Source organism: Oreochromis niloticus, linkage group LG20, assembly GCF_001858045.2.
Source record: "Oreochromis niloticus isolate F11D_XX linkage group LG20, O_niloticus_UMD_NMBU, whole genome shotgun sequence".
NCBI classification, from domain to species: domain Eukaryota; kingdom Metazoa; phylum Chordata; class Actinopteri; order Cichliformes; family Cichlidae; genus Oreochromis; species Oreochromis niloticus.
In genome coordinates this window covers 31,870,515-31,942,603 of record NC_031984.2, presented here as the reverse complement: position 1 = coordinate 31,942,603, position 72,089 = coordinate 31,870,515, and the positions used below count along the sequence as shown (strand labels likewise).

The window sequence follows — 72,089 nt, the reverse complement described above, 5'->3', positions numbered from 1 at the left end:
TCGAGGACCCCTCATGTATTTATATTTGGCTTCCAAGGAGCCGGACTTTCTTAATTTTTTATATGGTCCTGAGCAATAGACACTGGACATTAGGTACTTTTTTAACATTCAGTGCAGTCCTTGTCCCTGACCATTTTCAAAGAAATGTTTTCTTCTTCTTCTTCTTTTTTTATTAAGACACTTAATACTGACCTATGAATCATTCAAGCACAAAAAGGGACCTAACTGGGAACTAGTGTTGTGTCTACATATAACAGACAACTTAGCAAAGAACCAATTTTTGGGGGCATATTTCAACCCCATGTGCAGTAAATCCTTAACAAAATTGAGGAACTGCACAAGTAGAGGACAAAAGAAGAAGTGTCAAGCATAAGAAACGTTTACAGTAGATGAACAAAATGTGAACAAGAGATGCTGAGGCTGAACCAGACCTCTGACCTCAATACTGAAGTTTGTTTTCCTATGAAAAACCAGAGACAAGACAAGCTTCAGAGACAACATCGAGGTAAAAAGACAAGGCAGAAAGCAGATGTTTGGCTCCAAAACAAACGGCTACTTGTCCTTCAAGGTTTTAGTGACGTGGAGGCAGCAGAAAGAACAAGGCCTTGCAGTGTGGAGAAGATGACAACATGGCTGTCATAACATCCATTAAGTGTTTAGCTCCCTTTAGCCTGGAGGTGACCATAAGAGAACCCTGTCTCGAACCCAGACACACACATATATACACAGAAAGCAGTCAGCCACACACACACACCCACACATACAGACATGCACACCGTCTCCAGTGAAATTCCACACTAGGCCTGTGTGCTGCCTCAGGTTACACTGTGGTGTATGAACAGCAGCCGTTCAACTGATAAGGTGTCTTAGAAAAACAAGTCAGCGATAGAAATGTTCCTGCTGGAGTGTTTTAATAAGCAGAGAGAAGAAATTTTTTGTTTTTAATACATTCAGTTTTGAACTAATGCTTCAGGGGTGAAAAAATTTCCACGACTACACGTGCGGACACAAGTGGAGATTCAGGCCAAACTTTGTATTCATCATTGGCACACCGGCTCCTGTCAGCTGCTTTCACTTTAGTCCCCTTCCTTGGTTTGCTTCAGATTTTTGTGTATTTTTTGAATAGAACAAAAAACCAAAAAAGCATTCCTTCTGGTGAGGATTTTGCAAACATGGAGACACTGCGAGGTCATGCACTTATGTCAAAACTTAATGTTAACATTTTTGCTACTGCCATCTTGTTTTTTTGGTGCTAGAAATAATAACATTTGGGAAAGAGGTTACTTAGTAATCAGCAAACACTAACAAGCTGCATCCATAATCTGTATAGCTGCAATGCACACACAAATACATATATGTGTCATTTAGTGATAGGCAACAGAGTGATGATACACTGGAACTTCACTAAACAAAACTGAAGGACAGACTTCTTAGATGGGCTGCATCACACAGCAAGTCATGTGCTTCAGAGGGCACCAACAGCACAAACACAGTCGAGAGGTCAGGTGACTCCAGCTAGCAGACAGCTATCAGCTACAGTCACCTCTGTCAACACTAATGTAGTGTCACGTCAGATTTAACAAAATCCAAACGGGTTCAGTCTTCATACAGTTGGTGTGAACTTGCTTTTGAATGCAGTAAAGTCGGGTACTTTAACAAGGGAGTCTACTTTTGGAGGCCACCTCTAAAGAACATTAAAAGAACTGCAGTTTTTGACACTTTCTATAGCTTCATTTTCCAGACCTGGAGGTTCCTGCTCGTGTGGAATATGCCCGCTTGTCCCTGCTTGTCATCTCTGGCTCATATGCAAATTAGTAGCTGTCCACGAGTGCAATCAATGCTTTAGTCTTTCAATGATATTTCAGCAATTTTCATCTCTTACTGTTCGTAATACCTGGCTTACATGTGGTGAAAGATCGAGCTTACACATAGAGTAACTACCCTTCAGCATTCACATGGAGTTACACTTGTGTGAGTGAGCACATAGGGACCAAATGAATATTAGCCAGCTCTGAGGCTGTTGCATCTTAAACAAAATGTCATCTCCTTCTAACTGAGATGTCATTTTTTTTTTATTTTTAAGTGGCATTTCAACTGTTTTTATTTTTACCATTATTTCCAGTAATCAGCTTTCAGTGGTTACATGTCAGCCAGTGTTTCAGCCGCATTCATCTTAATCTTTAACTGACAGTTGCCTGTATTGCTTTATTCTCACAATCTAACCTCTTTTAGCTATTCTGTGTCAGCTGAAACTTAGGTTTCAGCTTACTTAGGTAATATTGCTACCTGATCCTTGTATGCATGTTCCTACCTCTGCTAAATTATTTTTATTCTCAGTAGGGATGAAAATTAGTTTCCCGCTATGAAGTTTATCCCTGCATCCTACGAAAGTCTATAGTAAAAACAATTCTGCAAAGACAAGTGGGCCAAAATTCCTCCACAGCGATGTCAGAGACTTATTGTCAGTTATGCATACACTTGATTGCAGTTCTGGCTGCCAAGGGTGGTGCAACCAGTTATTAGGGTTAGGAGATAATTCCTTTTTCACACCAGCCCAGGTACGTTTGGAATCGCTTTTTTCCCTAATAAATGAAATCAGAATTTAAAAACTACCCTTTGCATTTACTGGATCTATGTTTGTCTAATATTAAAATTTGTTTGATGATCTCAAACATTTAAGTAGGAAAAATATGCAAAAAAAAAGAAAAAAAAAGAGCAAAAAATTGCATTTACCTTTTTTTGAAAGCACTGTGTAGGCCCATGTTACATGATCCATTAGGGCTGCTTGCCAACCCACAGACAGTATAAAGGTGGAATTTTGCATTACTAAAGAAAATCGTTAGCTGAAATTCTAATTGCCGAATCACTGATCTAAAGTTAATACTAAATCCTACCACAGTACTGCAAACTGTCCAGTTATCCTGCACTCACTGTCCAGTACAAACCTTGAACAACATGGTATTATCATCTTTTGTTTTTAAAATAATTTCACATTTTTAAAAACTAACAGTTGTTTTGGGCTTGTAGTTCTTCTCTCATGAGCTTTACTTATTTCATTGCTTCAAATAGTCAAAACATGTTACACACAGTGAGATGTTAACCTAATCCCTCTGTTTACCATAAACTCTTCACTAACAGCCTGCTGGATGTTAGGCTGTGTTTACAATACCAGTGAAAAAGGAAATGGCTACAAGTAATTTTTAAATAGAAAACAACAACCAAACAAACGTAAACTCACTATCTGTGGCTGCTGGACAGACATCACATGCTATGTCACATGCTAAGTATTATAGCTGAGCTGGCCTTAGCGTTTTTCAGCGATCCAGTGATTCAGTGAAGCATAAAGTCATCATATGCTTCCATGTTTTCAAACACAACCAAACCCATTAAGGAACACTTGGGCAACACTGCAACAGTGACTCAGCAACAATGTAATGAGTCATGACAGGCTGATTTGTAACTTTGACGCTGGCGGTGTGAACACAGCACAAGAGTCCCACTCTGTCTGTGTCACAGAGACTGTCTCTCAGCCTCATCTGACCTCCTTGCTTCCTGCTTCCTTACTTGACAAAGAATCAAAGCAGACAATGACATGGTGTAACTATAGAGCATGGTTACATTTCATTCATTCCAATCTGAGTATTACCAAATTCTTCACAAGAACTCTCATTTCTTTAGCAGAGACTTGCATGTATGCTCATAAAGAGCCAGGGCTTATCTCTAAAATCAATCAGGCCTTTACATGCTTACGCTGGCATGTGTAATATTTTAGGTGAGTTTTTACCAGTTCAGTCAGGAAACAGAGTATGTGAAGAAGCACTGATGTAAAATAGTTTATACAGAAACTGAGACGTCACACATCTCATGCTCGCTCACAGAGAAGAATGTGGGAAAAGTACCACTGATGACTCACAGGACATTCCACAATATACCTGTGTGGAAATGCTGCTGTGAATCAATGGACAGTGTTTGGGGTTTACATTAAGCCATATAAACCATGTGGTGAAGGAGTTAACAGTTGAAAGCAGCACCTTCTGTGGAGGCTGCTGCCTGATACATTTCAACTTTAAATTACATTTTGCAACCAGTTCCTGAGTCGCAGATGTTCACAAGGTGTAATTCAAATCAGAGCAGCTCGAGTCATTTTTCAAAGCAGTCCAGTGGTGGAATTTGAAATATCATATACATTTATCAATGTTTTTATGTGGACACCAAACTGGCTGAGAAGTTTCTGAGCTGAGCTTGTGCCTGCTAGAAGTCTTGGTTCAATTTCCGAGCTCTAAGTAGCTTTGGTTTTGCTGCAGCAGGAAGCTATTATGTATAATATTACAAAAAAACGTTTTACTTAGATTTAGACAAAGTTATAGACCAGTGTGCACAGTGCCACTGGTTCACTGGTTAACTAGCTGACAGCTGGTGGATGTCCTCTATGACCCTATTTTTATTCTGCAGTTGCTGGTGTCTCTGTAATAAGGATAAAATAGGCTACATCACTAGCCTTACATATAATGTATTATATATAATGTGTGTTTTTCTCTGACTTTTTCCACCCAATTTTGAACTCACCCAATGTAGTGCCAACTGCTTGGTCTAGTATTCAAGTGCAAATTTATGGAACATATCTGTGTAGCTCATGAGGTAGAGCAGGTCATTTACTAATCAGAAGGTTGGGCTGCATGCCAAAGTATTCTCAGACAAAATTCTAACGCCAAGTTTCTATCTGACGCATTCATCGGTGTGAGAACGTTAGAAAGTGCTTGGGTGAATGAGGCAAGTCGAGTGCTCAACTTGAGTAGAAACGAGTTACTTATAAACCAGACCATTTTCTGAGAACTGGCTTAGAAAAGGCACACCATTTTGAAGCATTTTGAAGTTTAAAATTTGTAAACTGGCATTTCTACTTCGGTTTTTTTTTTTTTGTAATAGCAGGTATCCCAGTGTACTCGTAAAACCAGCTCCAAGTCCAGATAAATGGGGAGGGTTGTGTCAGGAAGGGCATTTAATGTAAAATTTCTGCCAAATCAGACAAACAGATCATCATGAAAGAGATTTACTTATCAGATCAGACAGCTACTGTTCCCAAAGATTAAGGAAGGGGAGAGGGGGAAGGTATGTTAGGAAGCAGTGTGACAGAAGGAACGGGAAGAGTGTGGAGGTGAGAGTAGAAACTTTCAATGTGGGGACTTTGACTGGTGGAGGAAGAAAGCTGGCTGATATGATGGAGAGAAGGAAGGTAGATATTTTGTTTGTGCAGGACACCAGAAGGAAGGGAAGCAAGGTCAGCAGCACAGCCAGTGGATCTAAGTGGTTCTACCATGGTGGAGATAAGGAAGAGAAATGGAGTAGGGGTAATCTTGATGGAAGAGCATGTGAATAGTGTGAAGGTGAAGAGAGTATGAGACAGGATCATGAGCGTGAAACTTGAAATCAAAGGGGTGATGTTGAATGCTGTCAGTGCATGGCCCGTAGGTTGGATGTCAGTTGGAAGAGAAAGAGGAATTCTGAAGTAAGATGGATGAGCCGGTAGAGTATGTCCACAGGGGTGAGAGACGGTGATTGAAGCAGACTTTAACAGACATGTGCAGAAGATGAAGGGAACAAAGGTGATGAGCAGATGTTGGGTAGGTAGGATTTTAGGGGGAGAAATGCAGAAGGACCGTTGGTAGTAAACTTTGAGAAAAGGATGGAAATGGCTGTGATGGCATACTTTTTTTTCCAATGTAAAACAGGAAGTTAAGATGTTTTAATGTGCTGAAAATATTTTCAGGTAATAAGGCTGGTATGCAAAGTTCACTCAGTGTGCTGTGACCAGTTTATTTAATTTAATCACCCCTCCATCCCTTTTAGTTGACTACAGCACTAGAAGACAGTCCAGCTATTAGAAATAGTTTTTTTTTCTTTCTGATTAGACAAATAACCAAAACACAGCCAAAAGGACAGCATATGCTGCACTTACAGCAGGTGAATAACCGATATTTGTATCTTTACTTTCCCCAGTGACAGGTAGTGTAAAGGATTACAGTGGCGCGTCAATCGGTGACAGCCAGTGGAGGGTGGAGAACTGCTGCAGCGTTCCATGACTGTGTGCTACTGAATAAGAGGACACGGATTAGACGACTGCAGGTTGAGTACTTGTAAGAGGATTGGTCATGTGTCCTTTAGTCTGTGGGGGAAACAAACAGATGAACAATAAACCAGCTGTAAGCCAGGAGTCAACAACAGTTTATCATAATCTGCCTTCATCTCTTCTTCGACCATCAAATTCTACTTATCTGTTTTCCTTCTGTACCCTTTGCCCTTACATTACACTAAAAGAGTTTTGCAAAGAATATATAATCGTTGATTTATCATAACATATGTTCTATCGCTCTTTGTTCTCTGTAACCTCCGTGGTCTACATCTCCTGTCTCCTAAATCTCCCTCTTTGCACTACCCAATACTCCTTTTAACCCCTGTACCCCCCACCCACCCCCACCCACCCCCACCCCCACAGTTCTCTGGTGTACCCAGCAGACAATATGAAAGAGGTTTACTATAATCATTACTCTAATCACCCTTTCCCCTCTGAGTACCCCCATTTCTCTTCAGTATAATGAGGAAAATTGTAGGTCATCAGGCAGAAGCCTTTGTAAGCTGAACTGCTCAAGATAGGCATTCGCGAATAGAATCCCTTGAGTTAAATCCATAACATAAAAAGCACCACTATCGAGGTTTTAAACTAGAGAAATGGCAGTGTTTGCAGAGTGTGATAATAACATGACAACATCTTGAAGGGTAGACTTATTTGTTCTGCTTTCCATATTCTCATTAAAATGCAAAAATAAAAAAAAAAACAGAGAGAGAGAAAGAAAGAAACACAGTGCTTTCTTCATTGTATTAAACAATGTCTCAAAAATAAAAATATACCAAAGACTGAGGGAATAAAAACAGACAAAATGCACACCAGACAGAGACGTGTAATAGGGCACAGCTGAACTAAATTAGATACTATCAAAGGTGGGGGAAAGTACAAAGGGGGCAAGTAAAACTAGAAATCCACTGGAGAAACTAGCTTTCAACATAAAGCAGGAAGCAAACTGAATGGGAGACCAAATATAAACTGCCAAAGACAAAAACACTGAGGCAAAGACAGATGATGGGGTGGAAACACCTTCATGGACACAAAGAACATGAAGGAAGAAAAAGGAAAAAGAGAAAAAATAAAAGATTTATAAAAGAAACCATGGACAATTAGAAAAACAGACAGGGCTGGGATAGGTTTGATTAGATATCACTAATCAAAAATAAAGAGGTGCAAAATGACCACTAAGACACAAAAAAACCCCCCAAACAAAACAAGTTCAGATGATCAAAATAACACCAAACGGTATCATCATTCACAGTGTGACTGAAAACTAACTTAAAGAAACACAAAACAGCTGAACAGGGATTCAAAATGACCAAAAAGAGACACAAAACAGTCACAGAGACGTAATCACACACAGCATAAAAAAGATTTCAGTAGTTTGTGAAATCTGGTCTGAAAACCTCGAGATGACCTGTCCCATATCTTTGTTGTTTTAAAACTAGATGTAATGAGAGAGGGGTGGTTCTTACAGTGAAACTCCGCACTCATTGGTTAATGGCTCGTCCATCACAAGTCATTAGCCAGTGAACATAATATGGATAATCCTCCTTTCTGGCTCCAAAATGTATAAAATTAACCTTGTGTTTTATTTAGTATAACCCGAAATGAGTGACTGAGCCTGTAAAGACATCAAGAAATTGTCTTTACAGGCTCAGTCACTCATTTCGGGGGGGGACTGTTTACCCATAGACTCCAGCAAGCATTTGAACAATGAATAACTGTTGGCTGCAGTCTTTTCTCAAAGTCTGAAAAATAGTTTCAATGTTACCGACTTCAGTTTGAGTTACTTACAGTTAGGTCCATATATTTGGATATTGACACGTTTGTTTTGTTTTTTAACCTGTTTGCTAAAACATATTGCAGTTATAGTTTTGTAATGGACACGGACATGTGTCCACTTTCATTTGCAGGTATCCACATTTAAATTGGATGAAGGGTTTAGGAGTTTCAGCTCCTTAGCATGTGCCATCCTCTTTTTAAAGGGATCAAAGGTAATTGGGCAATTGACTCAAAGGCTATTTCATGGGCAAGTGTGGGCAATTCCTTTGTTATGTCATTATCAATTAAGCAGATAACTTCAGGCTGTCATGGCCAGCAAAGGGTTTTTAACGAAGTACTAGAAATGAACATTTTATTTTCATTTTTTTTTAACTTGGCCAATTACTTTTGAGCCCCTGTAATGAAAGGAATGTGTTAAAAATGCTTTAGTTCCTCATGTTTATATCCAATCATTTTGTTCAACCCTCTCAATTAAAGCTGAAAGCCTGCACCTCCACTGCATCTAAGATGTTTCATTTAAAATTCATTGGTACAGAACCAAAATGAGAAAAACACTGTCCCTGTCCAAATATTTATGGATCTAACTGTATTAAATGTTACCTCATTGTTAGCCTTCCTACTAGGAGAATGCTTGTGTTTAAGAATTTCTCATTAAAACAAATAAATAAGAAGACATACCTCAGTGGCAACTTAAACTCACAACATTTTCCAGTCCACCAGTTGCTATTTTCACTTGTCTATGCTAATAGCCTGCCTTAGCTGCATAGGCTAATAAAGTTGCTAGAGTTAAGAGTCAACTAGCCGACTCGGTCCAGACTTCAACAATCCACCTACTACATTTCTTTAACACATGCACAGGTTTAATGGTTAGTTAAATGCCAGAGCTAGTATTACACCTGCTTCGAAGCTTTATGCTATGTTAAGCTAAGCTGATCAACTCCTGCCTGTAATGCCATGTTTAACAAATAGACATGCAAATGGAATCAGTGTTTTAATGTCATTTTTGCCAGTAAAAATATGGATCTCCATTTTTAATATCAAACAATTGCTTTACAGACAAAAAAAAATGTAATAATGAGCAAAAATTATTCAAATTTCTATTCCAATTCCATATACTTGTAAGCATTTGAAGTGACAGCTAGTAAATGAAAGTGGGTCTCATCTTGTCAACAAATCAAGCTTTTCTGTAATTCAAAGTAGATGTAGATGAGCGGGTGCTATGCTGCTGTCCCCACAGACTCTGTTGATGTTGAAAGCTGCAGAGCTTCTGTCTGGACTTGGAATTTCATCTTGTAGCATCTTTCTTTCACTACTCACAACTGCTACACCCTCACACAGACATATACAGTACATTAAAGCCTCCCCCCATCTGACATGTTATGCATTAGCAGATATGTTTCTTCGCTTCGCTTATTCTGTTCAAACTATTGTTCAAACTTCTTTTCATTTTCACAACCTTCAATTTCTGGAAAACTGTTTGGGCTAAACCCTTTGACTGATAAAATCACAGTCCTCCAAAGGCTTGACGTTCTATTTTTATGTAGCGCAAAGAAATTCACATTCTCATAAAATCCTTCCACGTGGGACACGTCCTTTTTCTCTGTGATCCCCTCTTGTTTGACCCTCTTTGCCTGAGCCCCCACTCCTTTCCCATGCTAATGTCCTTCCTTTCACACCCACAGTTTTATCTCTCTGCCTTCTTTTTGCCACTTTTGAAGATGATGTAATAATATTCAAGAATCTTTTTTTTTTACCTGAGCAGTGCATGCATTCTTTTTTATTTGCTCTTTCCTTTGCCTTGTCTGTTGCTCAGTTTATCCTTTACATTAGAAAATTGCTGTTTTATTTGTGTTGCTTATTTGTTAATCTATTCATTTTCTATTGTGTTAGAGGGGAAATAGTCTAAGCAAAGATGTCCTCTTCCTAGCCATCTCCTTCAGTTCATTTAGAGGAATACCAGGGGTCACCCAGAAGGATGGAAAAACCATTTTTCCTGACTCCTTATGATATAGAGGTTGGGTTTTGTGTGGGTGCTTTTTTTTGCCTCCCACTGTCCAAACACATGCACATTGAGAAAATCAGAGATCATGTGAGATAAATCCCTCGCACACAGAATGTGATTTGTGTTGTAAAGTTGTAAAGTTTAAATATTTAAACAGTGTATCTAAATGCCAGTTCACTGCATTTCAGTCACAGCAGCGGATATTCCCCATGGTTATTGAGAGTTATATTTACATTCTTCACCACCCACCAAGCATCTTAAAATATTGCTCCATTATACCATGTAGGAAGGCTGTCAGATATTTTGAAAGTAGAAACACAGAGCTTGCTTACCACGCAAAGAAATCATAATAAAATGGAGAAAAAGTATCATTACAGTACATGTATGTAGCTGCAGACAGCACAGTCAACATATGGGAAAACATCCCAGCTACTGGTGTAATGGTATCTGAATTCATGACAATCCAGTACATGACGTGTAGTTTAGGATGTGATTTTTTATATTTTTGTCTTGGTTCAACAAGTCCTGTTAGCCAGTTCTTGATAAATTTCTGTTTATGACAACATAGCACACTGGGTAAGCAGTGCTTCTCTTGCTTGCCACCCCTAATAATTCTTTGTGTATTAGTTGCTGCACCAGTTCTCTGCTTAAACTATAGTGATCAATCCCCTGACAATCTCAACAGTGTTGGATGGAAGAAATGCCAAACTGTGTGTCCAAAACTGAGGCACATAGCAAACTTTGATACTGGATAGCACTGTACATAGCAAGGGCTATACTAAATATTTGATGGTTTATAATGTTTTTATTACAACATGCTGACGTCAGCCTGTTTTTATTACAATATAATGACATCAGCCTAAAGGTCAAAGTCAGTTGCTTAGCCAATCAAGGTACCTAGGTACTAATGTCCCCCAAGGTCTAGTTGAGTTTCACTAAGGTAAATCAGCTCAAGTTGTTATTGGTATTTACAGACAGACAATCGGAACTGATTACATTCTCCTTCCCTTGTGGACAAGAATAAGTAGTTAACTAATAAATATTTTCAACATTATTTTTTAGAGGATCCATCACTCACTTTCAGCTCTATATTTTGATTCTTGAGTCTGAAATAAGCTGTTTCAGCCCCTAATTCCTTAGAAATGAAGGTTTGAAATCTAAAAGTAAACAAAAACTGTCTGAAACTAGATGTTTAATCTGAAGCTTGAGTTTTGGCTCACAGGGGCACTGACCTCATTACTTGAGACCTTGGAGACGTTTACTTATGAGAATTCACTGAGATGTGGTTATTCTACTGCTACACCTACCATTTTTCAGATGGCCAGTCACCCCAGTGAATGAAGAAAATACTAAAAAATACAAAGAAATAATATACTGAGTTTCATAGAAGCACATTCCCACCCCACTATCTTTTCCAAGTGCCTTTAATGCTTTCATTTTCCACCACTTTCATGCATCAGCTAAACAGCTGAAATGTGAGCTGCAATGTCTGCTCACATCCAAGATTTTTTATTAACCAGTACTATTTGAGGCGTCTACTTTTCACATGAGAATTTTTTTCATGAGCCACCAAATTTGCCATTTTCTGCTTTTTTGATCCCCTCAGCCACATGTAAGGCCATGTGGGAAAATCACACTAATGGGGTACATACTTGTCTCTCTACCAGTGAATTCTGCAGAAAACCCACATGCATTTAGTCAGTTAATATGCCGAATCCGAACAACCAGTTTCTGTTCTAAAGTCATGGGAGAGCTCGATCTTGCTAAGGGGATGCACTGTGTATTAACAACTATATTAGTGTGTCACAGTCCCTCAGCATGCATGCACAGTAAGGTCAAAGAATGTAAACAGTGTTCATCAGCTGCTGCTACAGTTGCTACTCTTTTCTAAAAGCTGGTGCATCTATAATTCATCCACACATGCATCCACACACACCCATGCATGTCTGAAGAAACACTTCCACACCTATCCAGACACACAGACTAACACCGAGGGCCAGGGTTACAACAAAACTGCTTACGGCATCTCTGTTTACATATTTCATGAGTTCGCTGTGCAAGAGTGTGTCTTAAAGAGAAACGCTGCTAAATTATGAGCCCAAAGGTGGCATGATTCAGAGGTCACATGCTGAAGAAAAAAAAGGTGAGAGAAAGAAACAGCCAAAAAGCCATGCATATATTATGTTGTCTGATTGACAGTAAGATACTGAAAATCTCATGGGACCTTACCTCGTCGGATGTAAAAGCTTCTCAGGTCTGGCACTTAACAAGACAGTTATCCTCACATGCAAGAACCCCTGCTGTTTCATAGCATTAGACACACATGCACACTTTTAGCCCCCCTTAAAAGCCACAGTTAAGGGAAAAAAGGAAAGAGCCTCAAAATTTTGACACCTTTTGCCAACAGGACACATCGATCAGACAAAAAGAGATATAGTGGGGGGCAAGGTAACATTCAGTCATTCCACCTCGTCTTCACAGGAGGTAGCTGTGCGATCGAATGCTATGGCACATGACCACTTAGGTTAAAGGCATACCCATATTCTGTCTATCCTCTTTTCTTGCCATGTTTTAATCCCCATTTTACCTTCAAATCTGCCCCAAATAAATCCCCAAAAAGTGGCAGGGGAAAAAAGAATCCCATTACAGCATTTTTCAAGCAGCCACATTTTGATGGTGTTTCCCGAATAAACCAGAATCTTGCACTCAGGCCACAGCCAAAACACCTTAATAATGCACTGTTTTAGCCCCCTTCCCCATATCCATGCACATACAATACACACAAACTTTCTTTCCTGTCTTGCAAAAATTCCTTGGCTCATTCTGGCGACCTAGTTTACAGCCCTCGCCTCTGAGCCACAGAGACTTGGTTCCTTTTGAAGATGCATTGAGCAGCACAGCATGACAAGCCCATTATAGAGCCGGAGGAGGAGAAACCGCTCAATTACCAACTGGCAAATCTGAAGGGAAAAGCAATGTGCACTATTCACTTAGCCATATCAGTTTTTATGACTTAATAATAAATATTCTCAAGTGCTAGGTTACACACAATGAGTACAGTATTTTCTCTCAGCGAACGACAAGCTCACACAATATTCACCAATCTCACTGGTTCGGATCATGTTACACATATCATCCAGTGTGGAAACACTAGCTGATTTATCTGCTTCTGTGTCAGATAAATGCACTGATGTCATTGTGTTATTGCACTTTAAGTCTCACTATCAACACTCATAAACACACCTACACACTGTCTGTCAATTTCCCCGGCGCCTGATATGTTGCAAAAGTCAGCATTTGAGAGTAACAAATATGATATGATGAGTGCCAGAGTGGTTAACCACACGCTATTGTGTCTAATTTTAAACCCACAAATATGCAATCAATGCTACCACAGATACAGTGGCGTTAGGAGCAACTTCATTGCATAGTAGAACTGCTCTGGCTTTATTCAGCACATATTAGACAATAAGCATTCAAAAATCATTTTTCTTTATAACCTTACAGAAACAATCACAATCTAACAGTCATTATTCCTTTGGAGAATTACTTTTGGAAGTAAAAAGGAGCTTCAAGTCTTCGGGTTGTCGCTTGGTCACACCAAAACATGACACAACAAAATTACAGGCACATCACAGTTGGTTCTAGATGGCTGCTAGTGGCCAAACTAGTTTAAGTGTGTTAGCTAAATACTAACAGACTTGGGAGCTGCAAATTTTATTATCATGAATTATTTTACTAGAAGCTTCGGCAAGTATTAAATAAACACTCACATTTAAAGTCAAGTTTGCTAGCCTCATTGTGTTTGACTGCCGGTTTCTGTCCTCAGTGATGTAAAAGTAAGGATTATGTGTGATTATGCCAGATTTTTAGACAGAGGCTCTCATTGGTTGGTCTGAGTGATGTAAATTTCATCATCAGAGAGTGTGTGCAGAGGTCTATGTGGATGTCCGCATGCCTGCCTTTTGTTTGTGACCGTGCGGATTTATTCACAGATAATTTACATCACAATGCACCAGTGGACTTCAAAGAAGTACAACATGAATGACTACTCAGCTGTCGGGTCTCCAGCTGTCGCTGTCTGTGTCTACAATCGGAGTATAATTAAGGCATGAGACCTGCATGTTTTGGAGACAAGAAGATAATACTCTGTTGACACATATACACATACACATACACACATACTTTTTAATGTGTGTCAGTTTTCTATTACTTTCTTTATCCCCTGATTGCAGCACTTGGGAGAACAATTTTAAAACAACAAAAAAATTATATATTCTGATAGCATAGGTCAAGACGATGATGACTTAGACCTTAGAGAATTAACCAAAGTGTTCATTGTGGCACAGTTATTGTTGTAAACTGGGACATCCTAACCAAAAGCATGGATTCCTAAACCAAACCAAGTAGGTCGAAGTACCTAAACTTAACCAGTAATAGAATCTAAAATGAAACACAATCAATCTTGTTACAGTCCACCTGGAGATGGGCACACACTCCAATGCTTTTTTGTCTTAGGGCATATTAGTGCCACAGAGTCCACCAAACACTCTTAGATAAACAGTCCTTCAAAGAACTGTTTGGGGGTTTTTGTAATGTTGTGGGAAATCACAAAGCTGGTCTTGACTACCCCCCCAACGCCCACACCTCCAGTTGTGTAAAGCTTGGTCCTTGTTGCTTTTGCAGCTCTGCATCAATCCAGTTCTTGTTTTTTTCTGCGTGTTTAGACACGTAATAGCAATTCCAGTTTTAATCCTTAAAGGTAGAAATCTGCTCTAAAACCAAACACATGACATTACGTCTGACTTCAGTAAATAAATAGTTAGAAATTAATGTCTTGTTAAAAACTCTACACTACATTCTACATCAGTTTTTATTTTCGTCATGTGAGGTAAAATCGTTTGTGGCTAGCAAACAAGCATCTCTCATAAAAGTGTGTTCCAGCATTCACGGGGAAGCTGTATTCGCTTCCACACAGGTATGGTTTTTTTTTTTAAAGTAGTCTCCTTCAAAATAAAAGCAACAAAGTTGTACTGTGTAATAAGCCATTCTCTGATGGACGATTTATCAAAGATTGTTTGGTCGCTGAATTGGGACAAACTGTAAGGTTTATATTTATTTACATCTCACGAAGGTCGCTCAGAGGAAACAAACAGGCCTCATGTGGCCTGCAGAACATGCAGTGGCTAGGTCTAGTGAAGGGACATGCACTGCAGTGGTTATTAACCAGAAAGGACATAATGATAACCTTTGGCCTGAAAAACTGATGATAGCAAACATAAATTGCTTCCACACTTGAGCACACACCCGTACAAGTGCAATGAAGAAATTCACTGAAGCACACAGTATTTTAGATGCAGCCACCCTGCACTGATGAAACTGCAAGCATACACACATGCACATAGAGTTAAGCCCCTGCACATGCAGATCTAAATGCACGCATACACACATGAGATGAAGACTCATTCTCAAACACACACATACACATACACAAATCCATTGTACAACAATAGTGAAATATTAATCTGGGTTCACAGGCGGACTCTTCCTCAGTTAGATGAGTGGATAGATGAGCCGACGAGACAAGAAACAACATTCAACAGTAACCTACATATCATGCTGGTTCACCGGGTTACTTCACATTAAATCGCTCCAGTTATTTTACTGTCTTCCACAGCTCTGTGATAATTTAGCAGCAGTCTTTTGGCTGTGTAATGCTGACTTGGAAGAAGAAAAGAAGCATTAAAATAGAATAAAAACCTGTGTGACAAACTGCTATGACAGCTTCTTTTTAATCAGTTTGTAATGCCGGGGAACTGACATTTGATGAAACTGAATCCTGAATATCTGGAGCCACTGCGGTGTGTGTTACTGCAGCTCTAGGTCACCACGCACAGCTTGGATGTGAAACCGTACATGATAGGATGCTGCTGCTCGTACTGTGTTTGATTCACCACAAAATCCCTCATTCTCTGCTTCAAATGCTCCATCATCATCAAAGCATTTTGTTGTGTGTTTCTGGACCATCAGAGATATTTTTATACATGTGTAATAAAAGGGTTTAGGGTCCAGGTGCGTTGGGCATATGCGTTTGATGTAAGACACATGAAATTAGACTGCAGGAGAAAAAGCTAATGTTTTTGTGCGACATTCTGCACGCTTAAGTGAAACAAAAGAGATTTAGCTTCATTGTGCAGCCGATTATAAGCTGTGCAGCCTCATGCAGGCAGTTTTACAGACATAAACTCACATATAGTCAAAAGTGGGTTAGCTTGTGCATGTGTAACGAGAAGAGGGTTTTTGCTTTGTTTTTCATCAAAGGATGAAAACACAGCTGAAAAGAAGGAAATAAAAAGCTGTCACTGTTTGTGTGTGTGTGTGTGCATTATTTACACAGTTTGAACACCCTGAGCGTGTTTCTGTCGCTGTGTGCGTCTATGCTCCAGGCTCTTCCTGTCTGGCTTTTTTGGTCCCAGCTGTTCTCAGATAGAGGGAACAATTCAAGCTTGCTGGATTACAAATCCTGGTCAATTTGTGAAATCGCAGTTTGATCCTTGAGAGGTTTCCAGTCACTTTACTGTCTCGGCAGGGAAACGGCGCCCGGATCAACTTGAATATTTTTACTCACTGGGAAAAGCTCCACTGGGAGGGACATTGCTTAAAGTTGAGATGAAGCCATCAAGCTGGTTTTATCAGCACGAGTGGTTTTTGTTATCCACATCACATATAAAATTTTGCATTTTAATACAGACGCAACATGTTTAAGTAGGATTTTCTAATCCACAACGTCATAGCTGGCATAAACACACTTGGCAAAGAAGACTTGGCTGGCGATCCTCTTTATTAAATGCTTTCCCATAGTTGAGTCCAAATGACAGCTGCACATGGCCGATTTACTGTATTGCTGAATACCAGCTGTGATCCAACGGTCAAAGACAGCTGGCATGCACATATACATTTCCTGTGGCCATGAAGGCCCCCATAGCCAATCACTATAATGATTCTAGTAGCACAAAAGGAGCCCGTGGAGGCACACGTGTCAAACACTGGCACAGATATCCCAAACAACAACCCTGCTCAAGTAACGCATTATCACTCCCAGCTCATCACAAACTGATGCTTAATCAGGAACCCCACTCGTCATATTTTTACACAAGGGGCTGACTTGTTTAGCATCATTTTCTGACTCACAAGAACACTCCTTTATCACTAATGAGGAAGTCCCTAATTGCCAAGACTATTGAAGACCTTGCAAAAAACTTACATAATAAACATGAGCAGTACTCAATACTGTTGTTCCACAACATTTTAGAGTCTGTGAAGACTCATAGAGGAGTTCGGTGCCTACTGAAGATAGCATTCTGAGTAAATCCCATGCATATAAACACAATATTAAAAACCTCTGACCTCGAAGTGAAGAACGCTGATCATCTTGTAGAGTGCAATCCAATAAAACTTTGGAACTTGGCATTCATATAAATGTTGGATTATATTTAAATACATCGTAAATATTATGAAGAACATTAGTGTTTTAATATGTGAAATATAAGTTATGAATATAAATTATTTTGGTATGAAGTAATCTAAAACACTTTATATATTTATTTACTACCAGTCAAAAGTTTTAGAACAGAGCAATATTTCCAGCTTTTTATTGAAAATTATGCAATTTAATGTCTAATTGCGTACTGAAATGAAAGCATAGTACAACTTAGCAATTGGAGTTTTATTCTTTCTACAATAGAAATCAAATATTCTTCAGAAAGTTCTTCCCATATCTGTTTGCAGAAGTTCCCAGAAACATGTGGCACTTGTAGGTTGCTTTGCTTTCAATCTTCTTTCTAGTTCATCCCAAACAAGTTCGATGGGGTTTAAGTCTGGAGACTGTGCTGCCACTCCACGTTTTCAAGCTTACAATCTTGTTCTTTTTTCCTCAGGTAGTTCTGACATAGCTTGGATTTATGTTTTGGGTCATTATCTTGCTGTAGGATGAACCCCTGACCAACTAGGCGCATATCAGAGGGTACTGCATGGTGCTGCAGAATGCTGTGGTAGCCTTTTTGGTTCAGGGTGCCTCTCACTCTCTACAAGTTACTGACCCTGGATCCAGTTAAACAGCCCCAGACCATCACACTTCCTCCTCCATGTTTGACAGTTGATGCCACAGACTGTGGAACCATCCTTTCACCTACTCGACGACCTACAAAGATCCTATGTGATGGAGCAAAGATTTAAAATTTGATTCATCAGTCCATAAAACCTGTCCTAAGTAATCCAATGGCAGTGTGGCCAAGGCAAGCCTCTTTGTCTTATTCTGACGTCTTAGCAATTGCTTTCTTGCTGCAACTTGTCCTGTCAAACCTGCAGCTCGAAGTCTTCTCTTCGCAATTGAAACAGAGACTTGCTTACTATTAAGCTGTGCTTAAAGCTGTTGTCCTGTGAGCCACCTATCACACAAGCTGTTAACTCTCAGAAACTTGTCCTCTGATTCAGTCGTGCCTTTGCGTCTGCAGGAGGTCAGACCTCTTCCTTTCAGTGTTTTCCCCAGTTTCTGAGTGGCTTTTGATGGTGAAGGAAACTGTACTCATTGACACTTTGACTTTTTTTTTTGCAATTTCCCTGTAGGAAAGACCTACATTTTTAAATGTTAGGATGGTCTTACTCTTTTCCATTGTTAATTGCCATTTTCTCACCATTTTTGTAGCAACACACTACTTTCTGCAGTACTGTTCAAGTGATGCTCATGAGGGTATGGTACAACAGTGTGTTCCAACACGGCTTTTATGCAGACAGAGGGGGTTGTAAGTAATCCAGAAAAGCTGGAACACCTGTAGGAATTAGTAGCACCAGCTTTCAAGATTGATCAACCTCCATTGCTGTCACAATCTGGCAGAAGCAGACTGTGTGGTGTGAGGAGGGGGACCCAAGTGTGGAAACATGAAAACAAAACTCTAACTTAAAAGAAGGCTAGCCATTTATTAAGGCTGGATTAAACAGTACAAAATAAAAGGCAAAGGTGAAACTAAAGCTAAACTAGGTGAGCTTAAGCTAAACATTAAAAAAACCTTGAACGTGAACATCTACATGGAAACCTGGCATGAGTAACCCGAAACATGAAGACGTGGGAAAAAATACATAGACCTGAAAACATGGCATGGCATGACGTAGCAGGAAAGCAGGCAAAGCAGGACAATCAGACAAGGAATGAAAGGAACTCAGAGATTAAATACACAACACAGGGGGAAGTGGAAACACATAGGGAAATAGCTGATACGAATGAACATAATAAAGCCACAGGGCAAAGTGAAACTAAACACACTGAACATGGAAACACTGGACTCTTCGAAATAAAACAGGAAACATAATGGGATGCAGACTTGACAACACGAGCTTGACAACATAGGACACGCAGACAAAGACATTGTTGAAACACAGCGAGGGAGACTTCAACACAAGGGGCAAAGACACAAAGGGAGTCAAATAAACAAAGAACTATAACTGCACAACCTAGGAGCTTAAAGTAACTAAATAAACTTAAACATAAACCATAAACATCAAGTATAAGTAAACTCAAAGCGCTGGGTCAAATGACCCAGGACCGTGACAGTTGCTAAAGAACAGCTTTAAATTGTTACCCCATTTTGTGTTTCTTTTTTGTATAATTTTGAAATGTACATAAATTTTTCACCACTTACCTTTGTATGATTTCAAGCTATTCATTAGACTTGAATGACTTGAACTGCAATAAATACATTAAAAAATTCGGGTGTTCTAAAACTTTTGACCAATAGTTTATATATATATAAAAAAGAAAAAGATTCAGCCCACAGGCGGTCTTTGTCCTTCAAGCTTAGGTACTGAGAGGCCTGGGAGCTTGTTCCTATTCCTGCTGTTCCTAGGTCTATGCACTTCTGGACAGAGATCTCTGGTGTCATATCTGGGATCAACTGGAGCCACTTGTCCAGTTTGAAGATCACTGCCCTGATTGCTCTGATTACCATGGAGAACGCTATTGCCTTCACCTTCCACATCATGTCAAGCTCCTCTTTCGGACCTTTGTATGTCTTGAGATTTTCGTGAGCTTCTCATAATCCTTCTTCCTGATGTTGCTTTCACTTGGTATAGCTACATCTTGTCACATATGGTTGTGTAGCAGGCATGGATGGACCCAAATGCAGGACTGGGTGATAACAAGAATGAATTAAATGAGGCAGCTTTATTGCTGTAGTTTGAAAACTCAAAAAACAGAACATTTAACCATACTTCAAGTGCTGGCCATATAGCCTTACCCTTGAATCTAGAATACTTTGGTATACAGAGCTGTTCCACTCCTTTAATTGAAATACAAGCTAATATCATCACCTCTCCACCACTGTGCTTGACAAGTGGTATGAGGTGTTTGAATTTCTTCAAACATGGTGCTGTGCATCGAGGCTAAACATCTCCTCTTTGGTCTTATCTATAATGTGGCTAAAGTTGTCTGGACTTGTCTGTGGCTTGTCTGTGGCTCAGCATAATAAACTCAAAAACTGAGTCAAATACCTAGGACCATGACACATCTCCCACTGCAGCCTTCTTCATCTGCTTGTCCACAACTACTATGCCCAATTGGTTAGCCTGCTAGCACCTTGCACCCAGCTGTTATGTGCTGGAGAGGCATTTGCACAGCCTGTAGTGGCTGTGCTCTATCGCTCTTGTTCTTAGAGCATGTTCCTGTGCTGCCATGATTAGTGCCATTGTACTGTCTTTCAGTCCAGTTTTGTCCAGCCATTGAAAAGCTTTTTCGATATCAGTCACTTTTTCTATCTTTTTTTTTCTATCTTTTCCTTCTTTTCGCTTAGGGTGCTGAGCTTGAAGTGAAACCCTCCATGCATGGCAAGGAGCTATCTAGTCTTGATGTCAGTGGCTTCTATTTCCTCCTTTGGCCAGTGTAGTAACCCAGCAGGGTATCTGATAGTCTGGCGAGGTGTTGATAGCCTTGATCTTGTTCTTACTCTTCACCTGACTCCTCAGGACATCCCTTACTCTTTGCAGGTATTTGGTGCTTGTGGCTTTCCTAGCAGCCTCTTCATTGTTCCCATTTTCCTGTGGGATCCCAAGGTACTTGTAGCTAGCCCCAATGGCTGCAATGGTAGTGCAATCCCCTCAGTTCTGATTACTTTCCCACTGTTAGTTAAAATCTGACTACACTTATGCAGTCTTAAAGACATTTGCTGTAGATCCTAGTGGTGTGGATCAATGTCTTGTTCACTCCAGCTCGACATCATCCATGTAGAGGAGGTGACTGACAATTCCTCTATTCTATAGTCCCTATTCGTAGCCAGTGTAGATAATGAGGAGAGGTAAGTGACGGAAGTGACGGGAAAAAGGTAAGCGACCCATGTTGTAGGTGACGTCAGACGCCGGAGATTTGGCGGAAAAAAAGCGAATGGTAGCGTAGAATTTAACAAAGTTTCTTTAAGCTTCAGTATTGCCAAATAAACTAATCAATTGTCATATAACTAACAACATCTGTCCTATCATCTCTAACACCCTGGAGGACAACGGGGAGAGTTTAGACACTCTCCAAGACTACATCGACCGGTGCTTCCAAGATTTAGTCATGAAGAAGGCTAAGAGTGCATCTTCCCCGGCCAAAATTGAGACACCGTCATCGAAGAGATGTCGCTCGGCAGACTCCCCCGGCACAACATCGCCTGCCGGCAAAGACATTGCAGACATCCTGGAGTCAATCGACAAGCGATTGTCCAGTTTCGATGCGAGGCTGTCCCTGGTGGAGATTTTACACCGGGAATTTAAATCTCTGAGAGAATCCCTGGAATTCACCCAGCAGCAGGTGGAAACGCTTGCCGCTGAAAATGCCACGCTACGGGAGTCGGTCAAATCTCTCACCGATAATGTGACCCAGTTAAACATAGAAAATAAAAAAATTAAAGAATCCGTTATCGATCTACAAGCCCGTAGCATGCGAGACAACCTTGTGTTTTCTGGGATTCCAGAATCTGCCGGAGAGGACGCGGAAGCAACGGTGAAAAGCTTCATTAAAACCCACCTGAAGCTGCCGGAGGACACCGTAAAGAACATCGCCTTCGAAAGAGTGCATCGCTTGGGGGCCGTGAGGTCGCCGACCGGGAGACCACGTCCAATTGTGGCCAAATTCGGCCAATTCAAACAGAAGGAACAGGTGAAGCGTCGCGGCAGGGAGCTGAAAGGAACGGACTTCAGCGTGAACAACCAGTTCCCCAAAGAAATCCTGGAACGACGCAGGGTCCTGTTCCCAGTGCGACGTAGCTTCATCCAGAGAGGCTCCCGCGCTGTCATCGCCGTGGACCGGCTCTACGTGGACGGACAGCTCTACCGCGACCCCGGCACCACTCCGTGGTTGTATTGACTGCACTCCAGATAAGAACCCTCTACACTCTTTTCTTATTCATTCACACTATCTCCTTTAACATGTGTTTAACCTTGTAATATCAGTATGACCATAGCCGATATAACACCGTCACCCTCCGTCATTGCTTTAATTGGAACGTTTCCATTTCTTTTCTTTTTTTTGTTGTCGCTCACCATTCTTGTGGTTTCTTTCTTTCTCTTTTCTTTCACTGCTGTGATCACCTACTTCCCCACTCACCTACAAACACACACCACGATCACGCAAACACATGTGCTCAACGGCAGCACATTTACACCAGCCTCACAGCGCACACAGACTTATAGGACACACACGCAAGCCACGCTTGTTCATATTAGTTAATATACACACACATAGTCAGACTTATGGAGCCTCTCACCACACACTTTTTTTCTCTTTCTATTTACAAACAAGTGATGTTTCCACATTCTCTTCACCCGTCTAAACGAAACACCCAGCGTACATCATTAGACATACACACACAATTATGGGCACACTAAGGTTTGTCACATGGAATGTAAATGGAGCTGGCACCAGAGAAAAAAGGTTAAAGATATTTAACCAGCTTAAAAAACTACAGGCAGATGTTGTTTTATTACAAGAGACTCACAGGCCTGTCACAGGTTTAAACGAACTTAAAACACTTGAGTTTCCTAATGTGTTTGCAGCCTGTTATAATTCTAGACCAGGGGTCGGCAACCCGCGGCTCTTTAGTCTTTATTTTGCGGGTCCGGGTGGTTTGGGAAAATAAATTAGAAGTATTTAGCTGAAGTGTATTTTATTTGTGTTTAGTTCTTTTTTAACTTGTAGTTCTAAATTGGAAGATTATTGTGATTTTGAAATGTAAAAATAAAATTATATCTTATTATTTTTTCATCGCTCAAAATAAGCGTCACACTCGCGGAAGCCGGTGTACCCGCCGAAACGCCATGCATTTATCGAGACTTTCGACCCCAGGTAGGCCAATTATGGATCTGGATCCACATTATGTCGGCAGCTGTTCTCCACCGTGAACTATGTTAAAAACAAACACCGCTCACGCCTCACAGATGACAGCTTACAGTCCTGCGTAAAGATGAAAGCCCCGATTTGCAGACGCTGTGCGCAGAGGTTTGGGACCATAAGTCTTATTGTAAACATATCACGGCAGACTCGACGATGTTTGCATGAACACGCTTTTCAGCATCTCTTTATTGACCACTTTTCACACGGTTGCTGTACGCATACAGCCGGCTGTAGCTTTTCAGCTCACAGCCCGACAACACAACAGCAGAGAGAGCACAGACTTTAAGGCAGCGAGGCATGACTGCGGGTGCCGCTCAGGTGCGTCCGCCTCCCCTGCAGCGGCACTGCAGACCACGCCCCGCCACACACATTAACCAGGTAAAACACATATTTAGGCAGAATTTTGCAAATATCTATTTTTTTTCAGCAGCATAGTGCTTTTTTTCCCAATTACTTTTTAAAAGTCAGGTCAAGGCTCCAAAAGCCCAAAGGCGATATAAGGGAGGCGGCTCACAACAGTTTTTGTTTGCTACATGGATCATTTTAGTTCAGCTGGGTTTCTTTCCTTTTGTTATATTTCTTTAAGAGTTTAAAATGTGTTATTTACTTAAATAAAATGTAATTTTCTCTGTAGCACTTCATGGATTTCATAAGCAACACACCTTAGTTGCTCTGTGGATTCTTTTAAAAAGCAGTTAAAAACTTTTCTGTTCAAACAAGCCTTTTGTTGATCTACGTATTTTATATTCTTTACATTATTTACATTTGATCTTTTACATTGTGTATAATGTCTATTGATTGTATTGTTTATTTTAATCTTTGTGTACAGCGCTTTGTGACTGCCTGTCTGTGAAAAGCGCTTAATAAATAAACTTTACTTACTTACTTTAGTTGTTCACACAAAGCATAAAGGTAAAAAAAAACAAACAATATATACAGTGTTATCTTCATTTTAGATTTCAAAAAGTATTTGCGGCTCCCAGTGTTTTCTTTTGCGTGGAAACCGAGTGGCTCTTTGGGTGTTAAAGGTTGCAGACCCCTGTTCTAGACAAAGGGGAGTAGCAATTTTAATACATAAAAAATGTTAATTTTACAGTACTCGATACAGTTATAGATCCAGAGGGTAGATTCCTTATTATTAAATTATCAATATTTAACAAAAAGCTATGTATTGTAAGTATATATGGTCCAAATGTTGATGAACCCTCATTCTTCCACGGATTTTTTAGTGCACTCTCTGAACACCTTGATTGCACACTTATTCTTGGAGGCAACCTCAACCTTGGACTAAATGAAGAAATGGATAGGCTCAATACAGCAGGAACTCAGCGCAATTGGCAGTCCACAAATATAATCAAACAGTATATGAGCGACTTTGGTCTTTGCAATGCATGGCGCTCCCTTCACCCTAACAGTAAGGAATATTCTTTCTTCTCACATGTTCATCACTCCTACTCTCGTCTGGATTATTTCCTAGTCAGCAGCTCACTGCTGAGTGATATTTCAGACACTGAGATTCACCCTATAGCTGTCAGCGATCATGCTCCTGTATCTTTAACACTAATACATAAGAAGAACGCTACACCAAGTAAAAGCTGGAGATTCAATACATCGCTGCTCAAAGATGAAGACTTTATTAAATATTTTAAAAAAGAGTGGACTTCATATTTAGACTTTAATGACACTCCCGGAACATCAGCTTCTGTTCTATGGGAAGCAGGGAAAGCTGTGATGAGAGGTAAAATAATTTCTTTCTCATCACACAAAAAGAAAGAAGAAAACAAAAATATTCAGGAACTAGAAAAAACCATCAAATCCTTAGAAGAAGCCTACGCGTGCGACCAAGATCAAGAAATAATGAACAAAATATGCAAAACAAAACTAGAATTAAATGAAATTATTCATAAAAAAACACAATTCCTAGTACAAAGACTTCGCTTGCAGAAGTTTTAACACATTAACAAATCAGGTCGATTTCTAGCTAACCAGTTAAAAATAAATAAAGAAAAAACAACTATATGTGCTGTTCAAGATTCATCTGGGAACACAATATATGAACCGAAACAAATAAACAACATTTTCAGGGATTTCTATAAAACGTTGTATTCACCACAAATAAACCCGTCTAAAAATGAAATTGATCAGTTTCTTGACAACGTAACTCTTCCAAAATTATTAGACACTCAAGCAATGGCACTGGATTCGCCACTGACGCCAGGTGAACTCCAGGAAGCCCTGAGAAGTATGCCCAATAATAAGGCTCCAGGTTCTGACGGCTACCCTGCAGAATTCTACAAAGAATTCTGGACAATTTTGGCACCAGTATTCCACAGAATGTTGCAGGAAATCAAAGAAAATGGCAGACTACCACCAAATATGAATTCTGCCAACATTAGTCTCCTGCTAAAACCAGGCAAAGACCCTTTATTTCCCTCAAGCTATCGTCCAATATCCCTTATAAATGTAGACCTCAAAATAATCTGCAAAGCCCTCTCAAAAAGATTAGAGAAAATAACCCCCCTCTTAATTCATCCTGACCAAACTGGTTTCATAAAAGGTAGGCGCTCATCAACAAACGCACGTAGATTACTTAATTTAATAGACTACTCATACAGTAAAAACATTGAAACCACAATATTATCTCTAGATGCAGAAAAAGCGTTTGACAAAGTTAACTGGAAATTTTTATTTGCAACTTTACACAAATTTGGTTTTGGAAACTCTTTCATAAACTGGCTAAGAATATTATATAATTCCCCAACAGCTTGTGTCAGAACAAATGACCAAACATCCTCCAGCTTCTGTCAACTGAGGGGCACCAGGCAGGGATGCCCACTCTCCCCTTCACTTTTTGCAATTTTTATCGAACCACTAGCAGCAGCATTTAGACAGGCTACAACAATTAAGGGCATAAAATGTAAGAATGTAGAACATAAAATCAGTCTCTATGCGGATGATGTGTTGCTTTTTCTCCAAAACTCACAAACCAACCTTTCTGAGGTAATTACTCTAATAAACTGGTTTTCAAGAGTTTCAGATTATTCAATTAACTGGTCAAAATCTACAGTTCTTCCAATTAACTGCTCCTTCCATAATTCTTCTTCTGCCCCACTACAATCTGGAAATATTAAATATTTAGGTATTAATGTCTCTCCTAAGTTTTCAGACTTAACTAAATTAAACCACATCCCACTTCTAAAGAAAGTAGAAGGTGATCTGACTAGATGGAAATCTCTACCTATATCACTCATGGGAAGGGTCGCCACTATAAAAATGATGATCTTGCCAAAAATAAATTACTTATTTTTAATGATCCCGAAGAAACCATCACAAGATTGGTTCAGATCTCTGGATTCGTATATTTCTAAATTCCTTTGGAAAGATAAACCCCCGCGTATCAGCTTAAAAACGTTTCAAAGAACCAAGGATAAAGGAGGATTAGATCTGCCTAATTTTCAACAATATTTCTTAGCCAACAGGCTTCAGTACATCTCAGGATGGTTAAAACGTACCTTCTTAGATGAGCCCTGGCTAGATGTTGAACAGGCACTATGCAATAATCTAGAGATTTCAGACCTACCATTTATCAGCTCAAACATCAAAAGACATGAATGCTTTAAAAGCATCAACATCAGCTCTTCTCTGACAGCATGGTGGGAGTTTCTAAAAATAACGGAGTCTTCATTAATCCCATGCAAACGTACACCTATCTGGAACAACCCTGACATATTACAAAACAATAATATGATTAATTTTCCAGAATGGAGTTGTAAAGGAATTAAATACTTAGAACATATATTAGAAGGAACAGACTTTATTCCATTTGACAGACTAGTTATACAATATGGGATCAACAAGAAAAGATTTTTAGAATATCAACAAATTAAATCCATAGTAAAAAAGACATTTAACCTCAGTCAAGTTGAATTGCAAACACCACCAAGCGCGGTACATTTTCTTACTCTTAAATTCCCCAAATTATAGTCTAAAATATGCAGAACACTTTCTAAAATAGATGAATCAATATCCCTTCCTATTGCAAAGTGGGAAGCAGATTTGTCAGTCGGCTTAGACCAAAACTTCTGGTCTCAGATATGCTTAAAAACCTTTAAATTGATTAGAAATCCCAGTCTGCAATTAATACAATACAAAATACTACATAGAGTGCACTATACAGGTCATTGGATGTTCCAGATGGGCTTTACATCTTCTAACAACTGCTCACACTGTCAAGGCAATACACTAGACAATTACATCCACGCTCTTTGGGTCTATCAGTGCAGAAGTTTTGGCACGGGATATGTGAAGACTTATCAAAGTGTCTGACGTAAAATTCCAACCTCCCCTTTAGTGTGCTTGTTGGGGAAATTGGATGAGGTCACTACAGAAACTAATACAGTCCACATGGTTTTTACTGCCCTATGCATTGCCAAGAAAACGGTCCTCATGAACTGGAAAAATAAAAATAATCTTAATTCTAGCCAATATAGAAACCATCTAATAGATCACATTAGTCTCGAGACAGCCTCTGCCACCACATTAGATCAATCCCTCTGGGCTCCTTTGATCGGCTCCATCACCTAGCGGGTGTGGGGGGGTCGTGGTTTTGTCCCGCCTTCGCCATTGTGGTTGATGTGGAGGTAGGAACAGGCTTAGGGTGTCTGGAGGATCCCTAGGGACGTTATCCCTGGAGGGCTTAACCCAGGGGTTGTGGCTTAACCTGGTTAGTGGCTCTGGTTGCTCTTAGAGGGTGTTCTCCTTGTGGCTACGTGCGGCAGGGCTGGAGGAGGGTCTGTGCTGGTGGACGTAGGTTACTGGCCTGGTAGCCTGGCTGCCCCTGAGTGGATCCGGGACAGGCGTGGGGGCTTGGGGTTCGGGGGTGCTTTGCCTCCGTGCTAGGGCTCTGGCTGGGCCTTGGGGGCTTAGGTCCTTTTTGGTGTGTCGCCGAGGTTGTGGGAGGGTGGGTGCACAGGGGCTCAGCCCTGGCGCAGGGGGCCTCTGGCGCATCGGCCTAACTAGGGGGCTCTTCTACTGACAGGGAGTTTATTCCATCCTTGCAGGAGTCCACTCTGCAGGTGGGGGAGAGTCATAAGAGAGGTGGAGAATAAACTTAACCTGGGTGTCTACTGTCTTTTGCAGTCTGGGAGATGATTGAATGTTAGGGTGGGTACAGTTTCCTCTGCGGTGGGGTCGGGTGGATTGCCCCGGGTCCTGTGGGACTGGGCGGTCCTGCTGCCGTAGGCCCCAATCTGGATGGGCCTGGGCTCCCTTGCCTTGGTGGGTGCCAAAGGATGGGGGTGTCTTGCTCCTCCCTTCTTTTCCTCCCCATCCCCGGCTGCCTCCCTCCTCCCGCTCCAACACACCCACCCACACAAGTAGGGCCTTGGGGTGCAGGTGTGTCACCAGGGTGCAGGGGAGGCATCACCCCCCCGTCCCCTTCTGGCCACCTGTGCCTCAATTTTATTCCACAACTTAGACATCCACATTACTCACACTCTCATAATACATACATAGAGGGCACGTTAACGGCATCCAGTGGACGGTCTGTGTATTCAACCCCACCTCTGGCGCCGGTGCCCACCTCTCAATTTTAAATCCATGTAGACATTGAGGATTCTCGGGAGGGGCCGTGCTAACACCTGCTGCTCTCTGGCAGCAGCACCATGCCCTCCCGTGTTTTAAATGCACCTTAGAACAACACGCAGCAACACTACACATGAGCGAGAGGAGGGAGGTTTGGGGTCTTCACACACCCCTGTTCTCTGCTGGCCATCGGGGCGGGGGGGCTGGGAGGAGGTGTTGGCCGTCCGATTGGGATCTGGGATGCGGGGCCTCCCTGCTGCTGCAGAGCCTGGGGCGGTCTGCTTGCCTCCACCCTGGGGGAAAGGGTAACATCTCCTGGGTCTAGGTGCCGTTTCCCCCTCCAGGGGCGAGGCTACCTGGACCTGGGGTATAGAGTTTGTTTGGGGAGTGTGATTGTGTGTACAGTGTCCATGTATGTCTGTCCCTATGTTGGGTGAGTGCTGAGTATTTGTATATGTGTGCATGAGGGTGGGAATGCATGTTTGTGTCTGTGTGTGCCTGTTTGTCTGTGTTTATATGTCAGGTTGGGTCTTACACTCCACCTCTCTGGGAATTCCCAGCCCCTCCAAAGGCCTATCTCCCCTCACCACACTCCCTGCCGGTAACTGATGCCCTCAGGGGTCGGTGCGTTGGTGGTTCTTGGTGTCCGGGGCTGGGCACTCAGGTATGTACCAGCTCACTCCCGGTGACTACTTGGCGGGGCCTGGTGCCTGTTGCTCGGTCAGGCCTCTTCCGGGGCAAAGGGGGCCCTCGGGCCTCCGGTCTCTGGGCCTGCGGCTCGGTTCACTCTGGCACAGCTGGCAGCCAGCAGAGCCGGCGGGCACGCCAGTGCAGCCCCTCTGGCTTCTGCTCCGTGGCTACTAGGTGACCCATCATCTGGAGCTCTCCTCAGCTCTTCCCAGGAGGGTGGCAAGGATGCCCCTCCGGTGGTCCTCCTTGGGCTCTCGCACTCTGGGGCCTCTGGATGTCTGGAGCCTGGATCTCCTCCATGCCTGCTTCATGCCCTGGAGGACAGGGCTATGGCTCTCTACATCCTCTAGCAGATCGTTACATGGGGAAACCTTTTGAATACAAGCGCGCTGATCCACACAGGTGTGCACACGGGTGTTCACTGTTCATAGACATAAACTACACCTTTATTGGCTGCTATTTCCAAGCACAATGTGCGCTGTCGGTCCTGCTTGCTACACAACAACATTCAATATTTAGTATTTACTGCTGTTTACACTTAGCTAGATTAATGTGATGGTGTTGTGTTTAGTATGTTGCTCTGGGTTTTTTTTTTTGTTGCTTGTTTTCTCTTCTTTTTCTCTCAACAGGTGATCCAGGAGATTCTTTTTCTCTTTTTAAGTGCCCTTTCTCACTGTCCCTCTTCCCTTCTGTTTTTCTTTTCCTTCATCTTTCTTTCTCCCTTTCCTATCCCTCAGTCATGTCTGTCCCGTCTGTAACAACTGAAAATAAAATAAAATAAATAATAACAACAAAGGTTGATCAAATGGACCAATACGGCAAGGCCGTGATGATCCATTTGGCAAAGTAAATCCATTGGGTATCCTTGTTGGTCTTCAGACAACAATTCTGATGGCTAAAGAACCAAATGGGACAGGCAAAAAAAAAAAGAAAAAAAAAAGATAATGATCTGGCTGAGGGGGTTCAGGCCTATATAGAACAGCAGTGGGGATAGACCATCTCCTTCGTAAATCCTGTACTTGATGGCAACTTGTGTAATTGGCTTGAAGGTGGCCTGTTGTTTGCCGCATCCCCACTAAATTCCTGATGAAGGTTCTTAGGGTCTTGTTGATCTTGTACTTCTAGGCATTCTAGGACATGTGGCATTGAGTTGTAGGTTTTCTTGTACTCAATCCAGGGAGCACATAGTTTAGTCAGTCTGGTTTTACTGTCTTGAGCAACTGCTCTATCTACTATGTTTTACCTCTCTGTCAGTTCCTTTTTGGGTCTGCTCATGTATTATCATCTTAGCTGCTATGATGCCTGACAGGAGCGTCCAAGTAGTGCTGAGGCAGGTTTTTGGTCTGAAGTTGGATGGGACTGGTCCCTTCTAGCGATCCTTCAAGACTGTCCAGCCTTTGGTTAGCCATTCTGGGTGTGTCTCGTCCATTAGCAGCTGGTTCATTTGTGCTGCCAGACACTGATGGAGCTTCTTTAGCCAGTAGGCATGAATCATGTCAGGACTTAGTGCTGTCCAACTCTTCATGCTTGAGACTCTTTCATGGATTTTCAGGGAGGTTTCTATGGTCTGCAATTAGCTCCACTAGCCGCTGACCATTGTTGTTATGAGTTGTGTCCTTCTCCCATATGCTCTTTCAGTATTGCTCTGTCTCCAGCCCTGGTAGGGGTGTTTTCAGATTGTTCATCTGCCACTGGGAGTAGACCTTGGATGGTTCAGTCGAAAACAGTTGGTTTATTCTCCTGTCTGTGAAGGTTCTCAGTCATCGAAGTCTAAGGACCTTGGAAAGAAAAGCATCTGGACTTCTTTAAGTTTCTTGAAGTCGCATTTCTTTCCAAGCTCCTTAGACTATTCTTTGCCATCCACTACTCTTTCCTATCAAGCTCCATTGATGGGTCAAGTTGAGTTTCCAGCCCTGGGCACAGCAGTGTGCATTCATGCCAAATGTGGCCACACTAAGTATGACTATATACTGTGGAAAGGGACTTATTATGCTCCAGACACATATATTTATTCTTTGAGTGGTAAATGAATTAGATCTCATACAGTGCTTTTTTTTAAATCTACTGGAGCATTTAAAGTAGTTTATACAACATACCTCATTCACTCAAGGACTGTTTTCTACATCTAAGTACTTTCTTTTTTTTCCTAATCAATCTAAGTACTTTCTGTCTAACAATTACAATACGATGATGCATTGGGGGCAACTTGGGGTTTAGTTAATAATTCTAAATTGGGCTTAGGTGAGAATGAGTGGTTGTCTGTTTCTTCGTGTTAGCCCTGCAGGGGTCTAGTGACCAAGATGTACCTTGCTTGTCACACAGGAGACCTGAACAGTCGAAGTAACAGCAAGGTGGAAAATTAACTATAATGCAGTTGTGTTTTCGATCAGTCAAAAACTGGGATTTTTCATTCAGTCAGAGGTTAGGTAAACATTAAGCCTCTGGAGATCACCCTACTTTCTCTTTGCCTCACACACACTTGCCAGGCACATTTGTGTGCGTTTGCCAGTTTTTCAGAGGCGGGTACACTCCATGCATCCGCTGATTACTGCTGAGGGGAAAAGGAAGAGAGATTTTGTTTTGGCTGCAGGAAAAAGTTCTGTCCAATTACTTTTTAAAAAAAATATATTTGTCACAGTGCTTTTAAGCTTTGCAATGACGTATATTCAAATTAAAGTTTCCCTGCTTGCACTTCGCCCTTTTCTTTGAATGTTCTTTTAGGAGTAATAGTTATTTGGAAATTCTGTCCTCCCTCTAAGGCACTGTCTGCTGTACGAAAGAGAATTTACATGAGAGCAAAATGACTGCAAAGGATCCAAATCCACGTCTGTTTGGTGTTTGCATGTTGTCGTGTTAAAGCTCAGCAGATTTGTTCACAAATTACTTGGCTGAGTCTGAGACCTCAGGTCAGTCCAAATTCTTGTCAGAATGTCAGCACATACAATCCAAGAGGCATGAGTCATAAAAATGCCAGGGCAAGGATAACATTGACAGAAAGAGAAAGATTAAACAGATAACAGAGGAAAAAAGACAAAATACTGGCATCAAGACATTTTTTTTTAAACTGTAATGAAACAATCAAGGCATTTAAATGGGTACTTTTCATGTTCAATACCCAAAATTTGACCTTTTCTATTTGGTTTCCTCACTACCTTTACAGCTCCATTGGAAAAAATTAGGTATTTTTCAGGTTGTGCTTTGTTTCCTTTGACTCTGGCAAGGTGTTTCAGACTGTTTTCAAACTTTCCACATCTGTCTCCGCCATGTCCAGCCAAGACTCCTAATGCTCCAGCCACATAATCCTTGTTTACTTATGACGATCTCCATCCAGACAACCATATGAGTATTTGAAAAAATCTAATTCTGACATGCCTGTAAATATATCTCACATGACGTTTACACTTGGCAGGTGTGCTTGTGGAACAGTGGTGGTAAAAACTAGATACATTGTTACTACAACATTGCTGGCCCTGTAGAGGAACACGTGTAGATCAACAAAGTTCACGTAACCATTAGGTTTTTATGGCAGCCCAAAGCAGAACCATATAGCTACTAGGCTACTGATGGCTACTGATTATCAGCAAGTGTGAGCAAGTTTGCTAGTCTAGAGCATTCAGGTATCGGGAGGAAATATATGAGCAAATATATGAGAAAGAAGCAATTGTTTCTGCCAGTCAATCTGGGAAGAGTTAAAGGCCATTTCCAAACAACTTGAAGGCCATCATTCTACATTGAGAAAGATTATCCACAAGTGGAGAGCACTCTAGATACTACTTCCCAGGAGTAGATCTCCCAACAAATTCACCTTAGACTGTGTGATACTCACAGAAACTGCAAAAAACCCAGGAGCTACATATCAGATTCTACACGGACCAGTTAGCACGTTAAATATTAAGGTTCATGCGAATGAACTTGAAAACATGAAACACCTCATACCAGCTGCCAAGCACGGTGGGTGGTGGAGAGGTGATGATTTGAGCTTGTATTACAACTGCAGGACCGGAACGCCTCTGTATACCAAAATAATCTAGAGTCAAATGTAAGGCAGCTGAAGTGTGATTGAAACTGGGTCATCTAACAGGTCAATGTTCACAAAGAGCAGCAAATCTACAACAGAATGACAGAAAAGAAAAGAATCGTGCTGTTCCAATGGGCCAATCAAATCTCAGACCTGGACGGTGTCAACGCGTTAGCGTGGTTAGCTCGTTAACGCGTTAGCGCCATCCAGACCCACGCACGGGGCAATCCGCGATAACTCGCTAACGGAGATTTGCCACGTTAATGTGGTTATGGCATTAACGTCCTTTTAACAAGATTAACGCTGACACCACTATAAACAGGGGTGCACATAAGTGGTCCGCAGGTGCGCATTCGCTGTCAAAATAAAAGACGCGCACCAGATAATAAGTTGCAGCGCGCGTTTGCGTACATATAAAAGGCACTGTTTTTGTCCGCTAGAGTGGGATTTTCACGGCATATTCTGCACCACATCTCTGTGCGTTCATCATTTGTTTGAAGCCAGCTCACCTCCTGCAACCACTTTTCCGAGAATACGCGCTTCTTTTGCAGTTCGGACTCCTTCTGACATTTCTTTGGAGGTGGAGGAACACCAAAGTAATTGCTTAAAGGAGCTTGCTTCTTCGACATCTTTAAGAGTTCTAAACAAATGTCTGTCCTCCTCCAGAAAATCTTATGTACGCAAACGCGCATTGCAACTTCTTATCTGGTGCGCGTCTTTTATTTTGACAGTGCATGCGCACCTGCAGACCACTTATGTGCACCCCTGACTATAAATAATATTAGAACCTACTAGACTAGACTAGATTATTTTTAAATATGTCCCATAATGTACTTTCCTTTTCACAGCTGCACTTCTTGAATGAATGTAACAGGATATAAGGGTAAAGATACCATCACACTAAATCCGAAAGGCTACAATTGTGAGACTAAGACCAATTTATTTATAATCACTTATGTGGGCAATGAAATATAAACCAATACTGGTAAATATAGTAATTAATTTTTTGACTGCCCATATCTTTTAGGCTTTTACACAGCACTTGATAAGCAAGCTTAATTACTGGCATCTTCCCTTTGCACTCACTTAAATGTGGATCCTGTACAGACATGAGTGTGTATTTCAAATGTGGCTTTGCTCCTCAGCAACTCTGTGCTGTCCCGTCTGAGTGTGTCTTGTGTGTGTTATAAACTGCTGATCTTTGCTGCGGTCTGTAAGTGCGTCAGTATTATGAAATATCCAAAATCCACCTCATTTAATCACACGCATCCTAATCACACTCTTAATCACACCATGCTCTCTAGATCAGCCTCCCACGTCTTCTGTTTCTAGTAGGAAAACATGGGAGTAAAATTCTGCCTGTCAGTAAACACTTGGAATCCTATCTTGCACAATGCAGATACACTGTAACAACATTATGGATGATTCTTACCTCACCTCAGTAGAAAAGTGCTTTTATTTTTAACCTATTACTGTAGTTATTCATGGTTAAAATGGGCTAAACTATGTGGGAAAATTGTGTATTTTAAACCTAATAGTGAAAATGACCACAACAGCACCAATTCATCTCTAGTCGGAAAAATGAAAACTTTGACTTACTGATGGCATTAGGTGAAGGGCACTCATTCTTTACTGTCTTTAGAAAATATCTTTAGTGATCATAGGTGATTTCAGGATGGCCAAAAATAACTGTCAACACAGACAAAAGTTTATTTGTGTCATACTGCTGACAGAAAAGTTTTACAGGAACAAACAGCACTCTACTCTTTGATGGAGCTCTCCGAGAATCTAAGCAGCACCAGAGAATCTGCAAGGAGAGCTCATCCTACTAATTAATACATAAAAGAATATGACTCTTAGTTACACAAACAAATAGAAAAATATAGTACATAACGAGGACAGAGGAGTGGTGCAGGGAGCATTGTTCAATTCAGTCAATTTTGTTTATGTACAGCGCCAAGTCACAACAACAATTGCCTTAAGGACCCTGCCCTGTCAGGTAGACCCTACAATAATACAACAATATTGTTGTGATGGTATCATGAGAGAAATTGTGGAAAGTAAGTTTAGTCTTAGTGGTCAAACTGAGGGGTGACAGTTTCACTCAGGGGGCACAGTGAGGCCAATCAGAAGCAATTTATTGAAAGTCTTGAATTTTAACCCCTTGAATCTAAGCTGTCATCGGTGGTGAGCTCAGCTCCTACTCCAGTCCTATGCAATCAAAATATGAAATTTTTATTTTTATTAAATTGTTCTCCCAAATTGCGATAAAAATTCTAACTATTCATTTACATTTTATGGTTTGACCAGGGTTACAGTTAGAGTTACAAAAGATGACATGACACGTACAACCCCCAAAAACTCTCAAAAACACTGGGACACTGTGTAAATTTTAAATAAAAGCAGACTGCAATCATTTGCAAATTTCATAAATGCCTATTTGACAGTGTCCCTCTGAGTGGCCTGTGGTGGGTGCTCCAGGAGTATGGGGTATTTGGCCCATTCGATCCTTATACAACCGTTACAAGAGCTTGGTCTGCATAGCCGGCAATAAGTCGGACTTGTTCTGGTGGGTGATGGGCTCCGCCAGGGCTGCCCTTTGTCACCAATTCTGTTCATAATTTCTATGCATAGCCAAGTGGTGGAAGTCTTTCACTTGGATGGTCTCAGTATCTCATCTCTGCTTTTTGCAGATGATGTGGTTCTGTTGGCTTCATCAGGTGATGGCCTACAGCTCGCACTGGAATGGTTCGCAGCCGAGTGTGAAGTGGTGGGAATGAGAATCAGCATCTCCAAATACGAGGCCATGAAAAAGGTGGAGTGCCCACTCCGGGTCAGGGACGAGTTCCTGCCCCAAGTGGAAGAGTTTAAGTATCTCAGGGTCTTATTCACAAGTGACAGGAGAAGGGAGCGGGAGATCGACAGACAGATTGGTGCTGCCCCTGCAATGATGTGGACACTGCATCGGTCTGTTGAGGTGAAGAGAGAGCTGAGTGTAAAAGCGAGGCTCTCAATTCAGTCAATCTACATCCCTACCCTCACCCTATGGTCATGAGCTGTGGGTAGTGACCAAAAGAACAACATTGCGCATACAAGTGGCAGAAACGTGCTTCCTCCGAAAGGTGGCTGGCCTCTCCCTTACAGATAGGGTGAGAAGTTCATCCATCCTGGAGGGGCTCAGAGTAGATCCGCTGCTCCTTCATATCAAAAGGAGCCAGTTGAGGTGGTTTGGGCATCTGACAAGGATGCCTCCTGGGTGCCTGCTGGGTGAGGTGTTCTAGGCATGTCCCACCGGGAGGAGGTCACGGTGCAGACCCAGGAGACACTGGAGATATTATATCTTGGCTGGCCTGGGAGCGCCTTGGTGTTCCCCCAGATAAGCTGGAGGAGGTGGCTGGGGAGAGGGAGGTCTGGGCTTCTCTGCTGCTATAAGCTGCTGCCCCTGCATCCCAGATGGATGGATGGCGTATTTTATACAGAGTAGAACATATAAAACAAATCAAATGTTTAAACTGAAAGTCCAAAGACAAAAGCCTAAATTGCACCATTTATTTTGTAGATTCTTAGTCATCCAGGTCATGGTAGACTTAGGAGCTTAAAAAAGGCAACTGGAGTTCATAAAAAGTTCAACTAAAGCAGATGCTTGGAAGAGAGGAGTAGCATCTACAGCAAACATAAAGAAGTCCAGTCACCTTCTTTTTAAGCTTCTCAGTCTACCATTTTAAGAAAAATATTTGTTCACTTGAAATGTGATGACAGCAACATGCTTCCAGAAAGCTAGGACAGGACCATGTTTACCAATATGTAGCATCCAGTCTTCTTTTAGCAACAGTTCATAAACATTTGGGAACTGAGGGGACCAGTTGCTGGTCTTCTTTGCAGTCATTTTCATTCCATAATGCTCCAAATGTTCTCAGTTGGTGAAAGGTCAACTAAGAACATCATTATCTATAGACAGACATAGATATAACATTGTCTTGATGAAATATTTCTGAGATAGTCTGGATGGAAGCATATGTTGCTCTAAAGCCTGTACATGCTTTTCAGCATTGATGGTGCCTTTTGAGATGTTTAAGCTGCTGATTTCAGAAGCACTAATGCACTCCCATACCATCAGAGAACATTGCACTGAATAACAAACTCCTGTTTAGCCTGCTGACGGGCACAGCACACATGTTTTCAGAAAAGAATGAAAATGTTCTTTTGTCTGATCACAGAGCAGTTTTATACTTTACTTTAGTCCATGTTAAATATGTTTGGCTCAGACAAGATTGCAGTGTTTCTGGACTATGTTCACATATGGTTTCTTCTTTGCATGGTGGAGCTTTAAACTGCATTTGTGGTTGCCACAGTGAACTGTGTTCACAGGCAGATTTCTGAAATTGAACATGTGGTGATTTCTATTTTTAATGCAGTGCCACCTCAAGGTCCAAAGATCAGTATTGATTTTCAGCCTTATCATTTGAGTACAGATTCTCCAGATTCTCATAAACTCTTGATGATGTCATGTACAGCAGATAATGAAATATTCAAGGTCGACACAATTTTATGTTAAGGATCATTATTCTGAAATGTTTCCACAATTTGTAGACATATGTCCAGATTTCTGAACCTCTGTCCATCTTTACTTGTAAGAAACTCTGCCTGACTAACTGTTTAGTCATGTTAATGACATGTTAATGACAACCTAACTATATCTTTTTCTTGAAATAGCTTTAGTTATGTCCGCAGTTATGTCAAAATCAAACAGGCGGTGGTAGCAAACACGCAATGGCACTGCAACCATATAACAAGGAATTGTGGTGTCTAGATACATTATATTTACAATACAGTTTTCATTTCTACCATATTTCTCTAGCGAAGCTCTCAATCACTACAAAATCCTTCATCATTCTAGTTCATAAAACATTTTTTAAACCATTTCTTTCAAAATAACACCTGCTGCTGTTTTTGTTAGCACTAATGCTGTTCAAATACTTCTGGCTTATGTCCATACCACCCTGAGCACAGCTGATCTCATAAGCTACGCATGGTCAGGTCTGGTTAGTAGTTGGCTGGGAGACAGCCTGTGAATACTAGATGCTGTAAGCTTGGGTGGCAGTGGTCAGCACCATTGCCTCACAGCAAGAAGGTTCCTAGTTCAAACCCTTGCTGGGGCCTTTCTGTGTGGAGTGCTTGCATGTTCTCCCTGTGCCTGTGTAGGTTTCTTCATGCTACTCCAGCTTCTGCTCAAAGGCATGCATGTTATGCTAATTGGTGATTCTACACTGGTCACGAATGTGATGTAGATAAAAATGCATGGTTGTATTTTAAGAATGTAACGTTGTCTAAAGTGCTTTGTGCAGTCAGTGAGACTAGAAATGTGCTATTTATACATTACATTACACATACTACATGTTTGTGAAACACAAGCAGCCTCATATGAGCAACATTGTGACTATCACAGTAACTATGACTAAACACACTAAAACTGCTGCTGCTAAATTTAAATTCTGGATCATTAATCTTGGTCACTACATGGTAAAAAGGTTCGGTGCAGCCCAGTCAGCAGGATTACAAATCAGCAGGTAATGAAAAGTACAATGATGAATTCTTGTCAGTTGAAATTCAACATTCAATTAAATCTTTTTCATATGGCACCAAATCACATCAGCAGTCGCCTCAAGGCGCTTTATATTGTTATTATTATATATAATAATAATAACACTGCACCCCCTTACTAAGGTTTTTCTACCGAATATATCACATTACAAATAAGTGTAAATCTACGCAGAAAAAAAAGGTTGCTAATCTTTTACTTTAATTCTATTTCTAACTAATTCTAATTATTTTTGAGCACAACATAAAAAATATCACCTTGTGATTATTTATTTGCTCCATAGAGCCAACAAAGGACTCCCAATCTGCATATTAAGTATTTTTCTTTGTGACTGATATAAACAGCCACCCAATCCTGGTCTGTAATCAATGCAGACTACTGTACATGGCACCATAGACAGTATAAAAGATGGACAACCGAATGCTGGTTTAGCTCAGTGGGATGAGCCATATGAGCAGAGAGCAGTAGGCCTGAGTTTGAGTCTGACCTGCGGCCCTTTGCTGCATGCCTTCTCACCTCTCTCTCTTCCTCCTTTACTGTCTCTATTGAATAATAACTAAAAAAATAAAAAATGATGAACAGCCAGTTGCAGTAGATCACTGCCACTCCCTGAGCCTGGTTCTGCTCAGAGTTTTTCCTTCCCACTGTCACCAAGTGTTTGCTTGCTTTGTCAATGCTCTCTGTGATTAGGAAGCATCCAGAGGCTAGTATGATTTAGATGAACAGATAAATGCTCCGAGTCTTTAGACAGAGCATGGAAATTTGGGAGATGGGTGTCGAGAGATAAGGGAAACAGCGCAGCGCTCTGCAACAACATGTAAAGCTAACACAGACAGCCCAGTTTTGCTTTCCCACGGGATGTACAGTAGGTCCCACTGAAAAACACACACACACACAAATATAGTCAAAAACACAGAGATCCCATCTGCCCCAGCGTTTTAATCAGCTTATCACTCCCAGGGCCATTCAGAACGACTATATCAAGCTCTGACATACATTAGCAGTACTTCAGGGATCAAGCGATATACAATCCTCACTGCAATACTCCTCACATCACACACGCACCCACACAAGTCCAGCACAGTCATGTATTCATTTGGCCTTAAGTATGCGTGCAATGAAAACATGGATCCCAAAAGAATTGAAAACATCATCTGTGTGTAAGCGCCACAAAAATCATCAAACATGCTAACACACTCACACAAATACAAACTCTGTGCGTGTGTTTGTATTCTGACAGAGTGCCAAAGCCCAGCTGATCTCTCAGTAAATATGGACATATGGTCAGCCAGTGTGGGGAGAGAGGTAGCATGAGGATGACACAGAGATGGTTCTTGGTGTGTTTTCATTTGTCCATGGGGAGACCACAGCAGGGGGAGACATCTTATCCTCTCGAGACATGTGTTGCTCTCCCACAGCTGAAGCTCTTAGCCTTTTTTGACTCTTTACATCAGCCCATACCACCAAACCCTACCTCACCCACAGAAACAGGTAAGAGGTTTCCGCTCTTGGTTACGTAACTACTCTATTATGGAATGAAAACAAGGGAATTGTTGTGCCAGACTGAGGGGCTTGTTATGTAAGGCCCAGAAGATGTGATGCAAGATGATCAACTTGGAATACATCCTGGCAGCTGAAGTCAACCTGTGATCTCTGCCTTTCTTTCTCTATATTTGTCAAAACCCAGGGCTGCTGACCTGCTGTCCTTTTTATTAAAGAAAATTACTCAGTGTAGTTAACATTTCAGATCTTTTATCTATCTCTTCTCGTAAAAAAGTGCAAACACAGTGACAACTAATTTTGAAAAATAAAGTAAAACAGACTTAGAGTCAATGATGGGACTCACATGTGACCTAAAAGTCAATTTAGCAGAAGAACAGATTAAAGTTACAGAAGTGACTTGGTTCTCCTTTCACGGTGCTATAATGGCACCAAATAGGGAAATTAGCAGCATTAGCTTGACAATCTGACCAACTGCTAATATCCTTGTGAATGTAGTGGGCAGAAAAGCATGCTCAATCACATTACTCTCTGTTGATTTGATCAAAATTTGGCTAAAATTAGCACTGAATTTGGATGACAAATGCATTACTACATGCCAGTAACATCCACCTCCCAGTAATCCTGTCCCTGGTCTTCAGAAGATCCATCCATCCATCCATCTTCTTCCGGTTATCCAGGGCCGGGTCGCGGGGGCAGCAGCCTAAGCAGAGAAGCCCAGACCTCGCTCTCCCAGCCACCTCCTCCAGCTTGTCCAGGGGATCACCAAGGCGTTCCCAGGCCAGCAGAGAAATATAACCTCTCCAGCGTGTCCTGGGTCTGCCCCGGGGCCTCCTCTCGGTGGGACATGCGCGGAACACCTCGCCAAGGAGGGGCCCACGAGGCATCCTTGTCAGATTCCCAAACCACCTAAACTGGGTCCTTTCAATGTGGAGGGGTCCTGGGTGAGGGACCAGACGAAGAGCGACTCAGAAGACCCCTATGAGCAGAACACCAGGGGAGCAGCTCACCCTGCATGGGACAGGGTTACCGGGGCCCCGCCGTGGAGCCAGGCCCAGGGAGGGCGCACCACCAGCATTGTGAGCAGGGCAGCAGCCAGGAGAGGAGGCCCTGGCAGACCGATCCCCGGCTAGCAACACTGGCAATTGTAACATCGAATGTCACCTCTTCAGAAGATGATGTATGTATTGGAACTGTGGCATCTATAAACCAAGTTGTATTTTGCTAATATTACATCACTGCAACTACTATTAGCTAATAGTGTAAATACCAACAAAGTAGCTGGGCAAACCATAACCTAGCAAGCATAACTAGCTAAAATAACTAACATTATTGGGATGGAAGAAGCATTTGTGCAGCATGTGCCATAAATGTAGCATTACTTCAGTGTTTATAGGCATTCTGTAACATTAGGAACATCATTAATTAAGGCTATCAGCTATCTTATATTTTATTTCAGATGTTTATTCATCTGAAATAATTACATTTTACCTGATGGTGTCAACTAAGCCTGTCATACAATATCAGCAGCAATGGGTCAATGGGTTTGTTTTTCATTTTGAAGAGCTGGTTGTTGAAAACTAACAATGTGCTGACCAAATGTTGACTAAGTTAGCCTCGGGCTAGTTTTCTCTAATTTAACATGAATGATCACCTGGATTCAAGAATGAACCGATCAGAATTTGTTGTTCAAGGGTCAAAGTCACTTTAATTTCAGACTTGCCCCATTCTTATTTCAGAAAATAAGATAATAAGAACATCTGATACAACCGAACACTTATGTAATGAAGACTCAAATAATAACAGAATTTCAAGCAGATGTCAAACAAGCGTTGACATTATATCCAGTGATTAAGTTCCCAAAGTTCTGCAAAAACGCTTCTGGTCATTCAGCCAGAAAAATAGATAAATAAAGGTTTTGTATGATTGCATTTCATGTTTGGTTGGTGCTCACCTTTCTTCTACACTATAATGACACACGGATATAAACTGTAACATGACTAGTTGTCGGAAACGTTACCCGATTCCTTGGTAGTAACATTTTCATTGCAAATTAACTTACTGCGATTTAAAGGGATACCCAGCTGTTTTGACCAAGTTACCATATGCACACAAGTCCATTCAATTCTCGCACAAGTCTTTTCCCCAATTTTCTTTCTCGTTATTTAGCTCCATCCACCGGCTTTCTCTGTGGTGCTCTTCCATCTCTGAGCCTTTGACTTTTGCGATCCGTTGGTCGGTTAGATTTTCTGCTGCTCTCCTTCCAGCTCAAAGTTTGCTGGCTGTTCATCAGAGCTGCTTGGAAAATGAAGCAGGCTGCTGTCATGATGCCCAAACCCAGGTTCCAGGCAGCAATATTTATCATTTGCAACAAAGTTCCCAACTTCATCATACTTCAACTCTCTAGCCACCCACACACTAAAAGCCGGTCAAGAGATTGTCAATCAAAGCTATGTTTTGACAGACATAATGAATGAGACCATGCCAGGGTTTGAAAGGACAGTGGTTTCGGGCATGAAACAAGAACCTCAGTCCAGCTGTTTGAAAATGCCATAAAACAGACAAGAAACCAGAACTGCTCATCTGAAGTGGTGTTTGATCTGAGGAGTTGGTCTGAAGGGGTGATGAAATTATAGTTTACAGCGAACTGGATCCCAGACTGTTCAAAAACCCAGGATGGTTGAGTTAAAACTAAATGTTATTACTTACAAAACATTAAAGCAAGTTTATTCATCATTAGTACAAAATATTTTTAAACTTCAGGGCTTAGACACTGCATCTTGCCTGAATTGTTGAGTACATTTAATATGTTCTGGAAACTTACACTTATGCGATAAAATAAATCTATCAATTACAAGTACCTTAACAAGTCCACAACTGAGTTCTTAGTCTTTAAAGCACACAACTCTGAAGAACTAGCATACATCCTGCACCACATGCATGTTTATTTCAAGTTAGTTGCAGTGGAATCAAACAATAACAGAATCACTGAGGAGTGTTTCAGGCTACTCCAACATGAGCCGCTTCTCTGCACGTGTCCTTTGATCCATAAAGCACTAAGCTTTTCGGTCACCTTCCAAATCCCAAAAGCAGAGATTCTGGAGTTAGATGGAGTTTCAGCTTTTGATTGCAAACGCTGCTGCTAGAAATTGGCCCCTTACACACTGCCTCTCCTTAAACACAGCAGTTTAAAGACCTAGAAGGTCCTGATCTCTGAAAAAGCTGTCACAGATGACACGGTGAAGGAAAGTCAGACTTTATCTACAATGCAGTTTGTGTTGTTTCACTAAATATCCGTTTCAGTGCCTTTTGAGTAAAAACATAACAGTAGCTCCTAACCTGGTGTTACTGATTACAACTTGCTCAGCAATTCTGTGCTGATGTCAGATTGCCATGTGTCAACTATTCATGTTGAAATATAATTTAAAGCAGACCTGCTTCAAATGAACTTAGCTGGACTCGCGGCAGCCTTTCATAAACACCAAATAAATCAGAGGAGTGACTGTTTGGAGCCACACGCTGGAAGCACAACCATCTGCCTTAATATTTTGAGAGAAATAAAGAAAAACAACAAAGAGTAACGTAATTGAACATTTCAGTTTTTTTATTAACTGCTCAGAATACACCATGGTAAAGCATTTTCCATCTCTCATCTCTTGAAGACTCTTTGGGCATTGAGTGATGGATTCAACAGCACACTTTGCTCACCACCGTCACAGCTCCTGTGTTCTCCGGCCCTCTCGTCTGAGGACACGTGACCGCCACTCACACTGCTGGATAGCTTACGAAGGCGGTAGATGCAGAGGAGAACTCGGGAGAACTCACACAGGGTGAGGGAGGAGACAGACCTCTTGTTCCCAGACAAACAGGAAGTTGAATAAATACACAACAGTCTCACTTTCTGTGCTCCCCACAGAGAGACAGGTGCAACATTCACACTTTGCATGTGTCTCCTTCCTGGATTTAACTGTCATCCTACATATACTGTGATTCTAGTAAACACCATCAGATTGCACTTAAGAACAGAGATTGAATTCTGTACACAAAGTCACCCAATATTAAAAAATACATTAAATTACATTTTCCAAATAAATATTGGTCCATTTTGTTAGTATGCCATCTTCCTGAGACACTTTCAGAGCTGCAGACATATTCATACAGCAAAGATAGCTTTTCTTGTTTCTTTTGATCCATGAGTATTCTCTTTTCAGTCTTCCTTTCATCCATCTTTTCATTTTTCCCTCCAATTTTTTCCCACCCTGGAGGCTAAATATCTTTGTCATGCTACACTTACTTGAACCGTCTACATGTGAGCTCATCCTTCATCATATGACTTGCTCTCATCCTTGCAGGGACATACACAGCAAACTGATTTCTCGGGCTGCACCAGCACAGCGTGAGCCACGATGTGAGAAAGTGTTGCGGATGCGCACAACTAGACAACGTTGCACTCCGATATACAGACAGCACTAACTGTAATTGACCTGAACGTGAGTCAGTGCAGTGAACTTGTGTGCAAGGAAGACGTGTGCTTGATGACATACCCTAAAATAGAATGTATACAAAGTTTCACTCGCATGCTGACACAAACGTGTATAATAACAGTCCAACAGCCTAAAATGTTTTTGAAAAAACAAAACAAAACAAACAAACCAAAAAAAACAGGAATATGATCGTAGAAGCTTTTTGTGTGAAAAAGTTTCACAGTATCAATGTGGTTTTCTTCCTGGCTTGCTCAGTGGCAGTCTGCCTTTGTGCCACACACACACACACACACACACACAGAGTACCTTTACATAAGGAGACCCTATCGCAATCATCCTCTGCCTTCATCCTCACCATTCTCAGTCTATTATTGCTTTCAATACCAATATTGTTACACAAGACCTACAAAAGGGAGGGGGGGGGGGGGGGGTGCATCTTCCGGTGCAAGTCCTGACTTGCAGCCCAGTCCTAAACATCTGATGTGAAATTCCGAGAACAAAAAAAGAAAGTCTTTACAGGAAACACATCAACTGCAGGATTATCCGTATCTGTAACGTAAGGCAGCAAAAGATGAACAAACAGGAGTCAGAGTCCCTGTCGGTCTATACGTTAGAGACGGCGTTGTTAGAATCTCTCGCCTGTCGGATGCCGTACAGCCACTTGATGACTCGAGCGTTCCTCTCGATGACAGAGATGCCATACGGGACCCGTTCGTTGGCCCTGGACGGACCGTCATCTTCGTCGTCCTCGTCCTCCCTGACCCGGTCGTCCCCACACTCCGAGCTGGGCGTGCTGACGCTCCGGAGCTTGGAGACTGACACAATGTCTGAGTTGGCCCTCGTGAAGCGCTCCACTCCGCCCATTCCCTCCACCTCCTCGGGGTCTAGCCCGCAGTAGTTAAAGAAACGCTCCAGGTCAGCTGTGGCGCGGGAGTAGCGGTCACTCAGGTCCGACTTGGAGCGGTGCAGGGATGGGTGCTTGCGGGCAGACCCCTTGGAGCTGGCGTTTGAGATACGGGTGAAAGCGGGTGAGGCTGGAGGGATCATGCCTGCTCGGACTAGCATTGGACTGGGTGGCAGGTAGGCTGAAGGGGTGGGGATGGCTTGGGATGACTGAGGGAGGGGTTGCGGTTGATTCTGAGAGAGGGGAGGGGGTGACGGGGGTGGGACTTGGGGGTGTGCGACTTGGCCCTGGGGTGTCTGTCTGGGCCTGAGCTGTGGCTGCAGCTGAGCCCTCAGGGGCTTCCGTATCTCAGCCTGAGGTCGAACGTCCACCCTGCGTACTGTCACCGAGTTAGGGGAGCTGTAGGGAACTGGAACACCAAAGCGGGGGGCTCGAGCTGGCACAGGGGGCGGACGTCGAGTCACTTCTGCTGCTGCCGTCCGAAGATGATTGTTGAGTGGAGAGGAGGTGCAGGAGGAGGTGGACGATGAGTTGGCGAGGGCATGATTCAAAGGTTTGAGGTTGTTGGAGAGTCGGCTGCTCCTCTCCTGCTCTCCTGAAAGGCTGCTACCAATGCTCTTAGCTCCCGATGACGGAGACGACGAGGAAGGGGAGGTGGAGGAAGAGGACTGGGAACCATGTGATGGTCCATCACATACGTCATTGATTAGGTTATTTAGAATATCCAAGTTTAGAGCAGGTCGTCTCCTGTCTCCTGGTCCCTGCCTGCCTGCAGTGTTCTCCCCCTCAGCCGGCGATCGGTTAACTTTCCGGGCTGGAGGGGTGTTGATCATCATCCCCGAAGGGACGAGGGGCTTGCGAATGATTGGAGGCTGGATGGGGGCCTGGCGGGTGAGTGCCACCTGCTGGCTTTTAACATACTTGGCCTTGTCGGCCTCCAGGCGCTCCACGGCGCTCAGTTTGCGGGCCCCGGGCTCAGCCTGTCGGCGGAAATAATCCGGACCCTTGTTGAGTATCCTGAAAGGCATGGCAGAGGTAAAGGGGACCCCGGCCAGACGGCCATCTGAGGGCCGCAGGGTCTCCACTGGCATTCTGCACGAGCTGGACAGAGAAAATAGAGATTTTCCATCAGTTACAAGTAATTGGAACATAAAATGATTCACTTGTATGTGAAAACAGTTTTACAGCTTCATGGTCAGACACTAGCTGACAGGAGGAGAGGTAGGCGAGCACCTGGCTTTAATGGTCAGTGAACAGCTCCCACACATCCTCTCTAAGCTTAAGGGAAAAAAAAAAAAGGGGCTCTTTTGTACTCTTTTCTCCCCACTCCTCCCCCTCTCACACCCGTGCTCTCAGAACCCCCTTTAACTTCCTTACCGGTCGCTGTGCTGCTCCTCTGCCTTTCGTCTGTCCTCCACGACACCTCTCTTGCACTTTTATTTGTCCCTTTTGCCAGTCCGGGCTCAGTGAAAGGCTACTTGCGAGACAGGGTCAGTTGGGGTCAGATTCTCCACACCAGCCTTGTCCAGACCACCTCTATTAACTCAGCGGTGATCCAGAAAAGGGTGAGACTGCGGGTCAGGGTCAGTCTTTTCCTTTTTTCTCTTTTTTAAATCCAAAAGGCAAGTTTAGTAGCTCAGTCGTCAGTTACACAGACAACACCACAGCCTCTCTGATCCTCTTTACAATCCTGTTTAGCCCCAGCCCGCCTGTCCAGTTGTGATCAGATCCAAAAAGCCGGCCGGCAACTCAGTAGGAGCGCCCTGTAGTCCTGGAGAGGGTTAGAAAGAAACAAGTCCAAGTCAGATAAATCTCCACTTTCTTTCCACCGCTTAATAACATAACACATCCACACATACTCTCTCTTTTTCACACATGCACGCACACTTCTCTGGCTGACAGACGGGGACTCTCTTCAACACTGAAGTGGAGCAGACGGGACAGGCTTTAATACAGAGTCTGGCTCCTCCCAGCCAGCCAATCGCATGTCGGGCCGGGAGCCTCGGAGGGGTACAAGGGGCGGGCTGGGAGGAGGGAGGTGTGCTCGCATTGGTCAGGCTCAAAAGAGATCCTGACCAATTGGGCCCCTCCCCCCTGCCTTTCAAGCACAACAAAACTGAGGCAGGGCTTTCATTCAAATGAAAATTCTTTGAAAGGGAGAAAGGGGGGAGAGAAAGGGGGCGGTGGGGGGGAAAAGAGGGGCACCGCAGATGCAATTTTTACATTGACTTGCATCAAGCTCAGTGGGGTGCTATGAAAACGTGTGAAAAAACACTGAAAGCCTGCACAACTGTTCCTGCTGCTGAGCTCTTTGTGTGGCTGTGTGTGTTTGCATTTTAGCCTGATGAAGACAGAGTAGATAAAGATCGCTGATCCCAAACCTGATCCTGCTTTACAAAAAAAAAAAAAAAAAAAAAATAGTGTAAGAACAAACCAAAGTTTAAACAAAGAACTGGGACAAAGTTTTTCCTCTGTCAGAGCACAATTAACTTCTGGATTATTTCTCTCAGTTTCAGGGCTTTAAAACACTGCTAACACACATGCTGTTCATTTATTTCCCCCTTCAATTCCACAGAAAAACCAAAAAAAAAAACAACCCCACTCTCCCCCTCTTCCACACCTCTTCCCTGCTGCATGTTATCGTTTACAGCATTACACTCCAGGGTTACATCACATCCAGATAGACGGCACGGTGCGTCCCCTCCCCCACCTCCACCTCTTCTCCAGCACGTCTATCCACACATTTTTAATTAATCTTTTTATAGCCGTCTTCCTTCCCCGTCTCCCTCAACATGTGACCCTGTTTTTCCCAACATCTCGCCCCGTCTGACTCCCTCTTCACGCTCACATCCACAAACAGCAGACCAGCAGCAGACGAGAGAGAAAAACTGACTGCTTAAAAAAAGAAAACACACACACATACACTTAGCTTTCATCTTGTAACAGACCAAAGAAGAGTTTAAAATAGCCTACCTCAAACTAAACACTTTTGCAGCACAAAAATAAAAACAGATAAAAAAAGATTCCCAAACATGAGTGAGACGACCTGAAGCTTCTGTGCAAAGCCTTTGGGGATATATGCATTGAGGGGATGGAGCAAAAATAATAAAATAAACGAGTGTTTTATGAGAACACAATACAGAGAAAGCTTGGAGTGAGCGAAACGTAGGAAAAGAAAGTAGAGGTGGTTTAGCAGACAGAAAGTCACAAGATGACATCAGCACAGACTTGTCTTAGTGTCCTAAAAAAGCTCAAACCACTGCAGGGAAGCAGCTCGACTGCATTTTTCCACTTGTTCATCTTTATCATGACGTCTCATAGCACTCAATGCAACTTAACACGGTTCAGCTTTAACACACCACACGTTCAGTTATGTGACACCATGGAGGTGCTCCACCCGCTAATGTAAATGCCTGCAGCACACAACAGTAAATACACTGAAGACCACAACCCACCTGGAGCCACTCACACACTCCCCGTCACTGTGCTGATTAGCACTTTCATCCTGACTGTGTAAATTGAGGAATTCTCCATAAAACATATGTTAAACATCACTGATATGGAGCCTGGCTGCGTTCAGTGACTGATATGCTGCTGCATGTGGATCTCTTTCTTTCACATTGTTGTTTTCCTTCTTTTCAAACATGTTCCTTACATTCATCATCCTCACGACAAACTAACAGTTTAACAGCTAAAAGGTTTCAGGTAATTCTAGAAATTCTTGTCCCTGAATCTACTCAAAGAAACTCATCCTAGAGAACATGGTGAAGACAAACGTTAGGTCACAGAAACCTCAGCCACCTCGGTTTTAGTATGCTGTGGCCTTGTCATTACACTTACACAGCCCTCTGCCAAGAGGAGGGGAGGAAGGAAAAAAAAAAAAAAAAAAAAACACACCTCCTTTGCTCCAGATTTAGAGCCTTTTCATGTCTTTAAAAACACTAATTTCTGTAAGAACTGCCAACCTTTACTGGAGTATTTGTTCTATTTCACTGTGTCTCAAAATGTCCAGCCAAACAGCTTGTGATCCAAAGTCTACACATTTTGTCTTTTTAAAGTGTGGTTATTGATTTCTATCACTGCTAATGACTAACATACACTTATACACAATTACTGGTGTGAACAAATCCCACAGACACAAAGGGGGCAGGAGATCCCTGTCACACCAGCATAAACCCACCTCTGCTGATAACTCTAATCCCCTGATCCACCCTTTATTCGGTCTTTTTGTTATCATACTGTGCTCAACGGTTTGTGCATTGGTATTGTTAGTGAAGGAGAACGAGTTCCAACAACTGACAACAATTATCGTCAAACTGCTAAATGAATTCCCTCTTCATGGAGATTAGATTTGCTTTAACTATGTAAATGTTAACCCAGTTACCCTCCTTCCTTTGAGCCTATGAGAAGAGTCGTCCACATGCAAATACTGTGAGCCTGGATAGTCACTACTTTAAAAAACAGCAGCTATTGTCATTCCTTTTCTCCAGTGAAAGAGGTCAGATGGCTAAAAGCCGCTCTGCTAATGGGACTAATGTGTGTGCAAACGGCACCATTAAACCTCTCGTCCCCACCGGTCCACGAGTTGAGCGTTGCAGCAGCGCTCGGTCTCGTTTCTCTTAACTTTTCCGCCTCCCGGTTTCCGTTCATGTTCTGTAACTGCAGTTACACAAACAGCTGATGTCTCCAAAAAGGCAAAGGGCCGAGGAATGATATTCCTATTCCTCAATGGAAACTTGCTCATTGTGATTATCATCACAAAACTATGCAAACCGCTGAGTTGTTATGAATCGGACTGTTTTTACGTTCAGTTTTCTAACCACCATATTAGTGGCCAACAATGATGTCTGCATGAGTGAGAGAGAGAGACTGCGTTTCATGGCGTGTGAGTGACTGTGGGGGGTGAAAAACAGAATGTTTGAAATCAAAGAGAGAAGGCCAAAATGTCTGCGCGCACAAATGTTGTAAAGCAGCTGAAAGGAAACACTGAGTGGCATTTTACCACAGCTGACTTGACCATGCCGCCGGCTTAAGTGTAATTACAGAGAGAGCCCATGAATGGGAGCAATTTGCTTTGCCAATATTTTCTAGCAAGTTACTGAATAAGTAGCAGCTCGTGAGGAAACGGGTTTTAGTGGAGGAGGGTGGGGGAGGAGGAAAAAGGAAAAGGTGAGAAGAGGCAAGATTAGAAAATATCTAAAACAAAGACAGTAAGACGAAGCAGTGTGAAGGTCCAAACACTGAAGGGCAGGAAGAAGGTGTGTGTGTGTGTGTGTGTGTGTTGTCATATCTGTGGCCTTGATCCTAACTTTTAATAGCAGAGAAAACAAGAGAAAGCCCAACCAAGAGAGAGATAGTGTCAACCTCCCATCCAGGGTGACCCTCACAATAAGAATGAATCATACTGAGTCTTAAACAGTTCCTGATGCTGACTCAAAGCCAGAGTGCAGCTCCATGCAATAGTATTCAAATCCTTCCATTTTTGAGCCTGTCAGCTTTACCCCAGCACGGAAGGAAAGAGGTGGTGAGTTCATCAGCAGTGACTACTCAGTTGCTTCACCCACTGGAGGGATGAGCGGGAAGCCAGGATTTATTTCACAACAGAACATGAGTGGGAAAGAGAAAACCAAACAAACGTCCTCGGCTGGAGTGTGGGCATTTCCAGCAGGTTGACCCTGTTTCGCGGTGAACTTAGCTCGTCTATTTCTGGACACTTGGAGTTTCCTGGTTTGCTCCTGAACCCTGTGAACACCTGACTGACAACTGCTGTCGAGGACGCCCACATGGAAATGTTGCACTACAATCCGAAGTGTTCAGCAAAAATAAAATAGAAAAACAAACAATGCATGCTCATAGGAACATGGCCAAAGTCTCAAATAATGAAGTCAGTGAATGGGTAAGTGATCTAGTGAACCAAAATCACATGCTTCAGACTGCTCAGGCAGTTTTTTCTGCTCCTGGCTCTGTAGATCACTGAGCGCATTTATCCCCGATTTAGTTAGTCCTAAATCATTCACCTGCTGTGCAAACCTGTTTGCAAGTTAAGCCAAAGGAAGGTCTCCAGAGTTATAGTTTATCTATGGGGACCAGACCTGAATGTAACTGTACCAAAACCCAGTTCAACAAAAGGTCAAGAAACGGGACAGTAAGTAAGATGGATCGTATTAACAAATCTCCCATCTCAGTGCAGGGTTCAGCTGGTGTTCTCCCTGTGGCTTCCAGATGAACGATAACCTGATGAGAATCAGCTGGGATAGAAGCAAATGCAACACAAGCCCCTGCCCATTATCCCACTGGGACACCTCAGCTTCAGTTTTTTAAAATCAATAGAGCTTAAAAGAAGGGTTCAAAAAGTTATCAACCACTCCCCTTAGGAGCTCCCTAAATCAGCCCTAAGAATGATAATGAAGACAGACAGTTGGTCGTGACAGCGCCAGACCTTGCTGTTATTCTGTTGAGCGGCTATCAGCTTCAGCCACGTTGCTCGTTTCCAACTGAAAAACAGCTCCTAGCTGGATGGACTGACATGCATGACTGAAGTGTCTGGACAAGGTTATGCAACTGTTTTTATACGCACAGGAGTCGAGTCGACTGCAAAAACAACCACTGAACCATAAACTGACAGCTATTATAGCATCCAGCTCCAGCTCGTCTTTTTTTTTTTCCTGGATCTCACCGATTCTGTCCATCCATCCATCCGTCTCCCCTTAAACCCCCTCCTCCACCTCTGCCCATCTCTGTCTGTGTCTGTGGCCCCAGGAAACGCACGCATCCATGTACAATTACACCGGAGGGGGGAAAATGGAGGTCAGACCAATGAACTCTTGTGTTGTGTGTCTGTGTGCCTGTGTGTTCACGTCAGGAAGAGAGTTTTGACTGAGTAGGTAATCAGAGGAGAGCAGGTGGCTGAGTCCTCCCTCGGGAAAACTAAGCCAAGCTGTGAAGACAAATACAGAACATCTGTGATGTGTCCACATTAGTAAAATAAAGGGAAAAAATAGATATAGGGATCATTTGAGTGCAGTAAGTAGTAAGAACAGTGTGTAAAGTGTATGCAAAGCCTAAAGAAGATGATAAGAACATCTAACGGGTATGTACATGAAAATAAAACATCTGCCTTTTACTCTAACTTCCTTTTACGCTGACATTAAGTTAAGATGTGTCAGACAGAGAAGACTCCGTATAAACAGTGCATGCAGACACAACATTGACATAAACAGATTCTTATAGTGACTCAGGTTAGCAACACAACCAAGTTAGCTAAGGCATTATCACAATTTAGCTAATTCAACTCTTAACCCGTCAGGTAATGTTATGTATAAATTTGCACTGTAATATGGTGAACAGAGGTTGCGGACGTTAGCATGCAGCAGTGCAAACAAGACTGTTGATTTTATGGATTTATTGATTTGGCTAGTTCTGACCACAATTAGTTCATTAGAGTATAATTAAAATTACTCCCTGAGTTCTAGCGTATTTTTGCTAAAGGTCTGATACCCATGAAGTTTAGGTTGTTACTGTTTTACAACTAAGAACTATTCCTGAGCTAAAGTGGAAAATAATACGCAGGTATATAAATTTGACTGCCTGATACTTCCATATCATTAGCCGTTTTTCACCCTTTCAACCACTGATAGAAAAATGCACATTTTGTTAACAACTGTGATCCTAAACTACATGTTGTCAAGAGGCGCTTCACACTTATAGGTGTGTCCCCCCTCAGAAGGGTCACATGAGGCTCACACCCTTCAGGGCAGGAGGCCTACAGTGGTATGTAAATTACTTGTGTGCTGTGCTTCTATTTTCACTTTAGAGCTCATTGGGGTTACACGGCTCAATTGTAATCTCAGAGCGCCACCCTCCAATCGTCACGAAATGTTAAATATCTGTGAGATTTATATAGTTTAAGCACGCTGTAACGGCTTGAGGTAGAGCATCAGAATTTATAATGACACTTGATTTGCTTGACACATGCAATGAGTCTCACCACAGCCACTTCAGACTTCAGGCTTCTGCACTGAATGTATGTAGGGTCTACAACATAACCTATACAAGTGCCCACTGCCAACCTTTATATGCCTGTTAAGGCTTCAATTTATGATGCAGAAAAAAGATTCAGCACTGTCATTTTTATTATTATTTTTCCCCCCCAGAAATATAACAAACTGTAAGAACTTCGACGATTCTTTCCCCTCTTATTCTGGGTACTAACATGCAGGGTTACCACTCATTGAATTTACAATGCCTGAAGACATTCTGCCATTGCTGCATCTCCAGAGGATAAAATAACTCTGATCCAGCAAAGATTTTTTGCTGATTACAGAATCCACTATGATACACCCACCCACCCCCCATCTGATCGGAGTTTGCATCAGTGGTTGGAGGCAACTACTCTCACCTCAGTCAGCTGGAGCTAATCTATTAGACAACACACACACACACACACACACACACACACACACACACACACACACGGTATTAAAGCATTAAAGTAAATATACATACTAATGCAATAAGATTGTAGCTGCATACTAAAAGGACATAACTATGTAAAGCACAGTCATCTGCCGCCACAAAGGCACACACACACACACACACACGCCTCTGCTGTAAAGGCAGAGTCTGAAAGCAACCAAATATAAACAAATAAAATAAAATAAAAAAGAAGAAAGGGAGGAGACTGAAAATATCCCCCTTCAACGTGGTGATGAACACATTCCAGACACAATCACACAGCGATGTCCTTAGTCAGATAAAGAGCAAACACACACACACACACACACACACACACACACACACACACACACACACACGGAGGGGAGGGAGAGCGGTCACTGGAGTCGCCTCAGTGGCTAGGCCTCAGAGTTGGCTTGGATACAAGGAGTGTTTTACTCATACATGTACAGACACACTCACACAGGACAAATTCTTCTGCTTTTAACCCTTTGTGTAATCCTTGATTACCTCTCACACTGGTGCTAAAAGCCTAAAAATCATTCATGAAAAAAAGAGTGGGGAAAAGCCAACTTGTTTAAGGAGAGATATTATTTGGGAGATAAACTGAAGCACCTCTGCAGTGACAACAGTCAGCATTCAACGTTGCTCTACAACGAGAATGTAAATTCAGTTTTAGGGAGGGTACATTGTTGGCTCTGCCAGCACACGTGCAGCTTCGCAGCCCCTTACAGCTGAGAGAATGAAAACAGTCCTGGAGCAGAGCTGCCAAAAGTTATAATCAAGACCAGTATTTTTAGGTTTGGCACCCAACTCAAGGACAAGGAAGTACCGGCAGCGACAGAGAAACAGACAATAGCACCCTCTGTCATAATGGAGGATTTCATCCAGAACTGACTGTCGTTTTAATAAAATAGGGAAAAGAAAACCAAATCATTCCACAAACTGATAACTTTGAAGCGTGACCTGTCCTGTGGATACCTGCCAGAGGAACAAGCCCTCCCCTCCTTTTAGATAAACAACCCCCACGTGTACACACTGCAGACTGTGCTCAAACAGGAGAAAAAGCTAAGTTTACTTACGTTCTTTTAGCTGTTAGCCGGCTCTAGGAAAACCAAAGAGAAATACTGAACTTCCAACCACCAGAGTCCCGTGTCAGGCTGAAGGAAGCAGGCAGCAGCTTCGAGCGTGCAAAGCTGTTCTCAGCTGCTGCGAGTTGCCAGTGTGCCAGTACTTGTGTGTGAGCCAAATGAACACTAACCTGGAGGGAGTCTCTGCTCTTCAAGCTATAAGACTCTCCCCCGTCTCCTCCCACATCCAAGGGAAGACTCCACCTCAGGAAAAGACCGGAGGAGGAAAAAAACAAAAAACCCAACACTATGTGAACAGGAAGCCTGAGTTTTTCCGAGCAGTGACACAAACCTTCCCGACACTTTCTAACTCTTTGAAATTGTCCCGTCAGTTACCCAGAACAGTGGCACCGTTAATACCAGAAAAGGTAACGGGGCTTTGTGTATCAAATCCTGATGCTGAGGTATCGCCAGTCACTATAAGGAAAAAATCAGAGAAGAATGAAGCCGTTTCTTTAACAGCTTTAGCAGAATTACCATTTTTTTCTGAGACTGAGAAAGAAACATTGTAGGTCACTGAAATGCTTCAGCAATCAGCATCTAGTGGAAGCAGTTAAGTAAAACTCATTTTTAAACAAGTAAAATCCCCAAAGGCTGGTGCTTGCTAGTAAATTGTATGTGTTGCTCTCCAAGCAGATTACTTTGCAAATTAAACACTGCATTACTAGTTTTTACCTCTTGACCCTCTTGTCCCCATGAAGACTTTTCAGAGCAAAATAAAAAAATTAAATCACACTTAACTTTGTGGATTGTATTTTATCATCTCAACTTAACACTGTAGAGATAAACAGCCAATCCCTGCACTGATCTAACATGTGGACTGTACAGATCTGATCTTGACTTAAAAAGCTGCAGCAGATATGAGTGACAACAGCTGATGGGATAGCAGCAGCTAGCAGGAGAGCTAATGTACTCCCAAAAATGCCTGGTACAGTCTCCCTTTACTTAAATGTAAAGTTAGTTAACAGTGGTTACACCAAGTTGGTTTGACTGGAAAGTTCCAGCGAGAAGACGCCTTGGCCTCCATCTCTTATCTACTTTCACTTATTATTTTAGTCAGAGAGACATTATATAAAGGTAGAAAGTAGCAGGGCATTTGTTTGTGTAACACTTGTTGGAAAGCTTTGATTCTACTTATGGTAACATTAAGTGTTGTCATCAACTCAATTATTGTTATTTCACTTCCTGCCTTTTTTGCAGCTCTACAGATGGGTGGAGGGGGAGTTGGGGGTGGGGGCAAGGGTCCGGAAAAGGAGAAACTAAACTGTAAATAACAGCTTCATGCAGCAGAGTAATGACTCTCACGCAGAGCTTAAATTAGATTTGTGCCTTAGATAAATATCGCCCATCTCAGGCCTAATTTCATTTGACATTTTCCTAAATGATAAATACAGATTTAGTACATTTATAGTATTGGATTTATTTGCAAAGTTAAAGAAAAGTCCATCCTGATGTTGACTTACTAATAAAAAACTGAGTATCAGCACTGGTGTTAGGTCAGCATTCAGTATCGGTACCCAAAGCCAACATATGTGCATCTAATCCCAAATGGAAACGCGGCATACCTAATCATAAGGGCTTTGTTTGGTGACAACCTCCAAACCATTTTAATGTTAGAGTTGAGAGGACTACAATTTTCCAGATGGGTTCCATTTAATTTACCATCTGTGACAACGTCCAAATAAAAACACTCGTGGCTTTCTTCAAGTGAAATATTACCCCCTTCCTCTCCAACAGATCCAGAGATAACGATGTATGCTAGTAAGTGAGAAAGTCAGGAAGGGAAGTGGCTTAACAGACAGTGGGCGAATTCAAGAAAGCAAATATTATTATCAAAGAGGTGTGGCTGAGGATATCCTGTGATTGAAAGCAGTAAAACAGCAGTTCAGGAGAAGCTTTACTACTGGAATACCTCGACACGATTCCTGGAATACTATATATAAAGCTCTGTGTACTATATTTAAAGAAAAAAGAAAAACAAACTTGTCTTCTACATTCAATATTTCTTTTGTTAACATCTTCCACACTGAGCTGCTCTTGCTCATTACAGTCTGAACACACTGGTGCTTGTTTAAAGGAGCAGTCAGGGCAGGCTGCAGACCAACATACATATACACAGATTCAGGTGCTCACAGTCACAGGTTTGAGTCCGACACACACAGCGGTCGGTCATTCTTCTGAGGCAGCAGCAGTAGGAGAGGGCTTCCACTCCGTGCTGCAGAGGAAACGCTGTTGACGGTTCTGCAGTAACACAACGGGAGTAGGTGAGATAGGACAATAAATAGTTCAGCTGGGTTGACACATTCCAACACCTTCTCTACCTCCACCTCCGATTAGGCTCTCCTCCCTCCCTTCCTTCCTCTCCTCCCTTCCACTTCATCACAAAAACTTCTCTATTTCCCCAGCTCATAATCTGCTAACGTTTATCCTGTCTCAAAAATTTTCCCCCTTTAGCCTCTCTCTGTTCCACGTTCTCTCGTCACATATGTAGAGCTACATGATCTCTAACCAGTATGACATATTAGCCTCTTTTCCCACTACTACCAGACCATTAGGTGGTAGGACAGGTACCAGGTACTTTTTTAGTACCTACTCGACGTAAGTGAGTCGAGATGAAGGAGGGAGTGACATCACTGGATGAGTCAAAACCGCCATTTTTGAAACCCACAATAAGTGAAATGGCTACACACAAACCGACACCATGGTCCTACAATGAGGTGTTTACTATTGGTTTAGCAGCAGGTATATATAACGACACCCCACACACATTAAGTTGGTTCTCAATTGTAATGGAAACATGACCGAAACCCAGTAGAGTAGAGGCAGTGCTAGTGAACAAGAGGCAATAGAGCTCGAAAATGTGACGTCAAAACCGCAAAGGATTGTAGGTACGAGTGGCAAGTGGTACTAGCACACGCAGGCTCTCACAAGAAAACAGTCACACAGCGATAAAAAGAAACAAAGAATGGTAAGAAGCTGTTGTATTATTGACCGCAATAGCCGGTCACATGACAGCCATCAGAAGCCAACGGGTAAAGGTATCAGTTTTTATCGGATTCCATCGTGGAAGAAAAATTGTTCAAGCCATGTTTCCAAAGTAACAAAGAGCCAACGGATGGCCTGGATTGTAGCCATTCGAAGACCAAATGTAACGTTCCAGAACACTCCAGCTCACATGTTAGTCTGCTCCAAGCATTTCCACAAAGGTAAGTCTTCTGTTGTAGTTATTACGTAATTTATCGTAACATAATTGTTGATGTAGGTTACAAATAAATCTTATATTGATTTGAACTGAATTTGCTGCGCTATGCTGCTTTGTTCAGTGTGGCTTTGCGGGCTAATGTTTGTTGTGTTTTGTAGGAAAACCAGCCTACAAAATGCTGGAATGCGATCCAGACTGGGCACCTCTATCAACCTGGGTCATACCGAGTTTAAAGCTGCCACCACAGCCAGATTTGATCGGTAAAGAGGGAGAGCGATATCAAAACAGTCACGAGAAGTCCCGCATATATGTGCCCAAGTGTTGTATTGAACAAATCAAGTGATGAATAACTGTTTTCCAGTATGTTGTTTTGCAATGGGTTTTTTTTTTTTTTTGCGCATTGTTGATTTGTTTTTCACCGAAGCAGCTGATAAAGCATAACGGAATACAATTTTGCCTCTTTCTTGTAAGACTCTATAATAGAATGAAACAATAATGCCAGTTATAAATAAAGACAATAAATTGAGTGAATTAGGAAACACTTATTTTATTTCTATTAGATCTGAAAATGTCGTTTTAGGTTGTAGTATTACACAACCTAAAACGACAAATAGATTATCTCCTGTATAGGCCAACGCAAAGAAAAAAAAATTAACAACAGCTGTAAAATGGAATCACCAAAGTAAACTGGACCTGGGCTTGTTGTAGGGATCTGAAGTTACTAAACATTTTGTGAGTGTATGCACTCACACTTAGGACCATATAATAATAAATATGTGCGTCATGAAAGTTGGGCAGCACGCTAACGTCTTTAGCCACTCTTTATGACTGTATGACTAACTGTTTGCCTCCCCCTCCTCCTCCTCCGTCTTTGTATGGACCTGCCGTGTTCTCCTTCGTTTTGTACATAACTGTTTTTGGGGCAAATAAAAGGCAAGTAGGGATTAAAACTAGAGCTAGGCGATATGACCCAAAATTCATATCTCGATATTTTTTTTAGCTGGATGGCGATATAAGATATATATCTCGATATTTTTTTAAAGCCATAAAGTAAGAACAAAAAGAGAGTTCTTAGTCAAAGCTGTGTCCCAGATGTCACACAGGCACTTTTAGATGTACATGAAAAAAACTACTCAAAAATAAATTATGAGCATTTATTAAATAATGATGCTCCATAAATAAAAGAAAACTATGTTGTTTTGTGCATAACAAAGAGCTCACAATTGTGCAGTCAAAATGTAAACTAAAAGACGCTGAGCATAATAACATAGACAGGTTTCACAGCTGCTCTGTTCCCAACTTCTACTGCGTGACTGACAGCCTGGAGTTTGAAATCCGCTTCATAACCATGTCTCTTAACAGGTTCCATTTATGGTCCTTATACACACACACACACAATACAGTAATATTACGTTGAAGCACAGTACATATTACTCCGTGAGGCTCCTCGGTAGCCGTAATGCTCCGACAATCCATCAAGCGGTGCAGCTCCGTAGCTTACCAAAGTCAAACTAAAACATTTTTTGACAGATTGCTGAGCGCTGTGTATCACATAAAATCGGTTCGCGATCATCAAGCACAACCAGAATTCATACAAAAGGCGCACAGTCAACTTTTGAGAAAATGAAATGATTTTAGGCCGTGCATGGCGTTAGCGGGGCTAGCTCGTTAGCGTTGTTAGCTCGTTAACACGTTGACGCCGTCCAGCCCCACGCACGGGGCGATGCGCAGTAACTCATTAACGGAGATTTGCCGTGTCCATCTTGTCGCTGCCTGCAGGTGAAGCGATGGGGGAGGAGGGGGAGTTGTGTTCAGTGAAGGAGAGGCGAGGTCGAGTAACGTTGCATAAAGACAAAAGTGGACGAAAGAGAGGCAAACTTGCGGCTCCGCAACTATAATTATAACGTAACATAGACTATATCGATATAAAGGATATTGTCACATCTTATATCTCGTATAAAAATATATCGATATTTTTAAAAAACTCGATATATCGCCCAGCTCTAATTAAAACCGCAGAATTAATGGTTACCGGTGCTGGAAATGCTAGCACTTGATGCAGTGTTTTGATTTTGCTGCCACTCGTACCTACAATGCAATGCGCGAAAGTCACATGGTCTGTCGAGCTCTATTGTGAACAACCTCCAGGCAGAAAAAAGAAACCAACAGAGATGTGACAAAAACTACAGTTTCTTTCATGGCTCCTTGAGTTTGGCTTTAAAAGGCGAGTCAATCTCAGAGGGATCCCATTTTAAAATACCTAGCTTAACAGAATTATTTTTATTTTTATATATATCTATATCTATCTATATATCTATCTATCTATCTATATATCTATCTATATATCTATATCTATCTATATCTATATATCTATATCTATCTATATCTATATATCTATATCTATCTATATCTATCTCTATCTATCTATCTATATCTATCTCTATCTATCTATCTATATCTATCTCTATCTCTCTATCTCTCTATCTATCTATCTATCTATCTCTATCTATCTATCTATCTCTATCTATCTATCTATATATATACATATCTATATACATATCTATCTATCTATCTATCTCTATCTATCTCTCTATATCTATCTCTCTATCTCTATCTATCTCTCTATATCTATCTCTCTATCTCTATCTCTCTCTATATATATATATATCTCTCTCTATATATATATATATATATATATATATATATATATATATATATATATATATATCTCTCTATATATATCTCTCTATATATATCTCTCTATATATATATATATATATATCTCTCTATATATATATATATATATATATATATATATATATATATATATATATATATATATATATATATATATATATATATATATATATATATATATATATATATATATATATATATATATATATATATATAGAGAGAGATATATATATATATATATATATATATATATATATATATCTCTCTCTATATATATATATATCTCTCTCTATATATATATATATATATATATATATATATATATATATCTCTCTATATATATCTCTCTCTATATATATATATATATATATATATATATATATATATATAATATATATATATATATATATATATATATATATATATATATATATATATATATATATATATATATATATATATATATATATATATATATAATATATATATATATATATATATATATACATATATATAATATATATACATATATATATATATATACATATATATATATACATATATATATCTCAATTTATGATAGAGCACCATGTCTGTCTCAAAAAATCTGATGCACTCAGAGAGCGTTCCCTGAATGTCTTCCATTAACACACATGACTGTGCTCTGAGACTCAGAGGAGGCAGGTGGATTAAATGTATTAGTGTGAATGTGTGGTGCCTTCTCATTTGGCAAATACTCTGATCTATGATACACAGATGCACACACAGGCTCTCATGCAATGTTGAGTCAATATTGACAACCCACACCCCACCCCACACACACACACACACACACACACACACACACACACACACACACACACACACACACACACACACACACACACACACACACACACACACACACACATTTTGATTCCGAGACCACCGAAAGAGTGTGAGGGGGATGAAGTTACCACAGCTCCACCCACTTTCTCTCATACCACAACTATAATCTCTGTCACTTTATGCACACACCCAGATACACTTCAAACGCAGGGACTCGCTGGGCTAACATGTCACATTACTCTTCCCGTTACATGCTGGCATGTCCGAGCAGGCCTAGTGTCTGTCACCCTTCAGGAATCAAACATAACTCACAGAAAACTTCTCAAAAGCACCGCTGTAAGAGCTTGGATGAAAAGCACAAGAAGTTACGTTCCTGTGGTCCAAGTTTCTCTATAGATACTCCTGCTAGTTTGCGCAGTGAAGGGCATTTGCATTCAGAGACCACAGAATGTCAGTGACACTGGGCGACTTCATGTTTCCAGCAGTTATTTAAGTGGGGAGGTCCCAAATTAAACTGAAGCAATTACCAAAGAGAGCGAAGGTTACCATTGATTGACATATGACAGGGTGGTAAATAGCCATCCCCATCAACAACAAAGTGATGCACAAAGAGCAAACCCCATTCTGTGTGGATGCACTTAAAGTGTTGACCAACACAGAACAACAGTATCACACGATACTCAAGGACTCTTCACCACACAATTCTTACTGAGGCAGTTACTCCTTCAGCATTTCAGGCACTGCTGTAAATGAAATCGTACGTCCCCACTAACCCAGGAAGAGGATTTTAATCATACTGCCCACTTCTACTCTACTCTATTAAAAAGGTACTACAGAGATTCAGTAATGCGGTTTAAGTAGGAGAATTCACAGGAGGCAGATTTTAAAGCAGTCCTGTTCACGTGCACATCCACATTTTAAATTCCAGGACTTGGCATGACACATGACTGTGAATTGTGCTAAAAGGTACTTAAGTGAACTTTCTTCTGATTGCCTCCCTCACCCCCAGCATATACAAAACACACAGTAAGGAAACATATGATTGGTTACTGGTTGAAATGGGTACAACACTGGATTCTAGACTTCCCTCAAAGGTTCATCTTATGAATACTTCTTCATCGTTTGGTCATTTATTTATTTATTTAAACATCCAACCATTTCCCAGGCATGACTACTCGTGAATAGTTATATTGGTGCCATATAAAATCTGATTCAGAATACTTTAAATAATTTGTTTAGGGATTATTAAACAAATTGTAAACAAAACAAATAAATACAGCTCATTTTTATATCTGAACACCAGAAAAAAGTTGAAGCTCCAGCAACATATGTGTGTTACAAAACTAAAGCTACACTTTTCACCCAACAAGTGGCCTTTAACATCCAAACTCCTCAGTACAAATTCTGTGATGTCAGAGTCAAGCTATGATTCCAAATTAAAATTCTCATTCTTAAAGAGAATGAGAAAAAAATGGCAACATAAAGAAGAATGTTGCCGCTATGAATCCTTTGCTGGTAATTACATTTTTACTTGGCCTGCAACCACTCAAGCTCTAAAAACCCAGCAATACAACACGTACCAATGCTGTGCCTCAAAGCAAGGCTACTCACTACAACCCTGCACATAACTTTGCTAATGGTGCATCGCGCCTTGTTTAACAACAGTAACTGGAAGCTACAGGTCCATTATGGAATTAGTGGGAAGAACACTAATGACTGTGTACCAGATTAGATCTGTGCTCATTAAGAACACCGTTTACTTAAGCTTACATCAATCCGCACATTGTTTCAGCGAGCTGGGAAAGGCGGCTCAGGAGTAAACCTGCATTTATTTGCTCTTAGGAGAGTCCCTCCTACAGAGGTGGAAAGTCATTTTCTGACTTGTTTTGAAGTCAGAAACAAAATTGCCCTTAAAAGACCGTGTGTTATGTTCAAACAACATGTGGATAACAGTTTCCAGAATATATATCATTTACCCGTCTTACTCATGTGTACTGATAATAACTGTGTTTTCCCACTATGGTAAGCTACCCCTAACAATATAACCACAAATCTAACAATATGACATAAATACCCCGACAACCTGCATGCCAAACATTTTCCAGACTTACCTTTGGGTACTTATTTTAAAGCATCATGTAAAGTAACTTTACTTTCAGTAGTCACCAGTGAATAAAACTGCATTTATAGAATAAACTGTCAAATCTGGCACTTTCTTAAACTTCCCTTCAAATATCGACTTCTCATTGAAATCTTTGACTGCCATTTATCGTCTCACGTATGCATTTCTTTCCAACTCAAAAACTAATTCATAATCACGATCGGTCCTTCCTTGTGAAATGGACTTTGTACAACACTACAAACAATTTGCATCTACATGAAGACAGCATTGCAAAAGTGATACTACCATGACACAGCAGCAGGGATCTATAGCATAGTGACATGTTAAAAACTGTTTATTTGGTTAGTAGGCCAGTAGCCCCTGTGTGGAGGGGGCAGGGTAAATAATGGTTAACCAGAAGCCCGTTTCCAAATAATGACCTCAAAACAGCCAGGGGCACTGATGACAAGCAAGAGGCAGAGTGTCCCACACATGCAGTGATGAAGCATAGACCTCTGGGAATAAAGAAAAGAATGGGTGGCATCCAGACATCAGTCAGTTGTGTCAGCAGGGTGGAGCACATGGAGGACAAGGAAGATCCTTGCAAAAATAAAATAAAATTAAAAAACAAAACAAAACACAGACGCGTGAACACACCGTGTCTCTCACGCACGCGCACACACACGTAAATGCTTTCCAACAGACGCAGTCATGTGTGTAGGATCCAAGAACTGATGAGCAAGCAGTCAGTGACACGTCAAAGCTAAGCACAGACTCACCAAACCAGATATTTCTACTTCTGTCGTTGCAACTGTTTTAGTGTTAACTGTCTGGATCCCAGTATCTGACCCAACTATGATTAATGGCCCTGTGAGTGAGTGAGTGAGTGAGTGAGTGAGTGAGAGAGTGTAGGCTGCTTGAATATAGTAGCGCCAAACAAAAACACCATTAACTGTAGATACTGGGAATAAAATACCTATTTTAGTAAATAAATGCTAGAGCAAAACTTTCAGAAATCCATTTTCCTCTTGTGGAGGCTTGCTCCGCTAGCAACTCCACTGAAAATAAAAATAAAAAATAAAAATAAAAAACTAAAAAATAATCATGGGTTTTCCTTTTAATAGGTTAAGTTCCTCTCTGTGCTACACAGCATCTCTTAGTCACTACACCAACATGACAGTCCCGAGCTGCTGACCTCGAGAAGTCACAGATTGCCGGGACCAGAAGTCACACTGACCTCATTTCTTAGGAGGATACTTGACTAAACTAAGTACGGCTGCATGACTCCTACCATCTAGGATATTTGGACCAGAGAGGGCTTAACCTGACTAGGAAATTCAAAGAATTCTCTCTGTAAAAAAACAAAAACAAAAAAACAGCATGAACATGAAAAAATACATAAAAACAAAAACATGTAAAAAAAACAAAAACATTTTTGATCAGTTTCTAGAGGCTTTGGTTCTAAATGACACTTCTCACACACTGGGGGCAGAAAATCTGCTTTGCTCAGCTACTCAGAAATAAAAATTGGAAGAGACAAAAAAGAATGAGCATGCGTCTGCAATTGAAAGGAGACACTAATAATACTGCACATGAGGCCCTTCTCTGCAAGTATTTTCTTATATAATGAAGCATTATAACCAGCTCCTCCTCTGGTGAGTGCAGCTGGGAGTCAGGCTTACTGGGCTGCAGTAAGCCTATCGGAGAGACACATAGAGCAATTCTCTACTTGCTTTAGGTTCAAGTGCCCTTAAAGCCTTCAGCCGATCCTCAACACCATAGCCAACTGCAGTACACTGAAATGAATCTTAAATATTCCCCTATTAACACTTTATGAAGGTTGTTGAATAAGTTAATATATCCACTAGACCATAAAAATTCAACAACCTCACATTAACCTTCACTTATGAGTTCTTGCTTTTATCTCATGACATTAAAATATTGCAATGAAGGACTTTCTTAGACCTATAATTGTTCCGTAGATATACTGAATACAATGGTTAAAATATTAAAACATGATCAATGTCTTAAAGCTCATCAAGATCAGTGAGTACATGCAATCTCTGCAAGCATAAAAAGCTCAGGCTTCAGACTGCTCTTCATGTTTTGCTTTAAGCCAGGGGTGTCCAGCTCCAGGTCTCAAGGGCCGGTGTCCTGCAGGTTTTAGATGTGTCCTTGATCCAACACAGCTGATTAAATGGCTAAATTACCTCATCAACATGTCTTGAAATTCTCCAGAGGCCTGAATCATTTGATTCAGGTGTGTTGACCCAGGGTGATATCTATAACCTGCAGGACACCGGCCCTTGAGGACTGGAGTTGGACACCTTTGCTTTAGGCAGTCCCACCTGTGAACACAGCAGTCCTGCATGGCTAGGTCCATTGCTAGTCTACGTTTAGTAATGGACAGCCAATCAGAAAAAAAAGTTGCCTCAAAGGGAAGAGCTTGTTTCTGACAGAGGAACTGAAGAGCTGCACCAAGACCTAGTATACAATAAGTAAGGATTATTTTTTAACTGTCCAGGAGTTGAAAACAAGCAGAATAGGTTTCTTTTAATGGCCAAGGAATGAGTTCAGTAAACTCATTTCAATGTGCAGTACTGTGCAAACATTTTAAGCAACCCCTCATTCGATTTATTTTGCTTCCAAGGAGGACTTTGTCATTTTTAAAGTGGTCTTGAGCAATAGTTCTCCAGGCTTTTCTGAAGGGCTTTCAAAGTTTAAACATGGGCTGCTCTTTTCACTCATTTTCAGTCCACACTTTGTACCTGATCATTTTCAGAGGAATGCTTTCTTTGCTAACCCACTTAACACAGACCCGTGAGTCATTCAAGCATAAAAAAAAAACACTCATAACTAAAGGGGTAAACCAGTGTTGTGTCTACACAACAGAGAATTTAGCAAAGAAGCAATTTCACATTTCTTTAGTTGAATCTATGAAAAGTGAACAAGATAGTTACACAGTGTGAACAGTATCCGAAAGCCATGTGCGTAAAAAACAAGAAACAAGGTCATTCTGAGGACCAGGACTGGACTCTGAACCAAATATTTCATTTGGATCGATCATTCAAACTGTTATTAATTGGAGATGAGAGATGTACAACAGTGTCTACAGCCATTACTGAAAAATGGTTGAGGCCCTGTCATTGTTTGGGGCTGCATTTCAGCCAGTGCAAACTCTGCACCCATTTCCCATTTTCTTAGCAAAAATATCAGGAAATGGGTGGGTCAAGACTTTTGCACAGTACTGTATATATGGGCACAAGAAAAGATGCTTGACCTCTGATCGCGAGCACATATGGACGGCTGTGACTCAGCAGATGACAGGGAGTCTGTGTGATCGTTAGAAAGTGCCTAACAAATAAGTGCTATGAAAAAAAGTGCTTTGAGGGCTTAGACTCAAAAAGCCCTTCACAAGTCCATTCACCATTTAGTTGCAATCAAAATGAACATCATATTTAGTGACGTGTGAGTAAATGAATCTGATACTAATCTGGTTTATCCAACGTAAAGTAGTTCTTGGAACAGTGTTGCATAACGCCCAACTGTAGCTGTGGCTGTGCTGTATACTCTGGCCAAATGGAGCAGATTACTCTCACCAGTCTGAATAACAGTGTCAGTGTAAGATGACCTCATCGCCATGTCAGTGCAGATAAACTGCAGGACAGGACGAAGATAAAATTCAAAACACAGGTGGCACCATGGAACAGATGAGAGCCAGAGACAAGTCAGGAAGCTACAAAGACACAAAAGAGGAGAAGAAGAAGAGAAAGAGACAACAAGCAGGACTTGGCAAACTCAGGAAAACAACGCAACGCTGACAGCTTCCAGGCAGCAAGTGTGAAAATGCAAGCCTCTGAGTCAGTCCATGTGACACGATGAATAATACCGACTGCTGCAACAAGTGCAGTGGGAGTCTTTGTGCCTCCTACGAACACCACTCCAAAGTCTCCCTTTGTTAATCTCGGCAAAACTCAACTAAAACAGAACTCATTGTATTTTCTCTCAAAGACGAGTGTTTACATGTAAACACACACATACACACACAGAAACCCAACGTGCACTCTGCAAAGAAAAACATTTTCCCATGTTGTTGGCTATAATATTACAGTCTACAGCTAGTGGAGCATTACATAGCTTAAGCCACACTATTATTTTGGTGGCTATTTGTTGTGATGGATGGTGTGTAGGTTTCAATGGAAAATATGATATTTTGCAGCTAATCACAGGCTTGCTGCCACATAAACAGTGTGGATAAGCTGAGCGAAAACGGAACACGACTAGACTCCAGCGGTGAGCCAAACTATTATGAGTGCCATCACAGCAGGCTGGGGTAACTTTTTAGATGAGATGTTCCAGCATGTGTGTGTCTGTGTGGCAGCTATGTTGGGCGCAAACTGTGACATTACGGTCACCGACTAAAAAGGATTGCTCCTTTTTTTCCCCCCTTCCCAGAAAGGCTAAAATTAAACAACGCACCACCAGAAGGACCAAAATACTGGAAAGTAAACAACAAGAAAGATTTTTTTGTTCTGAAAAAGATGCTCTGAGAGACTCTGGGACAGCAAAACATCATTCTGGGTTTCTGCTGGTTCAGAATGACACACATAGCCGCATCTGTCCTCTTACATTAAAGTCCATGAGTCTGATACTTTACTGTAACAAATGTATCCATCTTCTAATCTTTTCACACCTGACAGTTTGATGATCAAACGTGTATTTTATATTTGGGCAAATATTATGAAATATGTTGTGCAAAAATAATAATTTTTTTTTTTAAACAAGAAAAACCTTGCTCATTTAAAGCTGATTTATAAAGATTTACAGTCACGTGTTAAAGGTTACTATGCAACTGGCCACTTTGTTAGGTACACCTGTTCAATTGTTCGTTAACATAGACATCTAATCAACCAATCGCATAGCTGCAGGCCAGTCCATTTATCCAAGTCAACATGGCCAACACAACCTGCTGAAGTTCAAAGCGAGCATCAGAACAAGGAAGAAAGCGATATGGAACATGGCTTGATTGTTGGTGCTGGCTAGCATTTCAAAAGTTGCTGATCTACTGGTATTTTCCTGAACAAGCATCTCTAAGATTTTCTAAAAATAAAAAAATGAAATATGAAATGAGCTGTGTTCTCTGGGTGAAAAGGTCAGAGGAGAATGACCAGACTGCTTCACACTGATAGGAAGGCAACAGTGACACAAATAACCACACTGGGTAGCACTCCTGTGAACTAAGAGGAAACTGAGGCTACAATAGAAGCTTAAAAAAAGGAAATCAGGTCTGATGAGTCTCAATTTCTACAGGGACATGTAGAAGGTAAATATTCCATTTAGAAATATACAACATACGCATAGTTACCATTTTTGCTTGAAGAATTATACAGTTATATTATTTGTTTTATTTATACGAGCACAGAATCATAACTACAGTCATTTCTAGATATGCCCTACAATATTAGATATTCGCTTCTGCTTCAGGATGCATCAGATAACCTAAAAGACAGAGTCAACACATCTTTAGAGGGGAAAGGAACTTCATAAGAAAACAGTGGATTGCTACATCTAACCATGCATCCTTATACACAAGCACGGTTTCCGCAAGTGCTATTCAGTGACACGCTCTTCAATGAATTAAAACAAAACCAAACAGCCCTTTGTTATTGTAGGCTGGCTTTGTTATTTCCACCGCTATTTTGGCACTGCTGGTACAAAGTAGCATGCAAAGTTCCTGAACTAGACAAAAGGCTGTTATCAATGTTAACTCAACATCTTCCAATCGCATTAGAAGAGCAGGATCTCATCTATTGCTAAAGAGTGAAAGTACACACTTGGGCTGCGGTGGGTCTCCGTCTAAAAGCCCCATAAGCTTCTTTCCAGACACCACTAACCCACTCTCCTGCTACTATTTGATGTTTCCTCTCTTCAGAAACAGTCTTTGCAAATTCTTCAGAAGTCAAATGCGAATACCAGTAGGCCAGAGCTTCACCACTGCTATAAACATGTTTGAATAGTAGTAATGTTTTTCCAGTATAGATGTAAGAAGCAGCCTTATCTACATTAGCTCAATTACAAGCCGCAGCAACAACAAAAAAGTGGCAAGTGAGTGACTTTTCTAGGCTGCAAGACACACATTCCTATCCTGGAAATTATTAAGAATGGAAATTACAAGGTGGTGTGTTTGTGACTGTTGCCCCAGGTGAAAAGTGTTGCAAGGCATTTTCCTCACCTCGTGCCCATTACTGCAGTCTTTTACCTGCCTACCTCACGCGCAGAATTTTGTAATCAGGTCCCATTGTGGTATCTTAAAGATAACTCAGCTGACCTTTTGACCCTGCTAGCAAAGAGGAGTGGACAGAGAAATTTCCCAACATTCAGAGCTTACATCACATACAAAACAACTCACATTGTCTAGACATGTGTTTGACATAGATAGATTAGATAAAATAGACTAGATAGACTGAAAGGTTAAAAAAAAAAAAGAAGCCTGCTCTGGACTTAATCAGCTGATCCAAATAGAAGACCGCTAGGGTCAATACAGGAAGGGACCTCCAATTCAATAGCAATGCATTTAGGGCCGTAACTTCCTCCTTTGACACAGAAAAGGGAACAGTTTTCCTCCCCCCTGGCAAAAACCTGAGCTTCAATACATCAACATCCCGAGCACAGTGAAGCTCTGCATGACCTTTAAACCAGACTCACATCCTTTTACACGACTTCCTCTTCTTATGCAACACGTCTTTTGTGCACGCTTCCAGTTAAAGAGCACTTTTTCCAGCATGGTGTTCTCAGCAACACTTGAGGCCTGCTGCAAGCTCAGTGGGCCATTTCAGACTCTACAATCTCGAACCTACAGATCCACAGTCAATATCTTCAATAGTAACTAACTAATTCATATCTTAAGATTACCTTAACACAATGCAAAAAGATGTCAGCGTTTATTTTGGCCATCTTCCTTAGATGCGACTCCACTAGCCAATTCTCACATTGAGGTGAACCTGTATTACACTGTGGCAAAGGTGTATTCCTCATGCAGGTGCGTAACATTAACCTTTACAAATGAGCAGTTTAAAAAGATTACTCACCTGTAAAACCAACTCTGAGTAAAGCAAATAAAGTTCGACGTTCAAACAGCTGTGTCGAAGCATCTAAACACAAGTAAACCAATAGCAAGCTAACGGCATTGGAGTTCACTTTCACGAAACTTTCAATGTTGGCGCGGACGAATCCATTAATTAACTCTGAACACACGGTTACGTTTGGGCTTTTGTAAAAGGGCACATTTAAAGCTTTACAGTCTCTTCAATAGTACTGTAATAATGGGTTTAAACAGTTGTCCCTTCCATGTTGTGAAATTCCGAGTTCCTTTAATATTGCCAAGTTTCTTTGAGAAAGCTTTAAGGAGCACCCCTAAACCGGTTCCCACTTTGGTACGGTCCGAGCTCCCCTCATTGGCTAGCCGGAGGCATTTGCAATTTTTGGAGGACGCTGCGTGCCCGGTACCTTGGTAACCCCATTCTTCTCGCGAGAATAATAAAAAGTCTGAGAGCCGAAATTTGAGGCAGAGGCGG

The 72,089-nt window shown here is 41.5% G+C and overlaps 1 protein-coding gene across 4 annotated transcripts; it reads right to left on the bottom strand.

The window, feature by feature from the left end:
• Positions 1-44,298: 44,298 nt before the first annotated feature.
• wu:fa11c10 (protein FAM110A) lies at positions 44,299-71,754 on the bottom strand. Of its 4 annotated transcripts, none has more exons than XM_003456976.5 (3): positions 71,604-71,754; positions 47,481-47,874; positions 44,299-47,204 (listed from the first exon to the last, which is right to left on the bottom strand). In XM_003456976.5, exon 3 carries the CDS (start codon positions 47,192-47,194, stop codon positions 45,803-45,805), a length of 1,392 nt encoding a protein of 463 aa, XP_003457024.1. In that variant the 5' UTR covers positions 47,195-47,204; positions 47,481-47,874; positions 71,604-71,754; the 3' UTR covers positions 44,299-45,802. The 4 variants fall into 4 exon arrangements, with proteins under 4 accessions (XP_003457024.1, XP_005477995.1, XP_005477993.1 ...); XM_005477938.4 differs by lacking the exon at positions 71,604-71,754 and adding an exon at positions 71,428-71,558; XM_005477936.4 differs by lacking the exon at positions 71,604-71,754 and adding an exon at positions 55,640-55,828.
• Positions 71,755-72,089: the final 335 nt, after the last annotated feature.

What these genes read in the sequence shown, in the direction of transcription:
- wu:fa11c10 (XM_003456976.5), bottom strand. Translation starts at nt 47,194, where the DNA reads ATGCCAGTGGAGACCCTGCGGCCCTCAGATGGCCGTCTGGCCGGGGTC.